We start from the raw sequence: 72,089 nt of genomic DNA on the forward strand, positions 1-72,089 counted from the left end.
GTTTGTCTTTGTATCTTAAAATGTGTATTTGCTTGAGAAAAGTCTTCTTAATTCTGACCCACTGGTGGCCCAGCTAAGCGCTGAGCTAATATTGACTAATATTTCAAAATAAACTGCTCCCTCTAGTGAGATCATGGCAGTACTGATGTCTAGCAGATGTGCCTGAAAACCCCTCGAATGCATTTCTCTGCACTACTCGATTAAGCAGCTGGGTCATTATGGACTTGATTCTGTGCTTCTTACACAAAACTCCAGATGATCTCAAGAGGAGACTTGCCTGAGCAAGGAGTGCATGATAAGACCTTCTGCATTTAAGTTATTATGTACAAAGGCGTATGCTTCCTACACCATTAAAATCTCCCCTTAAACAACATGCCAATTAACTAGCAGACCTTTTGAGGAGCACACTAGCTTGCCAAATTCAAAAGCCTTTGCTATGAATAAGTTTCATACAAATAATACTGCTATCTCCTTAATTTCTTTCAGCTGCAAGTTGCTTGAAAAAAGAAAAACCAAAAAACCCCAGCCCATTTATGGTAGATGTTGCTGCAAACGTGATCTGGATGCTTCAATTTGTTTCCCTGCATCCAGCAGCTTTTAATGTAAAAAGGAAACATTAACTGGGCATATTTTGTGACCTCTTCAAAAGTCTCCTGAGAAAAAAAAAAAAAAAGGAAATAGCATTAATATTCTTTTTATCCCCTTCTAGCCTATTGGCATGATAGTACCAGAAGTAAAGCATTTCATAAGGAAAACGTTTCCCCTTCTCACTTTGATAAATACTCAGGAAACACATGGGAATAAATCCCAGAGAGGCCAGGGCCAGGGTGCTGGGATGTTTCTCTGCTGTTTTGTGGGAAACATTCACTAGCGGCACTATCCCACAAGTGGCCACAAGCTCTGCAGACACCAGCCACCTCCCTGAGCATCCTTGCCTCATGGGCTGGGGAGGCATGTGCCCCCTGAGGAGGGTTCGCCGAGACGGTGTCCCCTCCCAGGACACACGGACAGCAGCTCCCCGAGCAAACCCACGCTCGCAGGGAAGTAAAAGCAGAAGCTGGTGTCTTGCTCGGAGCCGTCCTGCTCTGTGCTGCCATGTGCCTGCTGGCAGGACGGGCCCGCTGTGGCAGAGGCCTGGAGCCCGTGCTGCCGGAGCAGCTCTGGGGGCTCTGGGCAGAGGTGCCACCTGCACAGCCCACCCGCTGCTGAGCGCAGCGGCACCGTGAAACCCTGCTGGCTGCTGCAGGGTGATTTCATTAGCGGCACAGCCTGATTTCATTAGCGGGGTGATTGGATTAGCATCCGATGAGTGGCTGTAAGGAGAGGAGCCGACCAAGCCACCCCTGCCCTCCCGGCTGCACCGGCGGTGTGGGGGGCTCGACCTGCCCAAGGTCTGGGTGCTGCCCAGCCCCGTGCAGGGGAATGAGCGCTGCAGGTCACGCAGGATGCTGCCTGGACCTCTCGTTCTCCCTCCCGTGGGCCTGCCTGCTACGTGGAGACAGAAGCTCTTGGCAGGCTCCTGGACCTCTAAGAGAGATCTGTCTCCCTCATAATGGTGACCTTAAAAGAGCCAGGGGCAGGAGATGAAGCCAGAGCCACCCCAGGTGCTGGAGGAGTGCACTGCCAGGGATGCCAGGCCACAGAACCCCACTCAGCTGTAGCCCAGGGCCCAGCAACAGGGCCTCCTGCATGCTCAGGAGAAGATTTATACTTCAAAACAGTGAACCAGCAGCTCAAATGGTGTGAGATGAGAGTCTGGAAGAGGCCTCAGCCCCCTCAGACTGCATAAGAGCAAGCAGGCCACCCCATCACAGGAGGTAGGTGTGAGGAGAGGCAGCAGACATTTCCTCAGTACTGGGACCTGATGTTCAAACCCTTGTGCTCGCCAGGCTGAGCACTGCCCCACCACTGGGTGCAAGGTTTTGTTCTCCATAGCCCATGGGAAGCCAGCCGTGAGAGGGAGCCCATCCCTCTGGCACCTTCTCCTGCCTGCCTGGCTGAGGGAGATGGGCTGCACTGCTTGTGTCAGGTGCTGCCCTGCAGTGCTGAGAGGACAAGTGCCTGATGCCTTGCTGCTGTCCTGCCTGGGATAAAATTCCTGAACTCTCCCTGGCTCTCCAGCCTCCCTTTGTAATGCTGCAAAAGTGTTTTGAAACGCTGAGGCTACAGACACTATCATGACTGTGAATCTGGATTCATTTCCTATAAGCAAAGCTTGACTACCTGGAGCAATTCTCCAGTTATGGGCAGAGCCATGTCTGCAGGAGAGCAGCTGCCACAGGCAGTAGTAGTTGGGTCCTCCCTCTGTAAATTAAGAAATGATTTAAAGACAGGTGCTCAGGCTTCTTAAACAAATATTTCCTAACTTATTTTCAGTGAGGAATAAAAGAACATATGACTCCCCAAAACAATGGATTATAAAACAAACATAAGCCTGTTTTGGAAATGCTAAGGGCATTGTTGTGGGCTACTGGCAGAACTGTGAGGGTACACTGCCTGGCTTTGCCATTCCCAGCCACACCTCAGGCAGCCAGAGCTTGTTTTTGTCCTGCTATGAGCCTTCAGTATTTTGCTGAGCACGGGCACCCCACACAATCACAGGTGTTTGTTTCCACAGTCCCTCAAAGCACAAGTGTGTGTCTGTGTATGTCCAAACAGAAAGACAAGTTTGCAAGAAGATGAAATATCTTCTTAATGTCTCAGTTGTTATCAGTAAAAAAAGCTAAAAAATGCTTAGCTCAGAATGATGATAGGGAGTATATGGGCATTTATGATTGTTGCAAATTACACACGCCTGGTTTTGCTAGGAAGCCCCTTTTTTAGCTGCAAACAACTGCTTGAGGTAAAAGAGCCATCATGTTTACAGAATCCAGCACACCTTCTGTATACAGATGTGCATGCAAGCTCGTTGTGACTGTCTTGTGTTGTGAGTGTTTGGCCTTTTGATTCATCATGGCAGTGCCCACTGCTTTTTGAAATGTAACTTGCATTTTCAGCAATTTCTAGTGACGAATGGCATTCCTCAGAGGCTGGTGTTGGGAACAGCACTGTTTAACATCTTTGTTGGCAACTTGGACAGTGGGATTGAGTGCACTCTCAGGCAGTTTGCCAGTAACACTAAGCTGTGTGGTGTGGTCAATGCACTGGAGGGAAGGGATGCCATACAGTGGGACCTTGACAGGCTTGAGAGGTGGTCTTGGGTGAATATCATGAAGGGTCAAGGACAAATGTCAAGGTCCTGCACCTGGCTCAGGGCAATCCCAAGCACAAAAGGCTGAACAGAAAATGGATTGAGAGCAGCCCTGAGGAGAAGGACTTGGAGATGCTGGTGGGTGAGAAGCTAAATATGACCAAGGAATGTGCTTTTGCATCCCAGGAAGCCAAACTGTGTCCTGCGCTGCATCCAAAGCAGTGTGGCCAGCAGGGTGAGAGAGGAGACTCTCCCCTTCTACCCTGCTCTCATGAGACCCCCACCCAGGAACACTGTTCAGCTCTGGGGCCCCCTGTATAAGAAGGGTGTGGACCAAAACTGGTGTAGGGTTACAAAGATATCAGAGGATGGGAGCACCTGTCCTGGCAAGACAGATTGAAAGAGTTGGGATTGTTCAGCCTTGAGAAGCAAAGGCTCTGGGGAGACCTTATAGTAGCCTTTCAGTAGGAGAATCTAGGGGGGCCTACAAGAGAGATGGAGGGGCATGTAGGGATAGGACAAGGGGGAATGGCTTTAAGCAGAAGGAGGGTAGGTTTAAATTGGGTGTTAATAAGAAATTCTTTATTGCAAGGGTGGTGAGGCTCTGGCACAGCTGTCCAGAGAAGCTGTGAGTGTCCCATCCCTGCAAGTGTTCAAAGCCCTTCGAGCAACCTGGTCTAGTGGAGGGTCTCTGCCTGCAGCAAGGGGGTTAAACTTGATCATCTTAAAGGCCCCTTCCAACCCAGGCCTTTTTATGATTAAAATGGTTAAATATAACCTTAAAAAGTGACATAGAAGCTTATTATAAGGTTGACGATTGCCATTTATTCTAGGCTAAGTAGTTTTATGCAATGTTACTTAGAAGCCCCTCTGTGCCTAGTGACTGGTCTCTAAGACCAGGTTGAGGCTGTTTTGTTTATTTTTTGAAGATGTTTTATAAATAGTTAAGGTGTTTCTGTACGCTGTGTTAAAGCCAGTATAATTGGATGTAATGGCTACCAACTGTCACTAGAGGCTGCTCTTAATACACTGAGAAGAAATAAAGGAAACAATTCAGTACTTATCTTCTATCTCCCATAAAGTTGTTTTTTAAAATTTCTTTAACAAGAGGAAAAGAAGTTCATCACCATGATGCATCTTCATGATTATCCTATTTATTTCCATTGATAAAGATTTATTTAACCATAAACTCACTCTAGCTATTACAATCCAATGCAAGGACAAACCATATTTCCCAGACCACCAATACTCACTGTTTTTCTAGTGAACACAGCAAGTAGATCAAAATTTTTGTAGTGACTTTTAAGAAATATTTGAGCAATAACTGTTAAAATTATAGTTGGAAATTTATGTTTTGCTCTAACATAAATTTTTTGGGATAATATATTTCCCACAGTAAAAATTTAATGATACTTCACTAATATGTTTTCTGATGCTTTTTTTTTTCCCTGTCCCTAATCTTCCCCATCTGATTTGTCTTGGACAGATTGCATTAATCTCATATGCAAGCAGTCCCCACTAAATAATAAAAATACCTTCAATATTTTGCAAAGAACTCTTGAATATTTTCTGCAGAACTGTTAGCCCCTGAGCCAAGAGGGTTTAAATAAACAAAACACAAGCTGTGTGTGTGTCACTAGGACATGGGTGTCAATTTAACTACCTCTCTGTTTCCCTTTCCTGCACACTGTTTCCATGTTCACCTCGGCAGCCCGGAAGGCACTCCAAAAATGTCTTTTTCCTGAGTAAGCCCACCCATCCATTAGAGCAGAATGAGCAGTTCTAGCCAAATGAGTTGTTCTCCAGTCATTCAAAATGCCAAGATGGCTCAGTTTTCTCCTAGCTGTGCATCTGCAGTGGTGAGTAGGGGACATGAGCAGGGGTCTGTCTGGGGTGCAGCACAGAAGGTGCTGTATTGGTGTGTTAGTGCAGCACCTTCCTTGCAGGAATACCGTCCTTTGCCCTGGCCCTGACTTTCTGACTGGGCCACACTAGTGCCAGCTAAGATGTGCCCGTTGGTGTTGTACCTGATTTCCCTCTCCTGCAATCTGATTTTAGCCATGGCTGACCTTGCCCTTGGTGTGGCATTTCAATGTTAATTATGTGTTGTTGGCTCTGCTGCTGGCTCTTCTTTTTTGTAATACTTGGTGATTGACTCGAGGTTCATTAAAACCAGCCCCAGCTTGCATCAGCCCTTCTCAAATTGCTCAATTGTGTGCTTCTGTTTTGTGGCTGAGTGATACCTGAGGGGGTAGTTTGCTCTAGTTCACCTCCTAGTTCGCACTGGTTGTCTTTCATGCCTGGAGCTTGTCTTTCCTCTGTTGCAGTTGGGCCAGGGAGCTGAACAACGTGTCTGTGAAGCCAGCAGTCATGTAATTTTGGCGCATTTAGTAGAGAAGCACATTTTTTTTGTTTTTCTCCTGAACTGGGGAGAAGGGGCATGTGTCTGTGCAGCTTGAAGGAAGCTTTGTTTTCTGCTGAAGAGATGGAAAGCTGAAGTCTTGTCTCACCTGACATAGAAATATTCCCTTGCACATGACTGAACATTTTGCTTTGAAGTCCTTGAAGTGGTAGTGTAAAGTAAGGGCTGCATTTACTAGAGCACTGGAGGAGAGGCATGCCTCCTACATGGAGTGGTTGGAGATCTTGTGCGTGAAGTGGAAGACTTCATGAGTTATTGTTTCTGCTGGAGAGAATTTTAAACCACATGTCTGCCCTTTCAGGCTATTACTCAAACCACTGTACTACAGAACGGTGCTCCTCTACAATTCTAATTACTTAGGGCCTACTGATACAGATCTGAGCTTATTAGCATCCTCTGTGGAGGGCATCCATCTTTACTTAAAGTAATGATAAAAATACTCTGTAATAAAATACGAATAAAAATGTCTGGCAATCCTGTGTTCTCAGGTGCTTATATGAAACAACAAACTAGGAGGTTACTAATTACTTTTGATTCTGGCTATTATTTAAGTACCATGGGAAAATTTGAAAGACCAGGCCCAGCAGAGTCATGTGGAAGAGTTCATGTGCATTTTTTTGGAGGAGGCAGAACTGAGCCTTGATCTGTTTGCTTTCTTTGCAAGTGCTGCAGCCCAAGAAAAAGTGGGGATGATGACTTTTCATCAGCGTTTATGTAACTTCAGGTCTGTAGTGTTTTCTCCAGCTGAATTTGGTTAAGGAACCTGGGTGGGCCGTAATTTCAGTTTGCTGAAAGTGACTATTTGCTAAAATAAATGAATCCAGTCAGGTTTTGGCTGCCCACCAGACACCTGGAAAATCTTCCTCTCAGGCTGCTACAGTAACGCCTTTGGCTTATGAGAACTTGACCTACAGCTTAGCGCCTTTTTTGGCATGAGGTTCCTCAACTTTTGCTCTGGCTAATAGCTATGTTAGCAACCCTCCAGAGTGCATCCTGCAGTTTTTTTGGTTTCAGGATCCCTCTTTGAGAAAGACATGAAAATCAGCCCTAAGCTGCAGAGCTGCTACAAATATGAGCTCTGTACTTCAGGGGTTTGCAGTTCCTGGTTGGAGAGGCTTCCTTGCAGACCTGTGGAGTATAAATGCATTTGACAGTAGGCGGAACAGAATGGGAGCTCTGGAATGGCAGAACCTCATCACCCGTGTCTGGCCTTGCACTCCTTGGAAGAAATCATATCAGTGACAAGTCCCTCCTTTATTGCAAACAGTTAAAGAAAATATTGGGAAGGATATTTAGAAGTCACCTGGCCATCTCATACATCTCCAGAGGAAAATGACCCTTGATGGTTTAAGCTGGGTAAAGGTTGTGTGGTGGATATAACATTTCTAACTGCAACATTTCAATTTAACTTTTGCCTTTTACTAAAATAATGACCATGTACCTCCAGCCTTCCTTTTGAAGAGTTAGGTTCCAGTCTTCCCTCATACCTGGATATCTTCCTTTCCCTCATTATCTGGTTCTTGAGACCATCCATGCATACTGTTTCAGCATCATTAAACCATCAGCAAGCAGACGCTTGGTAGCAGCCTCTGGGTATCAATTTGTGAAGAAGAGAGTGTTGATATGGAAAAGTTTTCTGCAAGTGATAGATTACTGAAGCAACTACTGAGTGCTACTTACTAATGGTATTTTTAAACTTTTAGGTGTTCTTACAAGCACAACAGACATTTCTGCAGCAACAGAAGTTGTGTCATTTTCTTTCACACTATATTGTGGTCCTATTTTTCAGGATTCGCTCTTCCCTCATAATTCTTTGGAAATATACACTAGGAAACCAGAAACTCTCAGACTTACCTCAACCATTTATGTTTCATATGCTTTATAAATATATTTGTAGGATTTTTTCTGATGCACATCTTGGAAAAATTCAGGTATCTGGGCAGCCTTGTGAACCACTGTAGTCCCTGTGAGCTAGAGAATATTTCCTTAGTCTCATATACCTATATTTTTCTGTACCAGTTTTCCACATACAGGCATACATTCAACTGCCCTAGGTGTGGATGTGAAGTTGAAATACCTCCAGGACAACTGACTTCTAATGGAATACTGGATTCTGTGTGAACACTTGGGAAAGCAAACTCAACCTTGTTTGACTAATTTTCATAATTGGATACACATAACACAAGACAAAGTTTTAATCTGGCAGTGTGGTATTGTTGTTGCTAACAACGGGATAAGTTCCTGTCCTTCAGACCCTGTTTATCTGGGCATTCCTGTGCCCAGCACAGGCTAATTTTTTCCCTCTCTCCTTGAGTCCCAAAGGCTGCTGGAAGATGCCATTACACAAAATGCCAAGAAATGGTACTGGTTTTCATGGGAAGACTGAAGGGATACTTCCCAGTCACGTTCTATTTCAACAGACATACCCTATATTTAAGGTGGGGGTCTTTTTCTTATGTCTGCGTACATAGTGATCTTAACTGCTGGTTTAGAGACTGGCTCAGTTGGGGAGTAGTGGATGCCTTGGTGTTCCCATTGGTGCTATTCATTTTTTTTGCTTTGTGCAGTAACACAATGTCTTTCGTTTTTTCTTTACCTGAATTATCAAGATAAAGCATTTTCATGCTCCTATCTGGCTTACAACCTCCTGGGGCCCATGGGCTCAGGCTCTATAGGACGCACAGCTGTAGCTGATATGAGACAGATTTGCAGAGCTGGTGTAAGGCGACATTGCAAAAGTTGTAAGTGGCCCCTCTTTAACTCCACCACGCTGCACTTCGATTACTCAAGATGTTTCTCTGTCTCACTGCCTGCAATAGCTTTTGGTGTGCTACACTAGGAACAGCAGTCTCAAAAAGCTGTGTGGATCTAAGGGGCCAGCTGGTTCTGCACTCCCTCACTTGGCTTTATCAGTAGAAATTCCTTCCTCGCTGATCGAATGGCCGAGGGAAAATTATCTCTTTTTAAAACAGTTCACATTTCTTTGGATTCAGTTTCAAATTGGCATTCTTAAGCTTATCACAGACCATTTATAAATGCACCAGTTCCTGACTGAAAGATTTAGCATGTACCAGATTTGTTATCCGTCTCGGACAAACAGTCTGAAAGAGGCACATGCCATACAGTACATTCTCCATGAGCCATTTAAAGGTAGCAAGAGCACTGCATAATCTAGGGAACATTATTTAAAATTGACAGAACTTTTACCCTATCATAAAAACAGCTGCCTTCTGGGGCTTTTGGACTTCCTTCCATGTTCCTCTACCCACTCAAGATCAGTGTAGAAATCCAGCTAACCCTTCTGTAACATCAGAAGTGTCCAAGGACTGGTCAAAACTCTCTCTGATCCAGTGTGGCTCAGGCACAGAGCTGCAATTGGTTGCAACTTCCTGAACAAAATGAGAATCAAATGACAGGTGGCAATTGCTTGGTTCACTCTTTAAAATCTCCTTCTCTCCCCCATTCACCCAAGACCATGAGCTCAGTAGTTGTTCAGGCTTGTCCTTGGCTTCTCTTTCTCTCTGTACTTCAGTGATATGTTTCTCTTCTCTCTCTGAACTTTTTTATTCTTTCTACTACAGTGCTACACAATGCTAAAAATAAGTGTCTTGTCTGAAACAGTGGTATTGGCTGTGTGATTCAGATGAAGGCTGCTTTTGCAGTAGATTTCCAGCATCACAGAAAATTTTCATTATTTCCTATGTTTTCCTTGCTGAAAGCCTACTGCTGTAGCCGACAAAGTTGGCCAGCTTGGTCCCACTTGGTGGAAGTAGAGGTTACATTTAACAAGGAATAAAAATATCTTAAAGTAACTTCCTAATCTTTTACCTTTCCCATAATATTCATACTTCTCTTTCTACAGCAACTTGTGGCAGAAATTTATGAACAATAAAATCAGTTCTTTTTGCCAAAATTTCATTAAATTGTCCCTGAAAGGGAAAACAACTGAGACGTGTGCTTGGATATCTTCATATTGGTTTTGCAATGTTGCACAACATGGCCAGCTGAAATTAAAGACCTCCAATCAAAACATACTGTACACAGAAAATTTTTCAGAGATTATTGTACTGTTGATAGTCACAGTGATACAATATTCTGATGGTGTTACTGTGTGATGCTACCAAACCTGTTTGTGACCTTGAAACCAAAAGAGTTTTTGTTTGGCTTCCACTCCTTCAGTTCATCAAAAGTGTAAAATAGTGAAGGTGAGTTGTCATATGTTGTACTGAGCTGGCAGCTGCCCAAGGACCCTCTGATCCCTGTCTGCTGCTGGTAGTTTTGGGTGTGGGCAGCTGCTTCACTTTCACTGTTCTGTGTGTGTGAATCTGAGCAACAAGAAAAATTGGAAGGAATTGCCTGGCCCTTTGCCACATCCTCACCTTGAAAAGCAGCTGGTGTCTCTAGCAAGTTGTAACCACTGTTAGTCAAAATCCTGCCACATTTTGTTTGCAGGAGGCAAATGACTGACATTTTCCTTTGACAAGTCTTGTGTTTTAACCTCAGCTGCATTCTCAGCCTCACACAGCCACTCGCTCACTCCTCAGAGAATTGAGCATATAAACCCAAGAAAACTCATGAGTTGAGATAAAGATAGTTTAATAATTAAAGCAAAAGCTGTGGATGCAAGTTAAGAGCAAGGAATTCCTTCACCACCTCCCATGAGCTGGCAGGTGTTCAGCCATCTCTGTGAAAGCAGAACTCCATCACACATAATGATTACTTGGGAAAACAAACGCCATCACTCTGAATGTCCCTCCCTTCCTTCTTCTCCACTTCATCTCTGTATGCTTAGCATGATGCAGTATGGCACAGAATATCCCATGGGTGAGTTGGAATCAGCTGTCTCAGCTGTGTCCCCTCCCAGTTTATGCACACTCAGTCTCCTTGCTGGTGGGGTGGTGTGAGAGGCAGAAAAGGCCCTGACACAGTAAGCACTGCTCAGTAGCAATGAAAACATCCCTGTTTTATAAACTCTGCTTCCAGTACAAATGAAAAACATAGCCCACACCAGCTACTGTGAAGAAAATTAAGTCTATCCCAGCCAAAACCAGCACAACAGGACAACTGACTTTGTCACCATGTTTGTCTGGGCTTGTCACAACTATTTGCAGGTCTAGAGAGAGGCCCAAAACAGTATCAGGCTTGAATGAAGTGTGGAAGTAGGGTAAAGTGTTTCCATCTGGGACTGTTTAAGTTGTTCTGAAGTCCTCTGTGTTGTACCAAGGCCCAGAGGCAACCACATAGCCTGTACCAAAATTTCTGTACCTTACAGTCGTCTCCTCTTCTCTTTAAATAGCATTGCAGGATGAAGGTGAGAGAAGTGCTTTTCCATGCTTCTGTCCTCTGATCCAACTGCAGAATTTCCTCACAGCTATGCATGAAGTCTCCACGGGCTACTCACTATGAGGTGCTTTGTGATCCTGCTCCCAAGACATATGGATAGACATTGGCTCTAGCTGGTTATGGTCTCTGCTCAGGAGACCAGGGAGAAGGCAAGGAGGTGCTCACATTTGCTGCTTATCCAATGTCAGGACACAACACATGGAGATCTGGGAACTCCAAAGCCCCCCAGTTTCCAGCTTGGGAGAGACAGAATAGCCTTGATGCTTTCTCCAGTGTCACAAGGGCACAGGGACTTGGGACTGAGAATTCTTTCTTTGCTGTCTGTATTCCTGCAATAGACTCAATTGCAGCAGTGGCACGCCTCTGATCCCTCAGGGTGCATTTGCCATTTTTATTGTGTTTTCTTAGAGGAGTTAATAGATTTCTCTCCCCTCAGAAGTTACTGAAGCTATTATCTACAGCACAGCTGAGCTATGCAACAGCTGTTTCTCTATAACCCAGGAAGATTCATCACTCCATTAGAAAGAGACTGAGATTTCATGTAGATTTCTAAATTTTATTTTTCTGTAAGAAAAGAAACAGTAAGTAAAGCATGTCTTTTTTGCAGTAGTGGCTGCCACAAGTTCTCTTTTTTTTTTAAAGTTTAGAAATAAGACAAAAGTAACCAAGACAACCCCTACCCTAAGCTACAGAACCCCAACTAATAACATTGAAAAAGAAATTGATAATATTGATCTCTTGTGTACTGGTAGTTAAACTTCAAAAATCAATTGAAAGGAAAGCTTAACTGGCCTTTCTGTAGTATCAGGAAGCAAACCTAAATTCCAGATGTAGAATTTTTACAGCTATAAATATTAGGAGGATGATTTTCAGACAATGTCAAAACTACATTTTAATCCCCTTTCCTTCAGGAGAAAGCTCCTATGAGGTGCACTTGAGAAGGAATCCCTGAGTGTACTACATATACTTCTGTGCGAACCAAGAAGTAGCTTTGCAGAGTTGTATGCATAAGGAGTGAGACCAGAGTGATCAGCAAGGACTCCAGTTCTGCCATCACTTCTGCTTTGAGTGATTGTAAACCTTTGTCCTGTTTGTTCAGGCAAATTCAGCTCTCAACACATAAAGCTATTTCTGCTAAGCAACTACACAAACATTGCTCTGGCAGTGGTCTCTTGAGTGTTCGTAGAAAAAAACATTAGGTCTTAGTCCCCTAAGGTACCTAGGTGAGAAATCCACATTGCTAAACACCTTTGAAAATCTGAGTGACTGATCTTTTTCACAAAGTAAGACTTTGAAGCCTTACTGTTCTTGTGCTTCCAGCCATGTTTGTATTTCCCCCTTGTTTTCTTTTAGCCATTCAATGTTGCTCTTCACTTGCTCCAGTGTCTGACTTCTGGGTATTTCTCCTGCCCCAGCATCAGGATATTTTTCAAAGAAATTTTTCATCTGGAAAAGAGAAAAAGAATTGATGTGAAGTAAATAATACTGCTATTGGGCAAGCGGCTTTTTACAAAGACATGGTCTGGGGTAATTCTGACTGGAAGAGATCTATATGCTCATGCTAGTACTGGAATAATTTTACAGTTAACTCCTGCTGCTTTAAGCACTTAGAGGACAAAAACTAAGTTTCCTGGCCACAAGATTGTTAAATATATTAACTTAAACCCAAGAGAATTGGTGTCACCATACCTGCCAAAGCTGGAGCTCAGTGTTGAAGTTTTGGGCAATAGTTACTATTCGACCAAGGGTTCTGTCATTTATAGTGAATCTAGAAAAACAATTTAATAAATGATGTTTGATGCAAAATCATAATTATCTGAAGCTTAAACTTCTAATTGTGTTACAATAAAGCAGATAGGCTCAATTTCAACATCTTCGGAAACAGTTGAAAAATAGCACCCCTACATAATATCTGAGGTGTTCTTAAATATGTTTACTTATGGAGTGATCTCTTATGTGGAATGGTTCTTTTTTTAAGTAATTACAGATTGTCTCAGGGTGGAAGTTAGAAACACTGCTGCTCGGCAATACAAAAACTGTCCAGTTCACAGCTCTAGGCTTGCAGGTGTGCTTTCCTTCTGTGCCCTCACCAAGCACTTAGAAAGGAGATGGAAGGAGAGGGAAGTCACTCAGATACTGAGGACAAAATCTAAAAGGTTTGCTATTACTTCTGCTCATCTGTATGTATGCTCCTTGCTGTTACCTTTAGAATAAAATTTTAAAAAAAAAAATTATTCTCTGTCTTTATGGTATGAAATAAGTTGCAAGAGTGGAGACTTGATTCACTAATTTCCTTGCAATAATCAGATTTCTGTGGCCTCGGTAAAACTTTCTCTCCTTGATTACCATTTACTGGTAGTGATCGTTTAGGGAAAGAATGGTTTTCAAGTTATCAACAAAATATTTTTCCACAGCAAATGCATACAATTGTGTTGAATAAGTTTTCAGTTTTCATTTTGCAAAGGCCAATGATTATAACTGTACAATGAAAACACAGAAAAACATGGCATGTAACAAGATTTACAGGTGAATGTAGTTTCCCATGAGTTCATTAGAGTACCTGTCAACTAAGTACTGCCAGTTCAGTCGTATCCAGTCCCAGGCCATTGTTTTCCCATAGGTGTTATATGAGATATATCTCAGGACCGTGAACACATCTTGGCTTTTGATGAGGCTGGTGTTGTATATGTAATTTAGATACCTAAGGGAAATGCCATAGGAATCGATGAGAGCCATTTCCAAACAGGTATATTATTTTATTCCTACAGAATTTTAAAGATAAAGTACACAGATGTAAAATGTAACTGTTTCAAGAGATAATTATACTGAAAGAAATCTTAGTTAGGAATCTCTTTAACAAAGTAGGTAGAGTTTATGTCTCTACTTGAAAATAGCCAAACCCCATTATTATTCCTATATTTTAATGCAGTGGAGAAAACAAGACTGGATCAGTTAGTAGTTCAGCCTGTTCAGCTAAGCACCAAAAAAATTAATAGTCCAGACTTTAAAGAAATAACAGGGACCATGAGTCCATGCACAGGTGGCTTGCTCACATGGACATCTGTGCTGTTTGTTTGGAAACTTTTATCCATACAAAATTAAAATTCATTTTGGCAGAGCATGCCTGCAAGTGCTGTAGTTATACTTCCAGTTATAGCACAGATGGTTTTGACTGATGGGGTGAAACACACATGTTTGCAGGGAGATGAGTTGCATGGTCATGGATTCACAGCAGCAGCTGCAGAACACCCTTTCAAGCTGTTGTGTCTCAGGATTAAGGATTGTCTTCTTTTTGCCTATATGTAATAGACGATTTTGTTCAATCTGTTTGCTCTTCCCTCGTTGCTTGTTTATTTTAATAGTAAATTAAGAGACAAGCTTTCCCTGCTTTAGGAGGGATTTTTTATTTTCTGCAAATATAGGCTGATCTAACGAATTAATTCATGTCTTAATCATGTCAGCTATTAGCTATTTAATGGCTTTAGATTATGGCTGTTGTGGTCACAAGAATTTAGGAATGCTGCTGCTTCCTACCATTATTTCAATTACTCTAACTCTTATATTTACTCTTTCTGAATCTTCTATACTTCCTTGTTTCACCCCCTTTAAACTTGGAACTCTTTCAAGCAGAGGCTGCTCCATGTTATGATATTTAGATAGGGGTCCAATACAGTGGTGAATGGCCCTGGTGTAGATTTTTGGTTGCATGTGTGCTACATGATACAGCAACTCACAAAGTTATCAGATAAACCTAAAGTAGCTGGTGTGCCTGTGCAGGACGACAGCCTGGTGAGATACTTGCCCAGCCTGACAGTGTGCTGGACCAGTCTGAGGCAGTATCCAGACTCCTCATCATTGCCATGGCAGCATGAATTCAACATTTTTGGTTCTAGCTTAAGTGCTTCTGCACAGCATCTCAGAGAGCGAGTTAGAGAGCACAGCATCTCATTGCGAGTTCACGTGTATGCCTTCATAGGACTGTTAATAACAATTGCTCAAGGCTGCTTGCCTAATTTTAGCTAGTTAGAAGGTAGACATCTAGGCTAAGCAAACTAGAGCCAATGGAGGGTGACTGACAACATCCAAAAGCAATTCTTTCCATTGACTTTAAGCCCCTTTCCTAGTCTGGGATAAGAAGTGCTTTGTAGGTCTGGCCTCTCTTCGCTGATTAAAGAGGAAATGGATGACTGATTTACTCCCAATGCTTAACTATTAAGCAACTGAAATTGCACAGGATGAATGCGTTGTTGGAAGAGCTGAACGTTGTTGATTGTGTGCAGCAACTACCATGTCTTCAATATCTTTCTACTAAAAGGGCAAGGCTTTTTTCCTGCTGTAGTACAATCTCAGAGAGGCATGATAGATAACTGGTCTTGAAAATGTGTTGCATTCCTCATGCTGTAATCTGACCAAAATTACAACACAGAAGAGAGGAAGAGGGGAATAAACAAACAGCAACCAATTGTTTCTGTAGGAAGACAGAAATATCTCTGTGTTTAAATTACCTGTCCAAAAGGGTGATGTTCCTCACTGATGCCAGGCCATACAGCAGCTTTTCTTTTTCTTGGGCTAATGAAGTTTCTTGGTATTTCCTGAACATGTAATTCCATGATGTCTCATTGCCTGAGTTCTGCATCCCATAGCGATATACTGTGAGTCGGAGATTTGCAGCAATACTAAAATAAAGAAACAGTACTTTTTAAAAATATTCTTCCCCCTTTCCTACTTGAGGTCAGTGACCCAGTCACATGCTGTGTTCTTCACAAACCACAAAAGATGTGAGCACTCACATTTCTCCTTGTAACCATCTATTGAAGAGTTCAGAAGCGTTGTGCAAAGATGCTGTGTCATTCATACTGCAGGCAAAGTCTAGAACAGATGCACGAAGAAGCCTTGGAAAGAGAGAGAGAGAGAGGGAGAGAGATATTTTCCTACTGCTAACTATTCTTTGAATGCATCAATAACATGAGAAGGAAAAAATAAAGATTCTCTCACCTCTGCAAATGGTTTCCAGAGTCTTCCCAGCGCAGTTGATCCACTGTTGGTTTTACCAGATTGCTGAAATATCTCTGAGATAGAAAAAGGATATTGCTTAAATGTGTAGAGTTCTTTAAATAATAATATATTTAATTTCATTGTTTATTTTCCTTATTGTTGTCTCAGAACTAGCATCTCTTGAATGAAAAGTAACATGAACATCACCATCAGGCACACACAATCTTTCCAAATTCCCACAGCATGCCAAGTCTGAATGCTTGCAATACTGATAGGACAAAGCCAACCTGCTTCTCTCCAACCTTGTCTGTGCTCCCAGAGGAAGGCTGGGGTACAGCAAGGACACACTGCCACAATTGCTTTCCAGAGATGATGGAGAGTTTAGGACATACTTACTTCAGTGATCATTAAATCAAGTTCAGTATTTTAGGTCAACTAACAGACCTACTCACTGCCACATATAGATATAGCCATCCTTGGTGCTGAGGAAAGGTGTTTGAGATTTTGCTGCCCTATACATACTTCTTTATTGAATGCAGGACAACCTTGACTAATAAATACCTGTAACATGCCTTATGGTGACAGATTATGAGAATAATTAGCATAATTTCTTTTTTCCAAGTGCATGATCCTGAATGCAGAATCCAAGTAATTCGGGTACCACTACTAAACAGTGTTTAGAGGGGGGTTTTTTAAGAGAACAGTAATGAAAAGTTAATGTTAATAGTTCAGCAACACTGAAAATCACTTGAACTTCAGTATTATTCTTGTTAGAGACTCTGAATTATCAGATTCAGTGGTCCCAAGCTGGATTGGCTTTTATTTTGCTTCATCACCTGAAACCGGGGATAGAGATCTTTATCATCTTCAAGCATGTTTGCAAGGTAAGTTACAGCTGATATAGCTCTATGCCAAGGTAAATACTCTCTTTCGCTTCTTAGGTATTTTGTGAGTTCCAGGGGAACAGAGTAATTCACAAGTCCAGGTCTGTGGAAGGAGAAAAACATAACCTCTGTTATTTTAATGAATTTGAAAAACTTGTTTCTTCAAAGATATTAGATTTACTATTTACTTTATAAGGCCTGAAATAGTAAAGTTTGTGAGGGAGAAAGTAGTTGGGAATGTAACTTGGAAGGTGTTTTCTGAAGGGATAACCAAGGATCACTGTTGATCAATGCCTAACCATAGGAGTTAGTGCCATTGTGAGATGATTGTTTCGTGCAGAAGCCCATTGTGCCTAGAAGTGGGCAGCCCTTAACTGGCTACATTAATATCACAAAAAAGAAATTGCTGGTTGGAGACATCCTGAAAGGCTGAGGTGACTTAGACTTAGAGGCTGTTACAGATCATCAAAAATTTATCTGTGTCTTCATGGCTGGGCACAAGATCTAGAAGTTTCCAATCAAGCTTCTAAACAAACTGCTAGCACAGGTGGTAGCTACTCAATGCCTTGGTGTGCATTATAGGCATGCCTCTGCTTTCCTGGATACCTAACTTCTTCTGGAGTGCTTCTATTATTGTTAGTTATATAAAGAAAACACCCCTTTCCTTGACCTGTGCAATTAAAGCCTGCTTTTTTCTTGCCATGGTATTGAAAGGGAGCATTTCTCTTGATTGCAATGGTAATGCAAGTTGACAATGCATCCCTTTTGGAGGACAAGATAAAACAACAAAGAATTAAAGCTCGTACCAAAGTCAGAAAATTTCTTTCAACCACCTGAGTTGCGTGAATTGCAATTATTAGGTCACCCTGGACAGTAACAGAAAGTGTAAAACTTGCATTGAAATCTCTGCAGAGAATTAGTTTACCTTGCTAAAGAAAAAGCATCATCCAAAATCCCTGCACGATCAGCAGTTGAAAAATTCTGTATGAAAAGAGGAAAAGAGGGATCAAGAATATACAGATTATTTGCAGAAAAACCCCAGCCTCTACAGATCTCTTATAAGAGACCCACCAGACAGGTTAGACATTACAACACTCACTGTGTGGTTTTGGAGCAGAAGACTGCTTAACTTGACCCAGTTTTGACTATCATAATTCACCCGAAAGAATCCAATGTGGTCTGGATTCACGTTCAGAAAAGTATCAGAAGATTGTATTGTAATTCCTACAAAGCAAACAAACAGTGATGAGTTTGTGCACCTTATATCATGCAGAACTCACTGGAGATTCCTTGACTACACAAGCATTATTTGGTTTTAATGGATATCAAAATAAGGTCCGACTCTTAATTTAATTTATTTCTTTATTTATTTCTAAATGGCTCTGAGTAAACATGAGTTACTACAGATTTTGATGAATGCCAGCACTCATCTTAGAACAATGAATTGTGGTAAGTACTTGGGCTAGCTAGTTTGTTAAATTTGAAATGGAGAACATTGTGAGTAGGGTGAGGATGGTGATATTTAGTGTCACTGTAAGAAGTAAAAAATTGCAAAGAAGCAGTTCTTTCAAGTACATATTTTTAAATGCTTTTCATCCTCATGTGCATGATCAAAGTTCTCATATTTTATCCTGCATTAGCTTCGTTTTTCAGTTTATTTCAACTAACTTTAAATTTTCTTTCCTGTACTCTTCGATTTTATTTTTGTAGCTATTGAAAAAGGATATACAAAATAGGCTGAGACTTTATGCAAGTGCCCATGTTTAAGGATTTTCCCATTTAAAATGAATACTTGAAAAATGTTCCTTTCTCAGAAGCTTGGCCTGGTCCAGTTGTTGATGCTACTTATGAAAATTTTTCTATTCCTATTGAAAACAATGGTCTTCAATCTCTGGTTTGAGGGTGGCTGTAGTTAAAAGCACGCTTCTGTTTGGGTGATACATACAAAGCATTTCTAAAGGGATTTTCCCTACAGTTGGTGTTTGCCCCACAAGACAGAAATTTCGTGTCTGTAGAAGTAGACACCCAATCAATATTTTGCAAGCTTTGTGAAGTTAATAGCCCCTTGCAGCCCTCATATCATGTGGAAATCAGAGAAAGAAAATTTCTTTGTGTTAACTTCTGGCTTGTATCATGACACAACATATTTTTCTGTTTGCTTTTTGCATGGATACTAAAAGCAACCAGGTTTAAAAAAAAAAACAACCAACAAAACAAAACCAAGAACAAACAAACAAACCTCAAAAAAAAAAAAAAGACCAAAAAAACCAACAGAAAAAAAGACAAATTGCATTTAAAATAAGTAACAAACAAGTACAAGAAAAGATCAGCCAAAAGTCAATGGAATGTAATTTAAAATCTGCAAAAAGTCAGTAATTTTTTCCCACATTTTTGTCCACTGGAGGTGTAGAAGAAGAAATTCGGATTTGACTGCATAATAGAAGAATGATTTAAAAAAAAAAAAAAAAAAAAAAAAAAAAAGGTAAGAATTTTCTCGGTTCTGAAATCAACATTAGAAAAGGTGGTTAATCATTTGTGGTTCTTTTTCTTTAATTGAGCTCAAGTTGGCAGTTTATCATGCCACAGAAACATTCATCAGCCTCTCACTTCTCCTCTTTTCTTGGACTGGACAATGGCCATATCTAAGCCAAATTGATTTTAGAGCATTATAATTAAGAGTATGCATAGATATTTCCTTGAATAAGACTGTAAACAGATGCTTAAGCACTATACTGAAACTGAACATAAATTGACATGATTGTATAGGGGAAATTGTAATCTTATCACTGAAATTACTAGTAACTGCAATAGAACCAAGCGGTGTGCTAGATCCCAGATCTGAAAACTGGAAAGTAAGAAAGTTCATTCTGTGCTCTTTTTTTTTGTAAATAATATTGAAAAGTTTTATACATTCATTATCCTTGAAAGAGAAGACATTTACCTCTAGAATCTGATGCATTGTAGAAGGCATAATCTGATGAATTACCAATCTTCCATTTGACTGGTATATTCCATTTATAACTGAAATTATTTAATGGGAAAGAAAATCAAATTACATTTAATGCCAAATGGTAAAAAACCCGCTCCAATATGTCTTGGTTGGTTTGTTTATTTTAATGCTTACATATTGTTTTATTAAGCTGACTTGTGCTTATGAACATATACATTTACTAAATAATATGTCAGGCAATATTCTAGCAGGATACAAAGCAATTAATTTAGTAAAAGATATGTCAATATGTCAATAATTGGTGTCAGTGTTAATATTGATGTGCCTAGGGCTTTGTGCAGATGCTAGTTAATCTTTGCAATGCTGACTTGAAATAAATGGTTAAGTATTAAAAAAGTTTTTTTTACAGACTGAAAAAATGAAAGAGTTTAAGCAACCACTTAGATACAGTTAATAGGACCTCTTGCCTTTTCCAGCCTATTTTTCTTCTCCAAGACAACCCTAATTCCTTAATCATAAAACACTGGGAGCAAATGCGACCTTAACTCTTGCTCCTCAGCTCCTTGTATGCCTTTATTGGGTAGGTGCATGCCCAGGGCAAAGATGAGAAATTTGGGCAGGAATGGAGCCACGGCACAGCCTGACCAAGACTGGGACCAGACAATCAGGGACGTGGGACAGCAGAGCATGCTCTGAACATAACGTCAGCCACCTGCATAGGGCTGCTAAAATTTTTGAGCCTTTTTGGGCAGTCATCTGCTGTTTCATATTAGTATTTTGTAGTTCAACCCAGGGAGTTTCCCCCTTGGTGACAAATGCTATGGGAAAATACATGTCATTATAACTCTGGGTTAAGTAAATGGTCACTTCCAGAAAATAAAAAAATTAAGATTATTATATCTCCTTCTGCCTCCAGGAAGAGAGATTTATGGTTTTGTATCTCCCAAACAAAATATCTTAACAGATTGATACACTTCTAGTTTTACTAGTTCTTTTATGGAGCTTACTACAATGGAATTTAGAGAGGTATTGTGTTTCCCAACAGAAAACCAGTATAGGTTTTTGGGGTTTTGTTTGTTTATTTGTGGTTTTTGTTTGTTTGGGGGTTTTTGTTAGTTTGGAGGTTTTTTTGTTTTGGTTTATTTTTTTCACTTGTTTTTGTAAATGTATTTAATGAGGTACATTTTACTTAGTTTCTACCTGGTTTGAGTCAACATTTGCAGTAGGAACTTACCCAAGATCAGAAGGAGGATGAGAAGCATTTGCATTGGGATCCAAAAGAAAACGTTCCTGTGTGAATACTGAATTATCTCCCATCACCAAAACAGGGTAGCCCATCTGCCTAGTCCATGTGTCCATGACTTCCTTCACAGGTTTATTACTTGCCTATGAATGATGGAAGAAGTTTGCAGTGAAAATGGAAATTCAGTCTTAAGAGGAAAGAAAGTATCTCTGGTATTAAGAAAAAGAAGAGCAGAAAGGGGCAGAGGAAGGAGCAAAAACAGAACAAAAAATTCCTCCATTAAATCCATTTATGGTGCCTGTCATTGAAAAAAGAAATTATTTGGAAACTTGAACACCCACAGAAGAAATGAGAAATGTGTAGGCACGAGACTGGCTAGTAACATGGACAAGAAACACTGAGGAACCTTTGAGGCCCCTTGCATGTTCTAAGATCTCTCCTTTTATTTTCTGTCAGAAAAACTGAACAGGACAGAAAGGGCACAGGGGGATTTTTAAAGCCAGAAGCCTCTTTGCAGTGTGTGCTGTTTTGAGTCTGAAAGAAGAGCCAGTATTAACCACCAGCAGCTGCACCAATGTAAAATTTGATTCATTCTGTGAACCCTGAACCTCTGTCATAGGAACAGGAGCTGGAGAAAGCTGTCACTACCTCCCCAGCATGCCACCTGTGAGAGAGGCAAGCTGGAGTCACTTCTAATGTTTCCTTCTCCAGATTTGGTAGATGATGTGAAGATGCAAAGCACTAGAGAGAGAAAGGAGGAAGTTCTGCTGAGTAGGAAGAAGTCTAGGACCAAGGAGAAGACCGGAACTAGAAACAAGACACAAAAGCACAATTTAGGCTGTGTGCATGTCCACAGGGCTGGGAGAAAAGGAAATAATAGCAGGAAAGAATTTGGCAGTATGCAAGTGTAATGGGGGGTAATGAGATACATGGAAAAAATAGTCCAGTCTCAAGAAACAGGAAAGATCAGAAAATGGCAGCACAGATGATGACCCAACAGGGACCCAGAAGCTAGAGAGGGAGGTAAGCATCAAAATTACTTGGGAATTGATACTACTGAGAGCTTTCAAACACTTAAATCTGGATAGAGAAAAGAGACATAACGGGGTGCATGTGTATGGTGGATGAGAGGTGTTTTCTCACATGAAATGAGTTTGAGTTGCAGGGAGAATATTTCAGTAGCAGGCTGTTTGTTAGCAAGGCCTCCTTCTTGATCTTTATTCCACTCCCACAGCCTTATGAAAAAAAAAAAAAGGAAAAAGAGAAGTATACTGGGAGGCTACCTAGCTTGTGATCTCTCATTGACAGAAGAGCTACAGAATATTAGAATTTTGAGAAACTGAATTCAGTTGGTGAGATTTGAAACATTTATTAGCAAGGGTTTGGGCGGATACAAAACATACCTCTTCCAGAGCTTCCCAAAATTGTTGTGTCTTGGCATTCTGGAAACGGTGTTTCTTCAAATAAGCCTAGAGAGAGATGGAAGACTGTGAAAATACTACCAGTGTTTCTTCTTTGCCTATGAAAACAATACACATGTTCAGCTGTACAGGAATACAGAGAGTATGTGTGGATACTCTCAGTTGCACAGAGTATCCACACATGGGTGGTAGTATTGTGAGTGGGAGATTAAATGGATCAGTATTCAGCTGATGAAATTCCTTTGCTGTCCACTGCATCTAGTTAACACCAAAAGTCAGCGTTTTCCAGAGTGACTTGTTAGTGAGAAACAAATTCGTATTTGAAGAGCTCTTTGTGTTTTGTTTAAATTGACACCATTATACCCTGTTGCAAATTTCTGACTAATGTAAGAGGCTGTTTAGAAAGTGGAAGATATTTCATAAGGTTTCACTACCTGAGGACTCAGAGTGGAAGTAGGAAAGTCAAGCCACCTCTAAGCTTTGATCAAAACGATTTTTACAAGGAGTAATGGTGTTCAGCGAAGAGTTTGCAACGCCTGAACCTTTCTCCTATCCTGTGTCTTCCCTGGCTGCTCGGCGGGTGTTTCCCTACACTGTCACCTGCTCCTTGTGGTGTTCTGTCAGTAGATGGTGCTGTTTGTTTCGCTATTCGCCACAGCTGCCTATGTTAGTGCTCTTGAAGGCTCTGAGCAGAAGGGTTAGGCTCTTGGGGACAAGGTGGCTGTATTTTCCCCATCTTGAGTAACTCTTCTGATTGAATATACGAAAAGAGAAGTACAGGAAAATACAACTATCTTGTAGCAGCCCATAAATGTGCTCTTCATGAGAGAGGGAAGTAAGAACAAAAGTGGTAAGCCTGCGCTGTAACTTGTTACCAACATCTGTTCAGAATAAAGGACAGACAACCTTTCTCCTTCTGGGACAGCTCCTTTCTCCCATTTTGTCATTTTGTAGCACCAGTCTTTTCCTTCACAAGAAAGGACTATGAACTGTACAATATATCCCTTTTCTTCTCCCTGTTATCTTGACTTTCTAGGGCTGGGTGTCCCTGCATCAGGGCATGGATGACCTTATGCCTCTTAGTGTGTCCCTACATAGCAGCCTTGTGTAGGTTGAAGGATGCTGGCCATAGGAAGCTGCAGACACACTTCACAGTGGAATGAGAGAATCCCAGCTGACAACAGGATAACAGTGGGGTAGAGGAGGTTTTTCCATTAACAGCTGTCAGGAATTTAGGTCTTCACTGTCCAGCTATCAAATCTTTATGCAGCTCACATTTCTGCTTCTGTGGAAGCATGGAACTTCTTCCTCTACATGTTGTCCACTCAGTACTGAAATGCACTAAGTGGTTTTGCTACCAATACCAGGATCTCTGATATTCACTTCTTGAATAACGGCTTTGCTACTGTCACATGAAGATGGGTGGTATGTCTGGCAGGTTTTGGTGCCACCTTTACCTGACAGCCTTTCCGGAAGAGCTCTGGTGTAATCCAGTCTTGAATCATTCTGAGGATTGATGCACCCTGAGGACAAAGGGAAAGGGGAGAAGGTCAATCCATACTGCTCTAACACTGATTTCCATTCATCTAAAAGGCAACACAGGAATGAGTATTTTATAAGGCAAAAATAGAAATCCTCCATCAGACGAAGGAAGTGGTTTTTCTACTTTCTTTGTGGGATGGCACGCCTACCTAGTGGAGCTTAAATCTGGATGTGAGAGTAAGTCTTTAGTTGTGATCAGAGACTTATTTCTATGTTCAGCTCCTCAGCCCTGCTGCTGCAGATTACTGTCCTGCCACTCTACCAGTCTGTGTGAGCAGGGCTCTCTGTTTCTTGTTGAACAGGACAGGGTTGAGGGCAGCTGGGGATTACCTGTCAGGGGAGCAGCTTGAGAGAGGCAGATGAAACGCAACAGGAAGGGAACTCTAAAAATGCTGCAAGTCTGGGGCTTTACAGGTTGAGTATACCATCTCAAAATAAGGAATGAGATTTGCAGAGGACTAGTGTAAGAGCTCTGGCCTCTGAAGCAGGGTAGAATTGGGACCACAGAAGTTACTAGCTTGGGTGTCACAGAAAAATCCAAACAATTGCGACTTTGAAAGAAGAAAGAAACCAGAGAAAGACAGGAGGGAGAAATAGAAGAGCCATGTGGAACAAAGAACAGAGTGTACACAAAATGATGAAGGAAAAAAAAAAAAGGAGTGCAAACTCAATCTAAGATGTGGAATACAGTTTTAGGATTAGCATGTTTTCATTTTCTGAACTAAATCAAGGGGCAGTTGAAAGCCTAATGCTATGAATGGTTTAAAAATCCAGTTGTCCCATAAAAACAAGAATATTATCTGAATTCTCAGTGAATCCTGTTTCCTCTATGTGTTTGAGAATAATGACTAGAGGAGTCATGGCAGAGGGACTGTTTGAACAGACATGCCTTAAACTGCTTTCCAGGCTATTGTTGGAGAGTCAAGGTGGTCAGCAGATGACTATTTTCCAATACAGAATTCTGATGTGTTTGCCATGGAATATGATAAAACCAGTTCCGTACCTTTAGAACAATATACATTAGTGGTAATCATAAGGCTGTCTAATGATCAACAGTAATCATAAGGCCATGAGTATGCACTAAAACCTCAGTTCCTCAGCTTTGTCTCTCAGTAGCTTCTTATCTGGTATCACCTCTCATAAACCATCCTCTCCCATCTATACTATAAGCCAAAGTAGAAATACACACTTAGACATGTGTTTGGTAACAGTGGAGATTTCTTTTGCTGTAAATTGTAATATATAGTTAGTCACTTTCACCTTCTATTATTGTTTTTCAGTCTCTTCCCCTCTCTCTTGTCATTACTCTGTAGTCCATGATGGAATGTACTTGAGAAAAACTCATCCTAACAAAATTAGAGGAAGGCCAGTGTTTTAATAACTTTCCTTTCTTACAACTATTTGGGGAGGCTCAGGAAAGTGACCTTAATTTGACTAGCTGACGTTCTCTGATATCAGGACAGGGATATAAGGGGGAGTCTTTTATCAACACCCACATGATTTCATAGTAATTGCCAAGTATGTGACAAGATTTTTTTTTTGTGGCAGAAATGTGGAAGATGAATCCTAAACTTCTGTAGCTGGGAAGTTCCAAAAATGTGGGGGTCCAAGAGCAAATTTCTAACAGATCTTATTTCAAAAAACATCACTGTTACTTCAATAAAACCTTTCAAAATAAGAGAGAGAATTAAACTGGGAAAGAGATGAGATGCAAATGCTGTTAAAAAGCAGATGAAAACAAATATGTACATTAATTGCTTACTCACCAGCTCTACTCTAGTAGAGCTTTCCTAGGCATATAATGCCCTACCAATCACACAGCAGTTAGAGGATCTCACAAAGAATACGCTGCAATGATTCCATAGACCCTTAGGCAATTCATTAGGGTCTTAGGATTGGATAAGCTCTCTGGTTGTTCTGACTAACAGAGAGCACTTCAAATTATGCTTTATTTGTTTAGTAATGAATATTATCATGAGAAGATTGTTTTTAAATTAAAAATGCAAAAGAGAAGCCAAAATAAAGCCAAAAAGAAACAAGCTAATTTTGTCACGCATTTATATATAAATACCAACAGTAATTTGAGCTAAATCTACGCAAAGACTTTCTCTTTCAAGCCAAATTATAACCCAAGCCAAATTATATCCCAAGCAAACTGTTCCCAAACAATGCACAAGTCCTCAAGTGTTTTTGCTTAAAAAAATGAGTTCATGTAGCAATTATCTAGGCACAAAGAGATGAGTAAAAGCTAGGATTTCTTTTCTTCATTGTTTTTACAGACCCTGCAAAAGTATGTCTCTTGCTTAGCTCACCACTAAAATACATTTTGATCCAGAGTATTTGATTAAGTTCTGTATATTTCGTGACTTTTGTTAGTTTTATTTAAAAACAGTGTTACACAATGCAGGTTTTTACGTGGTTTATGGTTTGACTGTGAGGCATTTATGATGCAGTAAATACTGGTTGTATTGTTGGATAGAGGATTTAACAATTGAAAACAGAAAACTGATGGAAATGGATGGATCAAGTCTAGCTAATAAGAGCAGTATCTATGGTTAGAGACTGTAGCAGAGCTAAATTCAATGCAATATATACTTTATGTTTAGTTGACAGTGGGAGCTTGGAGGGAGAGCAACAAGCAGTATTTAATAATGGTGGATTTTGTGTGTTAAGTAGAAGCGTGTTATGACATCAGATCAGGAACAATGACAGACTCATACAAGAAGCTGCCAATAAAAATATGGTGTATCAGGTTCAGAAGCAGCATGGGAGATGGCTGGTTGAGTAGAGGAGTGACAGGGTTGTTTTCTTCTGTGCTTCTTTGGGCTTGTCTCTTGATGCACTGCAGAAAACAACTGGAGGGAACAGTGTGGTTGGGGCCCTTGAGTCAAGAGACTCTCTGGTTAGATACGGGGGACACCTGCTTTGTTACATGTCTAAGGCTTGTCTGGGGACAAAGTGGCTTTGGCTACATCTGATATGGAGGGAGATGAGCTGGCCTCAGCCCCCTAGGCTGGGTCTTCAAAGAGGTGATCCTCAGCACAGCTGCTGGTGTCCCGCACGCTCTGGACCTCACAACACTTTCCCACAAGCACTGAGCTCTGGGGTGCCACCCACCACAGCAAGTACTACTAGAGGCTGAGGGCTCCCGAAGGCCTCTGTGTGCCCTGTTCACAGCAGTGTTTGGATGACTCCTGCATTCCAGTGTCTCTCTGCTCAGGCAGACCCAAGGTATTCTTCCAGCTAGCTCCTTAGGGACTCTTTATAGGCACAGGTCTTCACTGCCGCTGACTGGGATGGGATGAGCAAAAATCTTGTCAAACTTAATGGAGTGAGGTGTGCTTAGTACCTGGTTTATTCTAATTTTAAACCCAACACTCTAGTGGCAGAGGCTGGTGACACTGCTTTGCCTTCATCACTGCATGCTGTGAGCAGGCCTGTGTGGTGCGCAGTGCTGACAAGGCTCTGGCTGCACTGCTCCTCTCCCAGCTGCTTTTAACTGCATCATCACTGACAGCAGTTGGGAATGTCCCAGAACAAAGACCTGCACAGACACAGCTCAGGGGAAATTCGGAGTCCTGATTAGGAGCGCCTCTGACTTTTATGTCCTCTCCAAAGTTGCTGCTTCCTTTGCATCCAAAGACACAACAGGCGGACATCTTACCTTACTGTAGGATATCCCATCAAACACAGAGGTGATTTCAGCTGGAGATGACACACTGACTACAATTGGGTGGGAAGACAGTAAAGAGTCATCCTTCAGTACAGGAAGCACATCCTCTATTAAAACCTGTTCAAGCTGAGCAAGAGAAGACATCATTAGGATAGAAACAAAGGCAGGAGCATATGCCTACTTCTCAGATGAGTAGACTGAACTTCAACTTCTCTAGGCAATTTGAAATAGAACGAAATTTCAAGCCCTCTAAAGAAGGACTTGCCAACACTTGCTTTACGTCTGAGAGGGGAGGGATACAATTTCTCCTTAACTAAGATAATATGCCTTTTGCAGATCCTGTTTTCGTCTGTGTATCATAACACAGATGCACCCATCCTTCCCTCCCTTGTCCCCAGTAGGCAAAAAGAGTGGCCTGTGTTACCAATTTCAGAAGTGACAATATTTACAAAGCACTGTGGTCTCCTCTTGCAAAAGAGGAGCTGGGCAGGAAGAGAGGGAGAGAAGAAGGAGGCAGCATTCCCCATCCCATCCCAAATGTTTATAACATTTTTTTACATTGATTTGAATTTTTTAAAAACTATTAAGTAGCCAGCAGTCAAAATCCTCTTATTTCCTAATCAATATTGACAAAAAAAGACTAAAATTCAATTTAGCTTTCCTCTTCTAATACTCACTAGGATAACATTGAAATGTCTAAGATCTTAGATGAACATAGTATCTAGATAAAAAAGGTCTTTTAAAATTTAAATTCAATAATTAGAATTTTTCTTACATAGTTAGGACCACAGATCTACTTTAAATGTAAAAGTGATCCAGGAAATGATTTTGTTCTTAGCCTCTCCATAGGGAGAGAGGCAGGGAAAGCAGCAAGTACGTACTGCCTGCTTCTAAAGCCACTAGGCTCAGGAGATAGTAGATTTCAACAGGTTCAACCTATACAAAACCTACTCTGCTCCCTTCCACTGGCATATGTGGTGTGTGTTTGAGCACCCAGAACCTCATGGGGAAAATATGCATGCTATGTTCCATCACATCTGTTTGGGAGGGGAGGAAGGAAGGAGCCAGAAAACTCCTTTTATTCACAGAGTATAACACATATTTAAGGCTAGCTTCTTTGCAACACCCTTAAAGCATCTGGAGTTGGCACAGTTAGCACTTCAGCTATCTACTGTCACTACCTATTTTTACACTGTACAGAATAGAGGTTGTCTGAGTTGGAGCGTTTGAAATGACACTTACAATGCTGGCAGAAGCTGAATGGGAATCGAGTATTTTCCTTGATAATAGCCCAAGCTGTGGAGACAGGCCCAGCTTCCCAACACTTACCAGATCAAATAACAATCCCAAGTCCCATGAAGACAGTACAGCCCAACTAAATAAATACAGGAATATCTCCATCTTTCAGAGTCAGACCTTTAAGCAATCCTGCAAAACTGTTAAGGCTCTGTCCAGAACCCACCTAGGTGTTATTTGGCATTATAACTAAACGCTTGTCTCACTTGTTGAAAAAGAATGACTCTTCCCTGCAGACTAAAACTTCATAAAGTTTACTTGGACTAGTTTCAGACCATAACATAGGTAGGTGAAAAACTCAAACCAACTTTTTCTTTATGTTGCACAACACTGTGTTAGTTTTCTATAAATATACTTTAAGTCTTCATCATACTTGTCTAAATTTTACTCCCTCCAAAATGCTCCTCCCAGCCCTGCCAACCCACCACAAGGCAGAAATAGTTACCATTTGCCAATCTGGTTCTGCTTCATCTGCTCCCAGGAACTCAAAATAACTGGCAAATCCTTCATTTAACCACAAGTCATCCCACCAGTCCATGGTTACAATATTTCCAAACCACTACAATTATAAACATAAAGATGTAGGTTTAGATAAATAGTACGTGTACGTTTCAGTATCTCACATCTGCATATAGAGCATTCATTTGCTTACTTTTTTCCTGCTGCTAGATGAAAATTATCATAATTCTGGGGTTTGAATAGGAATGAAGACTTTGCCTTGTGTTAAAACATCACTTTTATTATAAAATTACATATTACTCAGGAGATTGCTAATGATTCATGTGCCACTGAAAATATTTTTAGTTTCTTCCTCTTGAATTGATGATTTCTGCTTTTAAGGATATGTTTTCAGCCTCCACAGTGTATGTCCCTGTTTGCCTGCCCAAAAGAGACATCTGCACACGTAAATTAGTTGCTCTAAGACATTTTAGACAGAATTTCATAAACTGGCTGGCAGTCTGGGTCCAAACATCTAACTTCCTGAGAACAATTCCAAGGCAGTAGTCATGGTATTTTGAAGCTCTAATGGGGACATATTTTGCCATCAGATTTTGAGCACATGTAGAAGATCCTGAGATGAAATTAATGACAGTATTTGCAAGATTAAAATGTTGTGACTATATATTTGAAACACTCTAAAAGTGACTCAAGTCATAAAACACACCTGATGAACAAGCTCATGGGCTATCACAGCAGCTACTCTCTGTTTGTTGGATGTGGCTGACTCCTCAGGATCATACAGCAGGTTTGTTTCTCTGTATGTAATCAGCCCCCAGTTCTCCATAGCACCTGTTCCAAAATCTGGAATAGCTATTTTATCTGCATTAAAAGAAGGAGACAACGATTACCACTGTAGCTTTTAAATCAATTAGCTTGTCCTCTCTCTGAGTATTTACAGTCTGTTTTGCTTACCATTTCTGATTCTGGCTTACTAGTGTAGACTGTGGGGGTATGATCTGTGTTCAAGAACAGAATTGGCCTAAAGCAGCTGATGGCAAGTGCCCTGGCTCTGCTGAGATTAACTGAGGTAGGATCAGTTGCACTTGCTGAGGATCTGTCCTGGGAGGTGATGCTATGCCATCTCCTGGGAACGTGCATATCATACATTACTTAATTTTGGCTCCAGAAATTAATATTATTGTCTGGGGATGTGCTGTAGGCAGTAAACCTTCTGAAACTATTTGTAGAATAATGAGGCATGACATTGTTTGTCACACTGTTGTATTAAAAATATTATTGACATGTTAACTGAAGTAAATCCCCCATGCAGTGAACAACATCTGCTTCTATGCCTGGCAATTTGTGGAGGTCACTCATTTATGGTCAGTAATCAATATAGGTTTAAATGAGAATTGCAGATGCAATTGAACTGGCATTTTCTTCTGCAAATAATGACCACAGGCTTTCTATGTGGGTTAGTGAAAAAGTACAGATGGATTTAAAACTGAATAGAATGAAAACCCCTTATCCCACTCCAACAGAAGATAGGAATTACTTATTTTAAATTAAACAACTTGATTACAGAATCAAAGCTGATAGTTTGGCAAGGGCTTCAATGACAGTCAAAATGAGGCTACAAGGAGAGAGGTAATGCCAGAAACCATAAATCAATGTGAAATACAATATTTAAACACACCATTATGCAGAAACATATCTGATTCATCAGGTTTGACCTGGATAACTTCTAATAATGAGGGAACATCATGGCAAGTCAAGGTTAGTGATCCAACAAATAGACATTCTGGGAAAAACAGTATAGAATTTGCAAAAGTATCTATCCTGTGACACTGCTGACCTGAAGATACCAGTCCATTCTGTCACACAGACAGACCTTTATCCAGATGCTGCCATGGCAAAGTCATCAGCTTTCATGACAGTGGAAGTTTGAATATAAAGCACAGGTGAGATATAGTACCTATTATTACCGGGGACCAATGTGTGAAAGAACAACATATTGTACTGGTTTCCCTAATCCTATTGTCATTGAAATGCGAACATATTTATGGTAAACTCAGGTGCTGTTTTGAAAGTAGGAGGTAAAAGGCTTTTTGTTAAAGTAATATACATTAGCCTGATAGGTACAGGTACAAATATCCAACAAAAGGTTTGCACAGCCATTATTAATTGTCTTCAAGTTTTGGGGGGCTTTCCCCCCTATATCGTCTTGAGTTGTTTGCAGCTAGTATTTTTCCATCCTTTTAAGTTCATGAATCTAACTGAATTACCTCGTTGAAGGTCTTAGGAGAGAGAATTTCCAAAACTCTCATTGTATTCTTATCTTGATTATTGTGCATGTTTCACTGCATGAATCAGATCCAGAGTCCAGATATTCCAAACTAAAGAATGCCCAAATGCACTACCTTCTCTTTGCTTGTTTTGTAACCATGGGCAAAATTTGAGAGTGTGCCCGCTTTTATTTAGTCCCAGATCTTTATTTAGCCCAGCAGTAGAAACTAGAAATTATATGCTGGACCACATTCATCTTTGTAAGAAGTGGATACACATCCACTTTGCAGGTTAATAAATAATATGGCACACTTTCTGGCAGTTTACATCTTCACTTATCTCACTGCTTTTTGTCCAGAAGGTATCACATGGAAGTGGTACATATTTTTCTGAAACTTCTGGCTCTGTTTTAACTCATGATGGTCCTTTGCTGATGACATCAATGCTTGCCTTGATTTTCCACAAGACACTTTAAAATAAACATGCCAGGACCTGTTCTTCAGTTCAGCAAACTGAACTGTGAGAAGTGGTAACTAAACAGTAACTGAGACCAACTCATCCATCATGACATTTAAAAACATCTTGAACTACACTGGTAGAGTTTTAAAACATCCTGACATAACATCAGCAGTTAGTAACCAAATGCTTTTAGGCTGCTTTCCATCAAAGTACAGAGATCTATAGGAGAAACATAACTATGACACTGTATTAAGAAAATGAAAAATATAAACGTTAATAATCACCCAGTTTTGGAAGAGAGTAGCTCAAATTAAAGTACTTTTCAAAGAAGTCGAATACAATTTTTGTTACATTTGCTGCATATTCTGCCGTGTGTATTTGCTGTGGCTGGGCGTAGACTCTCAGCTGTAAAATACAGAGAGACAATTAGAAAAGTTTTCAGTTAAAAGGAATCAGGTGTCCAACACTGAAAAGGCATTTAGCACACATATCAGTAACACTGCAGGTTTTCTCTGAGACTAGCCTGAGCACCAAATTCTGTTCCCTATCACATTTATTCAACAAAGTTTTTCAAGTGTTGTACATAAGAGAGACCAAGTCAATATGTGCACACTTTCCACTGTTTGTCTGAATTGTAATGCTGGCAATACCCATGTCCAGAAGCTCACAGTGGCCAAGCCTGGATTGCACACCAGCCCCTACTTCCCCATGGCCTGGTTTTCTCAAGAAGGAAACCTGGGCAAGCACAGTCAGAAGGAATCCACTTGTTCTGAGCAGTTCACTGATCTTGACTGATCCCATCAATGAAATGTGTCAGAAGCCCATAGCATCTTATTTTAAACTTCTTCATATCTTTCCTACATACTACCACCACAGTTTCTTCTTGTTCTTGTATGTTTGAAGATTTCACTAAAGACAGTGCATTTACTTGATCTGTGACCCTTCCCAGACATGCTGGCCTGTGCAGGTTGAGTGGCTGTTGGACCAGGACCTTGGGCCACACAGCCACTCGGTCACAGCTTTGGTGCCTTCTGGGCTGCCCCAGGATATCATAAGCAAAAATCAGTTCTCTCTCTTATAACCAGGCAGGTCTGGGAAACTGGCATGTTTGGTGGCCCTGTACTTGATGGGTGACCATTTCTGTGCTCCTCCTGTATGTATGAATGCGAAAAATGACGTGTTGAAGGTTGGCCTTTATATCCCTGAAACCTGGGACTGCTTTGGCTATTGCTGCCAAGCAGTAGGAAACAAGCTCTGGAGGACTAGAATCTTTATGGCACTCATGCCAATGATGAGGAGGCCTGCAACTTGAAAAAAATTTTTGAGGAGTTATCTTCACATTATGAAGACAAAGTTTGAGTTCAGAATTCATGGAGCCTTTTGGGGATCTTTTCCTCAAACTTTGTCCCAAAGCTTGCTGAAGCTGTATGTGGGCTGTTCTCTTCCCTTTCCCTGAAAATCTCTAGTGTGGGTAAAAGATTTCTATATGGAGTAAAGTTTCTAGTTTTAGTTTCCTAGTTTTTTTTTAGTTTACACCAGCTCCGTTACTCTTATGAATGGGACACATTCATCTACACTGGTGTAGCTTGTTTACTCCTTCAGTGCTGTATTACAGCCAGGAGTTTAGGACCCAAGCTGGGCAAAGGAGCTGGTCTATTCCAGAAACTCTTTGGAGCCTGACAAGACATTGATTTCAATACCATAAGTTACACTCCCTCCAACGAGAGAGGAGGATGGGAAAGTGGTCAGAAATAAAGCTGAGGGAAAAAAAAAAAGGCAAAAAAACCCCAAAGGTAAAAAACCCAAAAGCTTATGGAATTCAATCAGGAATCCATTCCAGCCAAGGGATTTCCCCCAGGGTCAGTTTGCAATTACAATCTGCAATTTCCAATTCTGTAAGCTCTTACCCAATTTAGCAGTCTTCAGTCCCCTAGCTGATCCATATTAATGGTTTCCAAAACCCTCAGCCTGCACTAGAACTGACTTTGGGTTTCATTTGTATAATCTCCTCTCTGATTTTCCAAACCAGACATTCAGTACCTGACAGGTAATCAGCTCAGGAGCATTGTTTCCAGCTGTAGGCATATTTCCCACCACTGATTTCATGAATGTCTATCTACATTAGGGCTTTCAGAGTGAATGGCAGAGTTTTTAAATAATTTACTATGTCATGAGCTATATGATCTTGCTGTTGTTTATGAAAGTAATTTATGGATCAAGTGGATACTTTCTGTTGAATGAAGGATTTGTTATTAGAAATTTACACAGAAAACTATGGAATGTTCTTTCCAGTAGCTGGTGAATCTAAATACCTCATTGTTCAGCTGGTCTTCAAAGTTCTTGGACAGGAAGTCTTGGAAAGGTTACAAAAATAACTTTCTATATATATGATTAAAAACCCTAAAGATAGTCTGGTTTCCCTGGAGAAAAGATAACATCTAGTCATGGATCTTATGCATGTATTTGATATTGGTAAAACTATGTCCATGTTAAGAGAAAGGAAAGTTATGATTTTGACCTCACTTAAACCCCAAGTTTTCTAGTGCAGGCAAGTCCTCAGACATTGTTTAGTGAACAGCATTAATAAAATATGTAGTAACATGGGCCTGAATTAGAAGATGTTTCTTCAGGCAACCTCTGTACTGACATAAATATCCCTGCTTCTACACACACACGCTTTAATTATCATGTTTCAGTGAACACTCCCTTCTGTTTAGAAAAGCTACAACCAGTCAGGAACATTGTGGGCTGTACTGTTTTGCTTGAGGAAAAAACCAAATAGTGATCTCAGGGCCATGCTCTGGAGCGTGGCATGGACAAGTAGTGAATGTTTAACTTCTGCACATAGAAAACAGTGTTACACACTTCTTCAGTACATCTTTTCCTCACTGCACTCTGTTCTGCATAAAAATCTTGACAAATTCAGTTTTAAAGGAACTGAACTCCAGAGAATATCTCTTGAGACCAAACGGTCAAAGTCCTGTCCCTGGTAATGAGTGGATCAGCTATATTGAGGAGCAAGTTAACAAAATTGGTGACTGAGTGGCGTAAAAATGTACTCCTGTGAATTACTTAGCCAAACAGCAGAGAACTAAGAATATTACATCTGTATCTCAAACCAGGCTCCGTTTACTTGTCTACGTGTAACTTAGCTTTAGTTATTTGTCAAGTAATAATATAAGCATACAGCATGGCACTAGCAAGGGAGGGCACAGAGGGAAGTGCACAGCACAGTGCTGTGACAGGAAGTCTTTGCTAAGAGCTGAATCAGAACTTTGGAGATTTCAATGAGACAGATTTTAACATCAGCAAACAGCCTTCAGTGAGGAAGGATTTGGTGAGCTTTTTGGTTAAAGAAACTAAGGAAGAGATAACTTGCTAAGGGAACAGTAGCCTGGCTGGGGTTTTAATCTAGATTCCCTGTCCGTTTGTGACATTGCCTCCAGAAAACGAGGAAAACTCTGCCAGCTCATGTGAATGACAAAACCCTGTGTTACATAAGGGGAAAGGAAGGGGAAGAAGCAAAAGCATACAGCCCTAGGGATCACTCTCTGTAACAGATGAGAAAAAGATATAAACCAATAAACAATTAACAGCAGGTTGAGTATCCCAAACTAGGTTTAGGCAAAATGAGGAGTTTCTGTTGAGGGGCATGTTGTATTTTGGATTTCAGTTTGTGATTCAATGTAATATCTTGTCATCTCTTTATTCCCGATCAGCTACACCCTCAGGAGGTTTGAATCTAAGCAAGAAATGGATTGGCCTGCCTAGTGTATCTAAATGAAGGAGCTATTTTAATTTAATAGATTCACCTTCAAACCTGTTCACTTCCTTAGGGGATCTAGCAAATATCCAGCACTTTAGGCAGGCACTATCACTTCTATACTTATTTTTACAGAACTTACACTGGGTAGTTGCCTGTTGCCACTGTTGTAAAATAAAGCAAGCCACTACAAAATGACATACAGCACTGTAATCCTGTGTCTCAAACGCTGTAATAATATCAAGTGCAATTCACTCTTTTTAACCCACAGAAAACGATAGAGTATTTGTATTCATGGCCTGTGACGCTTCTAACTTGTACATTCCTTTTGTCACTGGGCCTCAAGTCAGGGATGAATTTGGAAAATGAGTGTTCCTTCCTCATCTCTGTGCTCATATGCAAGGTACTAAATGGGATCTCACAAGGTTGGAGACAGGGAAGGCCTGCAAAACACTTTACATAGTGAAGATCAGAGGGACCACTGTGAACACTGAATCTGATAAAATAGGCTGCATAAAATAAGCTACAGGACAGGGAAAAATATGTCCCTGTTTGTATAAAAAGAGATTTTTAAGAAAAAATGCAAATCAAGGCACATCTGTCATCTGAACCATGTTCAGGCTGCAGAAGGACTTACAGGTTTTCCACTTTCAGATTTTCTCTCTACCCAGGCAAACTGGTGCACTGCAAAGCATACCAAGTAAGTGCTCATGGGGACTGACTTCTCAAAAGTTGTTCGATTCCAGCCATCGCCGAGCTGTTCAGTTTTCTGCAGAAATGCAAAAATAATCAAATTGAATTTTGAAATTGCAAACACATGCACTAGAGTACAATATTTGTATGAAGGCTGCAACTGCATAGGAGCAACAAATCAGCTCTCCAGGTCCACCTCTTCTGGAATTTCATTGCTAAAGGCATGAGAAGAGACAAGGTATTTTTCTTTTGCATTACTTGAAATTGTACTTTGCTTTTTTGGCACTAAATAGGTTTACCTTGCTCTAATTTTCATCAGAAATAATTCACATGAACAGAAATTTTGCCAACAGGAGTTTTCTGGTGTGTGCTGTGTTTTGTTCTTGCAATAGTTGCATAAAATAACATCACTTTGGACAGAGTGGAAACTGAATTCTCCCCTCTCTTAAATACATGCATCACATATTTAAGTCATGGTGCAGGGATTCTACCTGGGATATAGACCAGTGTAATGAATCTATCCTGACCTAATTCAAATACAAATGAGCACTGCTAATTGGTGGTTTGCCTAAATATACATAAAATTTAGTGCTGATCATAGTCTTTATTTTGCAAATCAGATAAAAAGCATTCCAGATGGCTTTCCCTCTAAGTTTGCTGACAACACTAAATAGGAAGGTGTAGACACTGTTCTCTTCTTTCCCATGACCAGTGACAGGACTCAAGGAAATGGCATGAAGTTGAGTCAGGGGAGGTTGAGGTTTGATTTTAAGAAAAGGTTTTCCACCCAGAGGGTTGTTGGGCACTGGAAAAGGCTCCCCAGGAAAGTTGTCACAACACCAAGCCTCACGAAGTTCCAGAAGCATTTGAACAATGCTCTCAGGGAGATGATGCGACTCTTGGGGTGTCCTGCACAGGCCAGGAGTTGGACTTGATGATCTTGATGGGTCCCTTACAACTCAGCTTATTCTATGATTCTATTCTAAACATGTATTTCTTCTTTTCTGCTATAATCTGAAAATTTTTATGCTTCTGACTGGATGACTAACTTAAACAGAATAAAAGACAAAAGCATATAAAAGACATTAGCCTTCTACAGTGGTTCATGAGTTTTGTTTGTTATAAGCAGAATATAAATAAAGCACAGGCAGTTAATGTTAGAGGTAATATGATTCCATGAGCAAAAACACCTATTCACTGATATATTTATTACCCTTTTGGAAAAGTTATTCATAATCTAATTTTCCATTATTTTATCCATTTTTACTCTCTTTTGTTGTTTCAACAAAGCCAGGACTTGAGTGAAAAAAGAAATTTGAAGAAACTCAACTTTAGTGAAAAATGCAAATGAAATGTACAAGAGTCTGATTTTACTGATCTGATTTTGCCATGCTGATTACCCAAACTACTACAGGACAGGTAAAATATAACTTGCCTTGGATTTACAACTCTTACATTTCCATCTGTAATGGAAAATTTTCCCAAAGTTCTTTCACTTACTAAGACCAGAGTTACTCACCTTGACCAGGTGGAAAAGTGCCCTGCTATAATCCCTTAGTCAAACCTCAGTATGAATTCAGCATAACCTACATTTTCTTATCTGTACTTATTTTTTAGCAAATCAATTAAGAAGGATTAATTAGCCCTTTACAAGGGCTAATTTGTAGGTCCATAATGGAGGCAAGGTCCACATGTCAAGGTGTAAAATAAATCTCAAAACACAATAAATCTTGATAACATAGTGTTGTCCCCTTACTTCCTTGCTTGTACTCTCACTTATCTGAGGTCTGTGAGGAAAGGTACTGCAATCTCCTTTCATGTGTGAAACAACTTCCATCAAAGTGTCTGGTGGCCTTCTAGGTATTATAGAAATATTTTTAATAACAATGGCTCAGAGCTTTAAAAGGGTATGGATGCATCTGTATCACCCTGGTATTAGATAGCTCAGCTGCATTGCTAAGAGAAAAAGTTTGGGGAACTCTAAATAAAAGCAGACCTTGTTTCCTGGATGGGGAATTGATTGGAAAATTTCAAATGCCAACAGCCTGGAGGCTGGAAGCAGGTTTTTCTGCCTTAAAAAAAACAAAACAAAACAAAACAAAACAAAAAAAAAAAAAAAAAAAAACAAAAAAAAAAAAAAACCAAAAAAAAACCGAACAATAACAAAAAAGCTTGGCACTTTATCTCCCACTTCAGAACTTATTAATAGAAATTACACAATAGATTACACATTCAGTTAAACTATTCAGTAGAAACTCTCTCATCTGAAAGCAATTCAGTCTTCTTCCAGAAGGCCTAGAGGTAAATAATTGATGCCATTGAATTTCATGCAAAACTGGGAATTTGACACAGTAGATCTAGAAATGGATTATTTTGGAAATTAGAGACATGGTGGAATGACAAATGTCCACAACCATTAACTGACAGATAGGGTTTCAGATCCTCCATTATTAAAAAGAATAATTCTAGTCTTTCTGGCTAGCAGGATTCTTTGCCATTAAATTGTGATCAACAGATCCTTGTTCTGGACCATTATGCAGTTTTAGTGATTATTTTAGACTTTTCATCTGGGAAGCAGCTGCCTTTCAGAGTGGTCTTTCTCTGAGCCTATCCAGTTTGACTGAAGAACCTGCCAATATCTATTTATAGTTAGCGGGTATGCTCACCTAGAATATCTGAACAGAGGGTCAGCTAGCTAACGACGGAAGAGATGCTTCACTTTTGCTTTAGATTTAACTCTGTGCTGCCATGTCGTGTGCTGGTGGACCACTTCATGCTTGGACCAGCCAACCAGTCCTTTCATGGAATGTTTATTCACTGTGAGTTTTACTGTGCCTGAGTGGTAGAGTCTGTGAACATGCAAGAACCCAGCAATCCACATTACCTTTCAGTGGCTCTACAGAACTGCTACGTTTAGGCAGCAGTTGGGAAATACATACCTGTACCGGCATGTTTGAAAGCGCTTGGTACGCATCTTGATGGATGATGGAAATGTTGTAAGTTGCCTTTTTGTTTGGCTCGTCAAAGCAGGGAAATGATTTCCGTGCATCTGTTGGCTCATGATCAGTAGCTGCAATGCTCCTAAAGCAAACAACACATTGGCAAGACTTCATTATATGGCTTTGAAATCTTGTCTGCAATTTCTAAGCATTTTTTCTAAAGATTTCACAACCTAAATTCAACTACAAATATTTGTGCACATTTATCCATTCATAAAAGAAGGTGACATCAGAAATGCATGAGCTGACATTGCATAGTCAGTCTGTCATCAACATTCTCTAGGTTTCAGAGCAAAAGCTATGCAACTTACTTATCATCAGATACTTTTAGGAGCCAGGCATAAGAGAGGCATGACCTCTCATGCATAGTGAAAACTTTGCTGACCCTCCTGCTGAGCTTTCCCATTGATTTATGCACCTAAAATAAAGAACTGAAGATATCATCTAAAAGGAATAAGTCACTTGTTGTTGTTGCTGCAACTTGTTGTCACCTGTTGCTGAAGTTTTTTACCCTCTACAGAATATCTTGGGATTAGGGTCTTGAACATCTCCTGAAGTGACACCTTGAAATTGGGTAAATGCCAATAAATCTCATCCTGCTTGTGTGTTTCTTTTTCTGCATTTACCACATACAGTTTTCTCCTGGTGGTCCTATGGTCCCCTGACTCCATTAGTCAAACTGCTGGAGAAAACATGGAAAATTCAGGTGAACATCCTAGTACATAACTGATGCTATGCAAGCTGTGTTGAGGGGGTGTCAGAAAGCCATCTCAGTTATGCACAACCAGCTGGAGGAGCTAGACAATAGTGGTCATGTAAAAACATAAGGTGAAGGTTGTGAGCATTCTCTCATATTGTGCTTGCTTCTCTCAGTGACATCAGGCTCCTCCATTAGTGACCCCCACAGTGGCAGAGCATATTCTCCAGTGATTGATGGTGAAAGGGATCACAGATGCTCCTTCAATTAATCTGGAATGTCAAGCATTTTCTGACAGCACTTCTACAGCTGTTCCAACTATATTAAGGTAGTTTTTCTTTCTGAAAAGTAATTAAAAATGTACATCATAAATTACAGATCTGCAGCAATCCTACAAGCTCACTTGACAACCAATTTTTCAATGTTTCTGTTGCCCTTGGCATTTTCCTGTGATGGTTAAATACTAAACTGGTCATTAGGAACTTGTAGCAGCAAGGGTCATTTACAAGCCTGGCACAGGTAATATTTCTGGGTTCTTTCCATTCATGTTCCTTGGAATAGTAGCTCAAAGGTTCATGGGCAGAAAGCATAATGAACATTCACCTTTCAGACTCAGTGTTTCTTTTGCATGGTGCATTCTTTGCTGTCACTATCTACTTTTCATAGGATTTGAGAGCTATTTCACAATAAAGTTAACTCCAAGCCTCCAGGGCAATGCTTCACAGCTATTTGTTAAAAATTTGGCTATATATTTTGACACATTTATGTCTTGTTCCTACAGACTGATAACATTGTGATATATCTGTTGATTTATAAGGTGATAATCCATCTATCCTCATATGTTTGTGGAGGCAGACAGACGTTAGGAGTGAAAAACCTCAGCAGTACCCTTCCTATAGGCTAGATGATGAGAACTCCAGACTATGGCATGCATAGAAGTGGCAATAGAAACACAAGATGTTGTAATTCACTTTCAAATGGCATAGTGTAGCTTTTAGATAAGATTTTCTTCACTGCTTGGTGGCTTCTACTCTTGAAGTTGACGTCCAGACCTTTAAATATGAACTAGAGTTGACAGTTGTAAACATCATAGTAATAAGAAGTGAAGATCTGGCTGAGACTGCATCCGGCTGTCTCAAAGTAAAACAGTGATGCATTTAGAACCATGATGAATTTTCTTATTTTTCCCCTCCCCTGAAGTACAAGGCAGTAGTGTGAAGCCCTTCCTCCCTGAACTCATTGAAGGATTTTTCTCCTAGTCTTTCTTAAAATTCTGACTTGTTGCTTTTTCTGGGAAAACTTTCTCCTTGAGGAAGAAAATCAGCAGTGTTACTTTTGTACACAGAAGAAAATTTTACCTTTGTCTATTCAATAAAATCCTAAATAAATCCCTGTTAGCCATATGCCAGCCTCTTGTTCTCTTACAGACAACAGAGGGAATTCCTTAAAAAGGGAAGCCATACCTTGTCACTAAGAGTACTGCAAAATCAAGGCCATCTGCTGTGACATGTTGGTATTATTTTTAATGTTAAGGAAAAAATACAAGGGAGCTTTAGCACATTCCTTAAGAGAAACTAATGACTTGAATAAATTCACTAGGCAAGGACTCTTCTCTTGCTCTTTTCCATAAGGTCTGAAAACAATACAAGTATAATGTAGTTATGCTCACCGCATCGTCCAAAGTAGAGAAGGACTGTTATTCCTTTTTCATCAATGGGGAAATGAAATGCACAGACAGAGGAATAGTTTTACCAAAGGACTTTATCAAGTGCTCACAGCTAGATTTGGGAACCCAGAGAAGCATCTAGGCATGTCTTGTGTCCAAAATCTACATTTTGAAAGTTTCTGCTTTCCTGTTCCCTACCTGCATGTGCATGTCAATTTAAAATTTCCAAGGTATCTCATGATATGCTTCAGGGCATGTCCACAAACACCTTTTTCCTGATGAGGATTGTGTGATCTGTCTAAACAGGATCCCCAAATGAGGCATTCCTCTCCCTAAGCCTCTCAAGGATCCCATACTTAAAAGTGTGTTCAGCACATCCCTACCTGTTTTCCACTGTGCTGCGAGATTTGAGTCTAAGCAACCGCAGAGCCTGGACATGTGCCCAGTTTGTAAACAAAAGGGCTTATAGCAATGCTTTGGCAAACCTTTGCCTTCACAGATAAACGTCTGGAGAGTAGTTCAGCCCTAGGAGGTGACTTTCAGTGTTATTAAGTCTCTCAAGAGGTCCCACTGCTTCTAACACTGCACAGAAGGGAAAATAGAATAGGTTAATTACGTGTTGGATCTGCTTTTCACCTCTGTCCCCTTTCTTTAATATGCATTATTAACAGATTTGTTTGATCATTACTGTTACCTGATCTGTTTTGTATTTACTTGCAACATGACAAGAGCAGGACTATTTGGGTTGAAATTTTCCAAGGATGGTGTCTACCTCAGGCAAAGTCAAAATAAAAACACTAATTCCAATCAGCATTGTTTTTTAAGGAGAAAGCTGGGGGAAAATGCATTTTTAACAAGTAATTAAACCCTTGCCTCACTGTTTCTCCTTACCCCATCCTATCCCCTACCCTCTGCTGCATAGCAACAATTTGGCTGGTGGTTGCTTTACTTTCAAAGCTGTACTTAGCACTATCATGTACATCACCTCTGCCACCCCTACAAACAATCGGTCCAAACTCAATCACATGAAAAATATTTCAGAATTTACCATTCACTTATTATTAAAGCCCTTCTCAAGCCTAACAAACTCACACCCTCAAAGTTCCTTTCTGCACTGAGAGTTTTCAGACTGCTGGCTAGGATCATCCTTGCAATTGTAGTTTCCAGCATCTAATTCAGGAACTAGAAACAGTCAAAGTGAGCTCACATTTTATATTTTCTTTGGTTGTGAAGTTCTTCTTTCTTCCTGGTATCAGATGTATCCCTTGTCTACCTATACTGTCTGGATTTAAGGGACAGGCACTCACCTCTCCTGCTCTGCAAATCAGAAAACCTATGTTGTGGTGCTGCTGTTTGGGGTTGTGACAAACCTGGGGCTATAAATTTAATTCTTAGAAATCCTTCACCAATGAAAAGGAAGTAACAGATCTCAATTTAGAAGGATGCTAGGAGGTTTCACTTTAAAACTGCTGTGAAGTTGTCAGATGCTCAAAATATGAAACCAAAGCTATTCAAAGTATGAAACCAAAGCACCTTTTAAGTCAGAGCAATGCTGAGGTCATAGATGGAGGAAAACAAGAGGAAAAGAGCTGCCTGGAGTTTGAGGTGTTTGAGCTGTTCCCTGCATGATTTCTCCATGTGAAAAATCAATGCTTGCTTTATCCTCTGCCTCTTGGATGTGATGCTGCTGGTGCCTGTCACTGCTGCTACTCCTATCAGTAGTTGAATGGAGCTGACAATACTCTCACTCATGACACCATTGTCAGAGGAGGGCAAAGAAATGCCATTAAAACATATCAGTGTTTGTCTCCATGTTCCTGCTACAGGGCCTTCTAAAAGTCTAGCCAAGTTTATCTTCCAGCTGTGAAGGCTGGAATGAGTCACTTCAGAAATGTAAATATCAGAAAATGGGTGAGCATCCTCTCCAAACTGGGAAGATAAGCCTTTAAACAGTGGGCAATGGCTTTTTCAAGCTTCCACCTTGAAGCAGTACAAACCTGGCAAGTGGAATAGGTTAGCTGAACTCATAGAGACTTTGTAATCTTCTAATAACTGTTAATATATTAATAAGAAAGAGGTGGAACACAAAAAAGAAAAAAGTAGAAGATAACCCTAATAGTTTAGACTTTCCTACATATAATTTAAGCCAGCTGCAAGAGAGACAGAGAAGTTCTGGTTTGAATATTCCTCAGGCTTACAACATTAAGGAGGTATGCTATCAGGAAAACTACCAGAAGAACATTTTACACCAAAACTGTTACCTTGGGGATAACAGGAGAGAGTGGTGATAGTTGTATGCTATTTATTGTACTACAGAGATGAAAACAGGCCTTGATCCCTCCAGCTCTTTGAGGGAGCCATTCAGTTCAAAGGTAAGCTTGGACCACAAGAGTTTGAAAAGGTTTTTCATAACAATAATAATAACAAACCCCTCATATCTCCAGCCCACACTCACTAGTCAAAGGGGTTGAATACAGCATCTTCCTGAATGAGAAAACTGAAGAACAGCCCAGAAATGTCAGCAAGCTGGTGAGAGACAAGACTGAAAAGCTGAAACAGGAATAGAGCAGGCCTGAGAAAGTAAAAATAGAGAATAAAGTTTAATAAATAAAACTGCTTTACTTGATTTGTCCATTCTCAGTATAGGTGGTCCTATAAAACCCAACCAGCGAACCATTCAGCCAGCCTTGAAACTTCAGGGTGAGCACATAGGGATCGCTTTCATCAGAGACAGGGAGCTCTGCTGCTGCCTTCATCACAACGTATTCTTGTGGCTTGTACTCAAAGCAGTCATTTAGAGCAATCTGCTGTCCTGAAGATTTCCGGAGTGTGGGTATTTCTGTAACCTTGGTCTCTCGCAGGTGAAGCCACAGGGAGTTGGTTGGTTTTTCCAAAGCAATAGATATACTGACTGTCCCACTGTAAGTGTCTTTCTCCATTTCAGGCTTGATTTCCAGATCGTAGTGGATGGGTTTGACATAAGTGGGCAGCCTAAAATCTTTCCAGTCTCCAGTCTCATCATTCTTGGAAGGACAGGGACCCAAATCCACTGGGGGAGGAGGTTGTTCTGTTGTTGTCGTCTGATCTGTTGTTGGTTGCTCTGTTGCCTTTGGAGGTTTAGGTCTGCTCAATCCCACACCGAGCCCCACAGCAAGTCCTACAACAACCACGACTCCACAGATGATAGCCACATGCTTTGTCTTCATGCAGTACCTCTTGGACTTCCCATCCTCAAAATCCATGCCCTCCATCTCAGCTCTTAGGTCTGTTCTCAGAGCAAAACATTAACCACAAAAAAGCTTATTAGTCACTTCAGCACTTGTATTCAGTAAACTCAGCAGTCTTGGTTTGTATTTTAATTGTGTAGCTATAGCTGTCCTCTGCCTGTCTCCTGCACCTCACTTTCCATGAGACACTCAATTAATTAAAGACAGCATGCAATTGGAGGAAACGTGAATGTTCAAAAGAAGTGCAGCTAGGCTGGGAGACACAGGGAACTGACACAGAAGAACATTGTTTCTGCTGTACTCCCCTTATAAGCAGTGCAACCCCACCCCCCAGCCCCTCCTGTTCTGGCCTGAGTTAAATATAAAACAGTGCTATGTTAATCAGCAGTCAGGAGATGATCAGATGCCAAAGCTCTGTCAGCAGCTTTCAGAAGGAGTTTGCAGATAGAGGTGTAACTGCTCCAAACCCTCAACCTTCACCACTACCTCTTCCTTTTTTTCCTCTGCTGTGTCTTGTTTAGGTTTTTAGGTTTTGGTTGTGAGTTTTTTTCTTCCTCTTGCTAACAAAGATTTCCTTGAATTTCCACCCTATAGTTTGTGAAATGACATCTCAAAACTTGCAAAAATCACATATATCTTTCAGCTGTTTCCCCTCTTTTCTGGCCTCATTTACCTTTGCTGAGTAACTCAAGGCAGTCACAGACAGATGAATACACAGTGGAACAATAAATTTTGGTCACTGCTTCAAACTTTAAAAATTGTCTAATTTCTCTCCCCCTCACAGAGGCAGTTTTCCAGGAGATTGACCATAACCAAGCTGGTAGCTTGGGATAGCACTGCTTTGTTGGTCTGCACAATTATAGTGCTGCCTGTGAACCCTTGCTGTGAGGGACACTTCTAAGTAAGATTTATGCACTGAAGATCTAATTTACCATTTATTGCTTGTCATCACAATGTGGCACTTCATTGAAGCAAATTAATTGAATTGAGCCTGATTCTGCTTGAGGGAACTTATTGTATGTAAGGCCCTGCTAAGCCTGCAAGCAAGATGTTGCTAATGCAGTATGAAACCGAGCACAGTGGCAGTCTTGACCTTGTTTGAAACTGGACTAAATGAAATAATGTAGAATAGAAATGCTAGTCCCTGCATCTCTTAACCTTATTTCTCCCTTTATGTAGTCCACTTGAGTAGATTTTTTAATTGGGCACATCAGTTTTACTTTATGCCTACTGATTTAGTTTACTAGTAGACAGATTATTCCCTTCCCTTCCCTTCCCTTCCCTTCCCTTCCCTTCCCTTCCCTTCCCTTCCCTTCCCTTCCCTTCCCTTCCCTTCCCTTCCCTTCCCTTCCCTTCCCGCACCCTTCCCTTCCCTTCCCTTCCCTTCCCTTCCCTTCCCTTCCCTTCCCTTCCCTTCCCTTCCCTTCCCTTCCCTTCCCTTCCCTTCCCTTCCCTTCCCTTCCCTTCCCTTCCCTTCCCTTCCCTTCCCTTCCCTTCCCTTCCCTTCCCTTCCCTTCCCTTCCCTTCCCTTCCCTTCCCTTCCCTTCCCTTCCCTTCCCTTCCCTTCCCTTCCCTTCCCTTCCCTTCCCTTCCCTTCCCTTCCCTTCCCTTCCCTTCCCTTCCCTTCCCTTCCCTTCCCTTCCCTTCCCTTCCCTTCCCTTCCCTTCCCTTCCCTTCCCAGATGGATGAAGTTTCACCTCAATGGATTGACTTAGGTTTTAGAATCATTTAACACATGCTTCAAGTGAGATGCACTAAACTGGGGATTTTCACCCAGTCTGTTTAGAAATGGATCTGTTCATAAGCTACACTTCTAAATACTGTCAGTCAGCACAGGGAACTTCAGACACCCAGTTTGCATCAGCACACTGCTATTTATATATCATCTTGTTTTAAAGGCAGGGGTTTCCTAGAGGAACAGAAAAATAAAATGGTCTTTTTTTTTCTTTTTTTTGCAGATTATCACATTAACTCTTATGTATTTTCAAAAGTGAGAGACTGATGCAAAAAAAAAAAATGAAGCAGAAAGCTAAAAATCTGTTTCACATTATGCCTGTTTTTATTGTTTCCCATTTCTCTGCTGAGATCAAAACTAGATATGACATGGGAAACCAGTGCCCTTTAATGGATTGAGTAAGAATTCAATTTCTAGCAGCAGGGCCAGCACTGAAGATCACAGTCTTAACATTTAAAACCATTTCATCTTTTCTTTTGTTCTGATTGGGCAAGACAAGGAAAAAGAGTTACAACAGATTTTAAAGAAGACATCTTTAGCCAGAGCAGTCTATAAGTGATGAGACAGTAAATGTGTCTTGATTTTTGACATGGCTTTTACCTCACTGCTGTTTTTAATTTCCCAAGCCATGAGCTTTTCTGTTACATTTTTAACCTGAAGATGAAAAATGCTGTTTGAATTTACTGACTGCAGAGCAAGTGATTTACTGTAGTTTTGAGGACACTTGAAGATTTCTTCACTAGTAACAGTTACCTCTTTCAGGAAGAGCTAGAAAACAAATGTGGACAAGCTAGTCCCAAATAGCAAATATGTATGTTTTTCTTATGCTAAGCCTTGAAGACAACACTAGTGGTAAAATCCAATACAAGCAGTCAGTCAAGAACAGTAGCATAGTTATACACAAGTTCTAGCATTGATCTTCTCATTGTAATAATGGAGAATCTAACCTAGTTGCAGCCAAAGCTAGATATATTTCTGAAATAGGTAGCTATGAACAGGCTTACTCCTCCCACATTCAAAATGTGTTTTGTTACTGACACTCCTCAGTCAGCCAGCAGGGCTGACAAGGCTCCCTGCTGCCCATGACTACTTCCAAGGATAAACAGGGCCCAAACTGTTAAATTCTCTATACAGGAGCAATGCAGGAGGGCAGAGCTCCCAAAAGCAATGCTAGTGTTCCCCCTGTTTGGCTGTGTCCAGGCAGAAAGGGGAAGGGAACAGGATCTATATCCCCAGAGGCGAGAACCCCATGGCTTTCACAGACAAGATATAAATACTTTGTTTACTCTCTCCACACCCCCAGTAGATGGTGAATACCCATCTGTAAAATCAAAGCAAGCTCTCCCCAAGCTGCTTCAGCACATACTACAAGCATGACTGCAAGCGTCAGCTAAGCTTGCATTGCTTAGGTTGCTTTAGTTTAACTTCTAGGAAGGAGATTTAAAGAGTCTTTGTTGTTACCTGGGTAATGCTAACACCCATTATGATTTGTCGAGTGTTGATTTTTCTATCCAATCAATTTCACTTCACGCAAGGATTTAGTTCCCAGTTTACACCAGAATTATCACAAGTAGCTTAACCCTGGCCCTTTGGATACCTGAAATGCAGGGGGTATGGAATCACTGAGCTCTGCCATGACACTGCTGGTGTGAACATGTAGATGTTTGTAGGAACAATACCGAGATAACTTTTCAGACAACTACCAGGAATGTAATGAATGCTAATTTTTATCCATAAATTGTCAGCCATTCATTTCCCATGCAATTTCCAGTTTTAAGTATTGAAAGTGGAATAAAATTTCTGCAAGTGACAGCCAGGATCAACACTAGGAAAGGCCTGCTCCAGGCCTGCAAGGAGATGTCAGATACTCCCAGGATATCCTTAACTGAAGCAGACAATGAGAAAAGAGCTGCTCTGGAAAACATCAAAAACATTAAAATAAATGAAATATATTAAAAAAAAAAAAAAAAAAAAAAAAAAAAAAAAAAAAAAGGAGAAAACTGCACTGCAAATCACAACAAATGAAACTCCTCTGAGCCAAGTAATCCTTGGAATAACATGAAACGCTTACTGGGCCAATGCCAAGGAGCTCTTTGTCTCCCTGTGTCCAGGGACTTTAAGGCAACATGAGGGCAGCAGAGTCTAAGGACTTCTGAGTCCCTTCTGCTCTCCGAGCTGCCCTTACTGCAAGATTTTGAAATAATAAACAGATCTTTTCTGCCTCCATCAGGAGGAATTTGTCTCTCTTTATGCTAAAATAACACTCCTTCAATTTTTCATTGCAAATTCAGAAGACATAAAGCAATCTGCTGTCATGACTGCTTTCTGGCACAGCTGCACTTGTAGATTTCTCCTCTGTGGCCCTCTACCAAAAAAATCTTTCGGACTTTAATTTGAGAAATATGAAACTGGTTAGAATGTTATTCCACCAGGTCAGAAACAAACATTGTCAGAAATTATTCCCTTGTCCAGTGTTTTCCTGTGTCTGTAATGACTGATTTTGTCTCTGTCTTTTGGCTTTGAATCCTCTAGTAATCATTAATCCCCTAGAGTTCACAAGTCTTAGTAATTACTAGCTTGCAGTGGTACTTGTTCCACTCACAATCTTTTCTATGACAGTTTTTAGCTCCAAAACAAGTTCTTTTGGGTTTCTATTGTTTTGAAGTGCAAAAGTTGTGAACTTACTTGAGAAAGTCAGAATTTGTTTGGTCATAGTTGTTTTCCCATTAAGATCTTTAAAATCTGGACTCAGTTTTTGGGATACTGTTGGATGCAGTGCCTTGGGAAGACTGCGTTATTTCCTGCTGCAGACTGACGAGTTCTGTCTGTAACACACCAGTTGAAGTGCAGCACAGCCTCACAATTTATTCTGGGTTCTGCTGTTTTCCCCCAGCTGATCAATGCTAGATGTATTTATCACTAGGGTTGAGGCTGAGGGGAGTTACCGCAAAGTCTGTTCTCAGTGAAGTACTGTGAGTTTCTTTTAGCAGAGGCTTTGTTTCCTTCCTCTCTTTTTTCATGTTTCAAATTCCTGGATGTAGATTCTGTGCTTTGAAATGTGAATGCCATCTCTTCTACTATTGTGTAGATAAAACAAGTCAAACTGCATTCATTTGATTTGCTCTATCTTATCATGTTCATGATATCATATCTAGTATCTTATCAAATAAATGCTTACCATAAAATCATAGAATGGCTTGGGTTAGAAGGAATCTTAAGGATTAATCCTTCCTGTCATGACATTTTCCACTAGATCAGGTTGCTCAAAGCCCCATCCAACCTGGCCTTGAACACATCCAGGAATGGGGCGTGTCTCACCAACCTCACAGTGAAGAATTTCTAATATCTAATCTGAGCCTACCCTGACAGTTTAAAGTCATTATCCCTTATCCTATCCCTACATGCCCTTGTAAGAAGTTTCTCTGCAACTTAATCATGATGATATAGTTCGATGTGGTATCTTATCATATTCTATTACATAACGTCATCTTCCACTGCATTGCTCCCAAGATGAGATTCTTTGTGTTCTTGCATTCTAATCATTAAAACACCTTCAGTAAACCTTTCATACAAAACCAGAACAGTCTGGATCCTGGTGAATACAGTTCCAACTTTCCAATTCTACCGTGTTTTATTATTTTTACATTTTTGTATCATTTTTCTTGCCAATATTGGCCATTAAAATAGTTACAGTTTATGGCTATGCACTCTTCACCTTCCAGTGTCTTGAAAACATGCCTGAGGAGAATTCTACTGTATCAACAAAATATGATTTAACTTATACAGACAATTTTTCCAAATCACTCAACAGGTATCTTGTTTAACAAACTCCTAACCAAAAGTGAGAAACAAGCTATTATGGTGTAACTTCCAGGATGCATTGGCATACCAGCAGATCTAAGGAAAATGAAATACTGCATTTCAGAAATTCCATGTGAAATTCCTTGATGAACTTTTGGAGGCATTTTATCCTCTAGAATGAAAACCTTGCTTTCCACTCTCTTCACTTTGTTTTGTGAGCGAGGATGATGTCTTACAAGACCTCCTCTTTCCACTTGCAATTCAAGACACTACTTTTAATCTACCTGATATGAGCTGCAGTTGCCTGAGGTGCCACCTCTGCCCTCAAGGATGACAATGTCACTCAGTATGCACTTGTATTGATATGTTTATTACGTCTAGAAAGCAGAGCACAACAAGGAAAGCATTTTGATGGAGGAGACATGTAAAGTTTCCTTCCTACCTTGACTGGCCCCAGCGTGAAACTGTTAACCATCAGGGCAAACTTGTACTTGCTTTCTCCTTTGAAACTCAGGGAAGTTCAGAGGCCAAAGGAGTGAAAACAAATCATCAATCAGCCCAGTAGTGGTGTCTGCTCAGTATGGAAAAGTCAGTACTAAATCCAAGTATGATAGTGACTTCATTGAGCAGGTAATGGACATTACTGTGGAAAACAATATTTTCGGTTGAAGGCATGTTTTCAAGTGAATTATGCATTTCTCATCTTACTGGGAAAGATACAGTGGAAATAAAAGGAGTTATCAAACTAACTGGCAAAGCAGAATGGAAGAATCAATCATCCTTTTAATCACTAAAAGAGATTAAGAGACTGAATCTTGCACTCTTACAACTGTATGCACTGGGGCCATACATAACAGTCAATAGCAATTTAAGAATCTGAAAAAGAGCAATAGTATATAATAAGAGTGTAAATATAATATGTACCTCAGGTTAACACAGCTTGACTGTGTCATCATATAATAGAAGGAAACTCATAGGACTTTCAAATGTGGTAAATTTGGCACAAATTAGAAGGAAACCTTCCATGTTATTCTCACTTGTATCTCATTCATGGTAGCATTCATAATGAAGGGCCATAGATGCTGGTATGAAGCATCTTATGCCAGCCACTGAGAAGCAGAACAGCAGACTGAGAAGATTTCTGATCTCTTCTGCTTAATAAATTCATGTGATACTTTGCTGCTGAAGCTGCAGCAGAAGTTATTCCAAGTTGCAGGTAAATAATTGCTTGTGTGATTTCCAGCACTAGGAAAGTCTCCTAAATGAAACCAAGTTAGTGAAAGAGGATACAACAGTTTAACATTTTTGCTTGGTTGGAGATGCAATCTCAGGGCAATTGTCTGCCAACATGTATTTCGGTTACTTCCAAGTCTATTACCTGTTTCATTTTCTTGGCAAGGGTGATGAAGCTGATGAAAAAGAAAACAACTGCAGTTGCATAAACTGTTTCATTTACTATTATATAAAAAAAATCCTTTTTGTCCCCCTTTGTAAACAGGATTGTGGCTGTATTAGGCATTTCAAAATGAATCAAGAGATTGGAGGATAAAAGAAAGTCAACAATTATAGATATGGCTGTCTTCCTCCCTCCCAGCTGAATCTCTTTGAATGCAAAATGGAAATAGAACAAGCTATGCGCTTGGGACTTCCACCACATTTGCTTCATCTCTTTTGCCCTGTATAGAATATGCCTCCCTCTCTTGGACTAGCTCTGTTTTCATCAGTCCTTACCTCCCCACACCCTCCAGCAACAAGCGCTGCTGTGGTTGGGTAGAGCAGGAGACAGAGATCAGTGGACTGATTCCCAGGCAAGTTCCTACTCTGCTCCTCACACCTTCACAAACAGGGGTGTATGTGAGGGACGGTGAGGTGTATGCACTGGGAGTACCACAGGGCTTATTTGCCTGAAAGAGGTGTCACACTAGGAAGAGGGCTCTGAAATGAACAATATTTATTTGATGTTATTTGGGAGTCATGTCCTTGACTGCAGGCTGAGCAGACCCCTGGGCTGACTAATGTTTTATTTTCAGGTTTTTTGCCTCTGAACTTGCCCCTGCTTTTAACGGAAAAAAAAACAGTCCTTCAGAGCAAGAGTCAGCCAGATGCTTTCACACAGAAAGACTATTATTATTTTCTGTTCTAGCAAACCAAAGCTGATCTAGGAGTACGTTTTTTTTGGCCCAACAGTAAGTTCTCGTATTTAAATTAGTTTTTATTACAACCAGCAGCATTCAGAATAATAGGTGTTCCCACACAAAGATGAAGATGTCTTTACTCTTCAGGTATATAACATATTATTTTGAGCTTGTGTGCAGCTCAAAATAGGTTGCCAAGGACATAAATAAACAGACCAGCAAAAATTAGCACTTGGTAAAGCTTGCACTGAAGAAAAAGAAGCACAAGAAAAATCAAAGAAACACAGGAACTTGAGATCTTGCATATGATTAGTATTTCATCTTCTTTCTAAAACCAAATAAGGAGTTGCATCTATCCTTTATATCTAAAATCAAATTAAAATAAGGAGGCTTACCATTGGGGAAATAACCTATTAGTGTGTTGGGCTATCTGGATTCTATCTGAGATTTTAACCTCTTGTCCAAGATCTTCTCTACTGATAATCAGATGCCAAATGATATTGGATCATATGCACCAATTCACTTTTAATTCTGTAGCATTGCTGCCTCTGCTGTCCTAGGAGAAGTTCAAATACTGGTGTTTTACAGGATAAACTACAGGATGTACAGCCACGTATTTCCTGCAGAGCCTTCTTTCTTTTCTTACTTTAATTTACTTTTTTATTTTCCTTTTCCTCAAATGCCAAGGATAGACTTTAACAGGAACCTACCTTTACTATAGAGAACTTTCTTCCAAGGTCTAACAATACAAACCACAAAAAAATACCAAGGAACAGCAGTGATACATCAAAAAAGTAGAAATGATGGATATATGGCCATAATTTATATTCACGATATACATGAATAAAAATGCTAATTTTCATCCTCTGTCCTAACGTCTTTTACAAACACATAACACAGTTTGTATATGCTGTTTTTAGGCTGTTTCTGGTTCTTTCTGAAGTCAGTAATACTATTTCTACTCTCTCCAGACAGACCAAGAAGTAGAGCAGAGAACTGCAGGCCTCCATTTGTTACTAGATCTAAGGGCAATGTTTGATGTTTCTTCCTCACAGAAGTTTTTCCTATTTATGTATGTACATTCAAGAGTGGCCTCATTGTTTTAGACAGAGAAGAGGTTTGGTCCTTGCCCAGAGACTGTATCTGCTGGTTTTAGATACAAGAGAAAAGTAGGGCAAAAAAAACATGAAAGGGGGAGTATGAAATGAAGTGTAAGGACCCTTGTATCAGCATAGCTGTGTGGGCAGGTAGGTATGTTCTATTCATCATGATTATTTGTAATCCAACACCTGTAATTTGGATTACACTTAATTCATATTACTTGACAGGCTGTCATTCTGTTGGCTTCCTCCTCATGTTGACTTCAAATGAAGTTCTTTTAAATTAAATAATTCCATTAAAATGTCTGCTCAGCCGAGAAGAGCACTTCTTGGACTCTCAGACAAAGCTATCGCAAACTAAATTATCAGAACTCATATCTGTGCAGTCAACAGTGTTTTTCAGTATTGAAGAATTGGTCTAAAGATTAAAAAGTCAAAGGACAAACTGTTCAGCATAGTTTTACAATGACCATATCTTACTTTTCCAAGATTAGAAGGTTGTTTCTGAAGCATATACTTTGGATAACAATAAAGCAAAGTGCAAGCTATTGAAATCTTTCTCACACCTTTGAGTTCAATGTAACTTTTAGAATAGAAATAAGTTTTTTGAGGAAGGTACACTACTGAAGAGGTACATGTCAACAAAAACCTAGCTCAGAGACAAAACTGTAATAATTTTCTTAATTTCATATAAAAAATTGTACATCAAGTTGACTATAAGAGCATCTCTGTACAAGATCTGATTCGGTCTGCTCCAGCTGGAGGTTCAGCTGTTTTCTGCCTAAAGCTATGCCACCCTCTTCCTTTCATGTATTTTGGTCTGTAATATTTCTGTTACTGACAAAGATGTTCAAATCTTCACACACGTACCATAGGAGAGAAAAACCATAGGAGGGAAAAGAAACTAAAGCTAATTACATGTTACAGAGTGGCTCAAAACAAAATTGTCTTTGTAATAAAGTTGTTAATGTAAAAGAACAGTGAAGTCCATTTCCATCCCCTAGTCCTTCCGTCTTAATTTTCCAATTGTCCATTGTCCCAGAGCAGGATAGGTATCTGAATTGCTGATATTCTGGGGATATTTCACCTAAATTGCAAAGGAATGCTTCTGACTATGTGGAATATTTTAATAGTGCTGTTTTATATATACCAGGTAAAACCCCTCAAAGTTGCAGACAAAGAAGTAAAAAGACCTTTTTCTGCTTTGCCAAGATGGAGTTTGGTTTTCTTATCTTCCTCTAAGAGACAGCTGCACATTTAGTACTGCAGAGCAAGCAGAGTTCAGAGCCTTGCCTTCAGGCAGACTCACTGGAGTTTAACATGCTGCACAAGCTGTCCCCTGTTGTCCTGTGGCACATTTTGGCACACACTCATCTGAGACTCTCAGATTCACATTAACCATTTCAACAAGCAGGCCTGTTTTCCTTAGTGAATTCAAGCATCCAATCAGCTTGGAATCTCAAGGAAAGAAATAATTAAATAATGACTCCCCCAGCAAACAAAAAACCAAAAAAATCAGAAAAAAACCCAACCTAAACCAAAACTTCAAACCACCAAAACTATAAAATTGTAATTTAATTTACAAGAAAATGTAAGCAGTTGAAAGAAAAATCAGTACATTCTTTTCAGGGTTATCATGAAAGCTTGTATGTATTACATACTACAGCTTTGTACTCCTGGAATCCTATGAAACACAGTGTTGTGCCCTTGACTACATCTAGGCTTGCAGGCTTGCAGCCTCATTTTAACAGAAATGTTCTGGTTATGCTTCTCTGATCATTTAGATTGCTGCCATTGCCACACTTATCTAGGTGTCTGCATTCACCTTGTGCCAGCCCTTTCCTGCAGGGTAGTAAGACTCAGGACTTTTTGTCTCCTAAAATATCCTGAAAAAGTCCTGAAGAAAAGTGGAGTTGTTATGTTGCTTCAGGTCATGCACATGACCAGCAGTGCCATCCAAGCAAATTCTCTCTATGGCTGTGTGCCTTTTATCTGATGACTGTAAATGTAGGGCTTCACCATTACTCTAGTAAATAAAATTTAGCAGTAATCCCACATCCCCACCCAGGGCAGAGGACCCAGTGTAGCAGAGATTAGAACAGCTCTTCCAAGCAGTGCTGATCCCACATTCAGCCCTATATCCTAGGCCCTCAGATTAACTAAATGGGGTACTGTCTGTCCCAGTAAGGGATACTATCTGGTCATACTCTTTGCTAATTAACTCCTTGGGAACTAGCGCCATTCAGACTGACCTTTGTTTCTACAGTCTCTTATTTGTTTCTGTAACACTAAATACAATGTCTTCTTGAAGCATTTGCATTCCTCTTTTGTGGTCAGTAAAGCCCCTCACACATCAGTGCCTTTTATTAGGGGGAAATTTATAAAATTCACCCTCTCAGGTGTTTTCCAGCACAGGTTTACAGCTTTATTAGTGTCAGAAATCATTGTAGCAAGGGAAAGAAAGTGCTTTTATTCAGCAAATCACTAAAGCCGCCTTCCGCCTGGGAACAGCATGAACTAGTCTCTTAAATACAGTTCTAAATCCCTTGATCTGCTGGGATTTACAGAAAGAAAGAGGTGAAGCCAGGCAATGACCAGAGAGCAGAGGAAATGGCCTCAGCTGCTCTGAATAAAAGTGCTGGGAAGAGAGTGGTCAAAAGAGGTGATGGCTAAAGGAACTTGCTTTCTAAGGTGAGGCCTGATCACTAAGATGTCTATATATATGCTGTGGAGGATGGATATATGTAAAAATATTTCCCTGGTTGGGCAGTTAATGAGGAAATCTGGTTGGTTTGGGTTAGTTTATTTTTGGCACCTTCATGACTCAATAAAAGATGTATAACTCTTCTGATTCAATTTCCTCTTCCATATGCAGCCTCTCGTGTCCATCTCCCATCAATATAAGAGCAGCCAGGACCAGACCTGTGTTTATGCCTGTCCCTAGAGCTGTGTGATTATTTCCACACCTTATATAATCGAATTCCAAAAGTTGTGAGTTAAGTAATTCAGCAGTATTGGAAATATGGCTCTGAGGGATTGTTAAATCAGATTATGATTTACCTTCCTGTTCCAGAATGTGAAAACTCATGCTGCTTTTGTGAGCTGCCTATCTTATAAAGGTGCTTTTGCTATTCTCATGAGGACAAGCTTCTATTGTCTTACTCTGTGGCAGCTTCATTGCTCATTTATAAATAGGAACAGATGTTATGCTTTCATACCAATGAAGAACAGGTGTGGAGAATAAAATTATTTCCTCTTGATTTAGTATAATTTCTCTTTCTTCACACTAGCTTCACTGTGAAGATAATCTGCTCCACTGTTGGCCAGCCACTCAGACTGGAGTGGAAAAACCAGGCTGTGCTCTCTCTCATCCATGCTGCCCTGAGGACAACTGGATTTAACTCTCCTGTTCCCTTCTCCTGCCCAGAAGTACAAAACAAATGAGTTAGCAGCTGCATGAAGGCAGCAGTGAGGAAACCCTAACCAACATGCCTGGTTATGCAAATAGGGTGAAGGTACTGTCCTATTTTAGACTTGGGCTGATAGATTTGCAGTATTTTGAGCATAGATGGCCACAGCTACTGGCTCTAAGTGCAGCACATTGCTTGAATGGAAACTGTGTACTCATTTTCAGAAGGATTTCTGTACTATACTATTGCAATTATTCTTCCAGTTAATAGTTTACTCAGGATTCAGCAGTACATTTTGAAATGCTAGAAATGGTTCTATCATATTACACCTAGTTGGACTTTACTCTTTCATCAGGAGTGGCATTAACAGTTGTCAAATTGCACAGAAAGAGCATTAGTGTTCTCACATATGGAAAAGGGATCTAGAATTTACAAAATGAGATTGATATCAATGTTTATTACCACAGAAAGATTTTGAAAAGTGACCTTCAGCTAAATAACCTCAAAGCTGTAGGAACAAGGCCCCAAGTTTCAAATGCTGTTTTGTTTGGAAGATTGCCCAGCACGTGCCTGATAACTCCTGTGCTTAGGTACTTCCTTCAGTGTGTGTTTTTTGTTTGTTTGTTGTGTGTTTGGTTGTGGGTTTTTTTGTGTGTGTGTGTGGTGGGGGGGTTTGGGTGGTTTTTTTGGTTTTTTGTTGTTGTTGTTTTGGGGTTTTGGGGGGTTTTTTGTTTGTTTGGGTTTTTTTGCTTTTGTTTTTGTTTGTTTTGTTTTGTTTTGGTTTGGTTTTTTCCGTAAAAGAAAACCAAACCAACAGACTAAAAGGACAGGCTCTTAATACATCTATGTGACCTCTCCTGTAACTCATCTTCTCATATGAACAGCAGAATGATAAAGTTTCCCTGCAATCTCAGTCTGAATTTAAATGTTTATTGGTGCTAATACTTAAGGTGCATTCAGTCATTCTGGTTCCCAAATGTTCTTCTGTATGAATTGATCTATGGTACTTCTTTTTACCTAGCTGTTTTTAGAGCCAGACTCCAACATTTCATTACTACATAGCTTGAACTGTGCCACTGCTTGTGCCTGATATCTGTAAGTTACTTCTATATAATGAAAAAGAACCCTAGTCTATTATTCTCAAAAACTTGATGTACACAGTGATCATTTACAAGACTATATATAGGCACCCAAAGTTTAGCTGTTCAGAGCCTCAGTACTTATTCTGCTATCTAAGGGAAGTGCTGCAATATCCAGCATAGGACCATGAGGTTCCAGTTTACACTTTGCTGACTCGGCTCACTGTTCTCACTGCAGTGAGAAATACTCAGTTGCTTTCTTATGTCATCTGAAGCTTTTTTCCTCAGTTCTATTATGCCATGACTGCATGTGTTCAATCTCTGAGTCCCAGTCAACAATATACCTCTACAGTACTTATTGTTAAAGTCTTAATTTTGTCTTATTTTGTGTGTTTTCCAGTGGGCAGTGTTAATACTTCCTGCATGAGCATTTAGGAGAGAGCACTTGCAGAGGCGAGTTGTTTAGTGGAAATGCTTAGAAGAATTTGTCCATGTCCAGGGCTAAAGTGTTGTCTTTAGTGGCAATTTCTGACTGGTGGGCTGTACAATGATTACTATCATTTGTTAGGGAATAGTTAATAGGAAAAGCCTAAAGGCTTTTTTTATCAGACAACACAGCAGGTAATACGGCTTGCTCTGATGCAAAATGCTGGGTTCCAAGCTGGCAAAGCATGCTGTTCCTCTGGGTTAGCAAATCAGAAATATTGTAAGTAGATTAACATTCTGCTAGGAGAAGAAGGATGTCAGACCAAGAAAGACTCATGTTCAAACTGACCAGCTAATAGGATACTGAATGAGAGTGTAGCCTGAGCAATGAGCAGAAGGAAAGAGTGCCATGAACAACAGCAATGTGCATTTTATAGAAGCGACATGTCTTGCACTGCTTTAAAGAAATAAAATGGCTTGACATGCCATTTTTTTCCTAAAGTCACACTAATAGTGGTTAAACAGTGCTTATTTTTCATATTCCTGAAGTTTCAGTGCAAAAAGAATGTTTGCCATAAGTTTATTGACAGCTATTAGAAAAACATTCACAATTCAGGAGATGTGAATACTGTAACCTCTAAACAAAAATCAAATCCAGTGTTCCTGTTATTACTATGCCTGGGTACAAGACAGATGTTACAGTTCAGATTCCATGACCAGAAAGTTACTGGATTTAGAAAACTCATTCGAGTATTCTTCACTGGATAACTCTCTGTCAAAAAGAAGGGCATGAGAGCTCCCATTAACATTATAAATAGAGGAGTCAGCATCCTTTAAGCCATTTGTAAAATTGGTGCAGCAATGAGACTTTTGAATTGCTGTGTCTTTCCAGAGTATGTATGTGTCAGCAACATGAGATATCACATCATTACTGGCATCTTATAGATCAAAATATGAAAGCTTGTGCTGAGGTTAGGTACTTTTATGCAAGGTACTTAGAAACAAGCAAGCCAATGAGAGCTCCAAATTCTTAAGTAGTGTCAACTGAAGACAAAGTATTAAGATGTTATATTGTACAATAAAACAGAGCATAGCCTTGGAGTATGACTACATGTTAAGTATTCCTGAAAACATTTCTTCATCCTGGAAGTATCTTAGATTTAAGACTGAAATCTCGGTCCTGACTCCATCTCTAATGGAGGGTTTGCAAAATTTTGGATGGCCACAGAATAGATATTTAGCACACTTAGGAGTAGCAGTTTTTCCTCAAACACTAATTGTTTTCTTTGCTACAGTTTTGGATTTCAGAGTAGGCTGGTTTTGATGTCAAGAAAGAAGACGTCATTCGTCAAAGGAAAAGTCATAGATTTCCTGGTTATAGGACCAAAAACTTATCATCCCTTGAGGAAAGTCCCCACCCTTAAAAGAGATTTCTCAGGAGCACCAGGATACCACCTGGGTGCTAATGGTGGTGAGGCAGGGCTAGGGTCTAGCTGGGAAGTCAGTCCAGAATTTGAGAGTCCTTGGCCAGGCACAACCTATGACAGAGCTTGAAGAAGGGAATAAAGGAGAAGCCCAAGTCGACCCTGAAGAGGGCCCCAACAGGTAGGGATATGGATGGGGATCTCAGGTAATGCTGGTCAGGACCTCAAAGGCCAGGAAGTACACTCAAGACCTGACACAGAGGTGAAAAAAGGGCTTTTGTTTCTTGCAGAATGTTGAAATGACTAGTGTGTATTATAGCATGGCATGGCAATGCAGGTGAGATTAAACATTTCTAACATTGCTAAGAGATCTTGAACAAGGACTGTATTTGAGCAAGATTAAAAAGAGAAGCTTTGCCAAAATGCTGATTACTATGATCAGCAACAATGCCTTCAAAACAAGGAAGGTAAAAATGAAGTTGCAAATAGAAATGTGCTTAGCAAGAGATTCCTTTAAGAAACTCAAAGTACCTTTAGCCTGGCAGCACCTACCAAGATCTAAATTACAGATGAGACACACACCAAAGATAAGAAAAAGCAAAGACATGATATGCAAATTATTTAGATAACTTTGAAAAATATATGATAGTTACAGTATGGTTATTGCATATACGGAACAGCACAGCAAAATGAATCAACTCCTTACCGATACCATGACTTGGGAACCAGCAACCCCACTTTAGTGATAACTTGTGGTGAACTGGACACATCTGCATAGGGGCATTCAAACCAGTTCTGAAGAATGTGGTGGTCAGAGACACCTAGCTAATATGCTCTATTAGTTAACCATTTCTGTATATTAATAATAATAATAATATTTCTGAATTTGTTAAATCATTAATATGTTTCATATTAATTACTTGATTGTGGCATAACAATGCAGCCAGGAGAGATGTGTCAGAGTGAGAATAAGAATTCAGGATTCCTTCTTTGTAGCCTTGTGATCTTTGTAGATCTAGAAATCACCATAAAGTGTGCTTTGGCTTTGATTCTGTAGGAAAGTACAAAGAGCTGGATACAGCAGCTGAGAAACTCACTTCCTAGCTCTGGTACCCAATTCTACTTTTCCTTTCAGTGAAGCTGAAAGTGTGTGAATTCACAGCACAGTTTCTGTTGGGCTCCAGAAGTGGCTGGATTGGCTCACAGGAATAGCTGCTCATCAGGGAGCCTTGGAAGTTACAAGGATGTTGAAAGCATGTGGAAGAAATAGCTACTGCAGAGCTTCTGTGAGTACACCCCATAACTAGAGACATCTGTTCTGGGGAGATTAAAAAGTGTTTTACTTTTTAATCTCTAGGGTATGTTAAGACCTTAGGGCCACAGGAAGAAAAGCTGCACAGGTACAGTAGGACCTGTTGAATTCTATGTGTGGGGGACATCTTTGGGGGAACTATACTGCACACACTATATTAGCATCATGACCTGGAGAGGAGGGAATTGTTCAGCTCTTGGCATGTGCAGGAAGAAGGGACTGCATGGATCATTTCTTTCAAAGGAGCTCGCTGGGGGCTGTGATTCTGACACTCAAATGCAGTAGCTGAGAGAAGAAGAGGAAAGCAGATCTTGAATGGTCCTAAAGGTACTTATTTGACCTCTGTGTCTGCCTAAGAAACAGACGAATTGGGTTCTTCACTGAAAATCTGAGCTGAGTTTGTTTGTGTGGCTGAGAAGGGGCTGAGGAGACTCTTTGCTGATGCAGGTCACTATCCAAAGGGGAGGATGATCTCTGAACAGAGGTGAGTACCACAGAGGTACAGGGGCTTTTTGCTTCTTGCCAACAAAACTGAGCTACTGATTATTTAGTATGTCTTTGGAGTAGCTCTGATTATACTCCTTTGGAAAAGGTAAAACAAGGACTCCCTAAAGAGAACAGAATAACCCATTGCCCTTGTCTCTATATTGTGTTCCTCTTGAACACTACCCTCTCCCTTACACTAGACCAGTTGAGGGAAATGTTAACACTGAATGCAAATGGGTATCAAGAAAATCTTCTGGAGACAGAGCTTTGAATTTGTGCAGTTGTTGCCATACTAAGGCTTATTGTTACATTCTTTAGACACTTACAGCACAATAAATATAGAGGCAGAAGGATATTTTCTGTACAGTAAGATGTAAGATGTAAGATATATACTCATAGAATCAAGTAAATTTTTTGTACTCTGTAAACCAAGATGCATTCTAGGCTGAAAGGATGTGGTGATATTTAATTCAGTCAGAGTATGTCCTGTGTCTTAGATATCCTTGCATTAAAGGTCATTATTATTGGTAATACAGGTTAGTCTTACAAAATTAAATGCAGTTATAAAAGCTTTAACAGAAATGCAGGAAGTTCATCTCAGGAATAACCTGTACTATTGTAACACTATGAAATAAAGAGGGAATGGTGAGATCAGATCAGAAATTAGAGATTTCATCTGTAGTGTAATTTGCTGCTGACATCAGCTGGCAAGGAGATAATCATTAACATGATAAAAGCTGTAAAGATTATATGATTTATATGATATTCTATTGCCCTTCCCCTAGTGTGACAACCTTTGACCAACTTCCGCTGGTGAAGATCAATTTAGATAAAAGAGGAGGATTGCATGAAATTTTCTGAGGCAAGGGTCTATTTCTTTGTCAATTTACTTTCTTCTTTCCAGTCTCTGATTTTGCAGTCTAAGGGCTTGCACAAGTTTCATTCAGAGCACTCATTTTATAGCCACTTTCTTTGTAGTCACGGCCTGGTGCAGAGGCCAGCCTTCTTATCATCAATCATAGGTTAATGTAAAAACCTGGAATCCTGATCACAGTGGTATGAAAGGGTCAGAAAAAGAATTACTGGTATATTTTTGCTTTTGTTTCCACAGACCTCAGTGAAAATTATTCTCCTTGTCTTCAGAGGGGTTATTACCACCTCCTAGGCTTCCACATCTTTAGTGGGTATTCCAGATGGATTCATAGTGGGATCTCCCTGATGTAGGCAACACTGTGACCTTTTTAGGAAAGATACAGGTCCTTTAAAGCTGAAGAGGAGCCAACAATTGATGGTGCATTGTCAAGAAGCTACTTTGTAAAATTGTCTAAATGCCAGGAATCCTTCACTCTGCCAAGGGTCACTTGTCACAAAGGACTGAGCAGAGTTCTTGTGTATCCCTAGATATTGCCAGTTGAAGACACTCGATTTCCCAATAGTACAGAGGCAGAAGTGGTTAGTGCTGTGCCCAGTGCCAGTCTAGACCTGGTGGTCGTGTAAGATATAAACTTCTAAAAGAGTGAGTCTAAAGGCCTACTGTTACAATAGCAAAAAATGTTACAATAACAAAAATGTTACAATTCTAATACTGGACTGAGTGGATTTCATCACTCTCCATACTGAAACTTTGTATATGGAATTCCTTTGAAGATAGTAATTGCTGCTAATCTGCAGACATACAAATGAGGTGAGAATTTTCCCAAGAACTCTGAAAGGCCCGGTAAAAGAAAAATGCTTTTGTCACAGAGAATACCTCTTCCTTCAGATTATGAGAGCAAGCATGTCCTAAAGCAAACTCTCTCTGGCATACAGTGGTTTGGACATAGCGGCATATTCTGGCAGTCTTCGTGGCAGTGCATACTTAGCTGTTGGATCTCTTGTGGGTGCACTACACAGCCATACCCCTGGAGGCAGATTAACAAGAGTGATTTGTAATAATTATTGTGACCACAAGTATGAAGGACGGCACTGAGCATTCCTTACTGTTCATGCAGAATAGAGCTGTCATAGACATTTGTTGGTCAGTACACTTTGAATACTGTGTATCTTGCTATAATAACAAATATTCCCACATGAATATTTTAAGAAACTATTTTTCTTTGGTATTGTATGACATTTGCATAATTATCCCTGAAATTTGTGGCAGATTCAAACTGTGAAGCCTATTTACATTGCAGTGGAAAAGTATTTACTGATCCATGCAAATGTTACATTTGCATCTGTAACAGAAAATGCATACCTCTTCAGTTTGCTAATGAGAAGAATCATACATCTGGTTAAAACTTTGTCAAAGGCAGAACCAGCATTTCTATATCCCATTAGCGTATGGGAACACTTTTCTCCACCTTGGAATTTCAGTTAACTCTGAGAACATGTTGTTGAGAAAATTGAGTGGTGTCACAATTTATATGAAGTATTAAGCCCCAGACTTCTGAATCATTGACTTATAATAGTCACGGTCTTATTTGGCTGTCTAAGTAACAAGTACAGCATTAATACAGGATTTAAAACTAGAGGAACAAAGTAAATGGGACATTGTCCTGTTCTTTAATGAGATAAACCTTTGAGGCCTCAAAAACAGTGTCTGAGAGAGGAGGTGCTGAATACCTGACTGGATTTAGTACCAGGAGACTCAGGTCTCCATTGCAGTTGTTAAACCCATGACTGATAAATGAGATGCAAACCTGTGCAGAGCAGCTCAGGTTCTGTCAGGCATATTAGCTGAGCCTCAACAGAGATCAAATGAAGCAGCATTGGTGCAAACCTGGCTTTCAGGGACCATAACCACAAACCTGGAGGAGCATGGTGGAGCTGTACCCAAAGGACTCTCCAGAAGTCTGAAAAAGTCCAGATAGTTTTGATACATCTAACTTGGAGCTGGCCATACCAGATGTCAACTGGTTTGGTGCAGAGAGATTCAGCCTTTAGCTTATGCTCTTGTGCTAACTGCATAGGAGAAGAAATCAGAGGACTTGGCTCCTTGTCAGTCCAAAGAGAGAAGCAGTGGGGCACTGGCTGCAAATAAGTCTTCTGGTCCTGCTGGATGCAGAACAAAAATGATCCACTCTGTAATTACAAAAAGAAACTGAATTACAAGAATTAGCCTGAAGAGGCAAATGTTCAAATATTAGAGTTCAAGTTACAACCAGCATGAGTCTGGCTTAGAAAAGACCAGTGTTTTGATGTATTTTGGGTTCTCTTTGCGTTTGGAAACTTCCAGGTGTACTTGAATTCCAGACTCACCCCTTAAGCTGGGAAGGCTTCCTTGTCATACAACTGAACTTGACATTCCTGTTATCAGGAACTGGTGTGCTAAGTAATGCAACGGTATCTATGAGACTTGAAATAAAACCAACACTGCATCCTTTGGAAATGATATCCCTGCATAGTCCCAGACTTCATGCTCTGCTGGTTTCCTTTAAGTGTTTATACAATGCATTTAACTGGATAGGGCAAGAATAGTTAACAAAATGCCTTAATCAATTAATAAAAACATATTATAATAATATTATAATCAGAAATACTTTGTTGGTATTAAACTACTTCAGAAAACATTCTTGTTTAGGAGTTTTATTTTTTACCAACCTCTTGAGGGTGGTACAAAATAAAACCTGAGATGTTTGATCATTTCACCTTAGCTCTCTTTTAAATTACATTTTAGCTATTTTCCTTACTTGTCTTCAAAGTAAAAATTTACTCAAAATGTCCAAGAAGTAGATAACTAAACTGTGGAAAACGTCTTTGTAATAAATACATAGAAGGAGGAAGCTACTTCTTGGCCCCAAACACCTAATAAGTTTTTTCCTTTTGTGACTCTTATTTTTTAATAAATGCAGCTGCATCATTCTAGCCATTTCAGCCAAGTCCAAGTGAAGCATTAGTTCTTTTCTGTACAATAATATATTTGTCTCAAACGGTTTTTTCTGTTACTTGTGAAAAACCGTAAAATTTCATTCTTTCTTGGCTAATAGGGCTTTTAAGTGTTCTTGTCACTTGCACACTACACCACTATCTTTTCATCTTTAAATCGTGCCTATGCATATCATTCATAAAAGTTAGAATCATAGGGTCTGTGTTGTAAGGGATCTTAAAAATCATCTAGTTCCAAGCCCCTTGCCATGGGCAGGTAACATTTCACTAGAATCAGGTTGCTCAGAGTCTCAAGCTCCAGCCTTCTCCTGAAATGGAGGAATCCTCTGTCCAAATTTTCATCTCTTTCATGACCCAGACAAGTATCTTGAGCATCTGGGGCACATCAGTATTTCTATAGATGTCCAAAGGAGGCTATGTGGCAGCCGTAACTTGAACATGAATGAAGAAATATCAATATTTCTGGGAGGTCAGCTTATTTTTACAGCAGTTTGTCTTAGGCCTTCAGGAAAGGCTTCTGCCAAAACCTGTCTAATAAATAAATTACTTTGTGCAGAGCACATTTACTTCAGACTCTTCAGTCAGTAGCAGGCTCTCCCCTCATGGCACAAAAATTCTGTGAAACTTAAACTCACAAAATAATCTCTTCTTCTCTGGCCCTCAGGGTGTTGGGCCGCTGAAGCAGAGTTGTAACATACATAATGCAGCATGCCAAGCTACAGATGAAGAATGAATGGCATGAAAGGAGAAGAAAGTGTGAGGATGTGCCCTCCACGATGCATCCTGACGTGTCCATGAAGGTTAACAGTGGACTCTTCATGGGGATGTGCAACTTAGAGTGTGACCTGAGCACATATGAAATGGGATAGGGCACAGTCTTAGGTGCCTAAACGATGCTTTTCACAAAAAAGCAACTTTCTTCTGGTTTTGGACAGCAGTTGCTGTCCAAAACCAGAAGGAAGCCTCCTCTGATTCAGTTGTGCTTTTATTTTTATTAGTAACCAAAGGACCTGACAGAAGAATTCCAGGTGTTTAGAGCTTTTCTAATGGTTCTAAAATTTCCTCAATACCTTTTTATTTTAGGGATCAAAATCCTTGATTTATTTTTTTTACTTGGAAATATTTTCTTTTGGTTCATTTTTAAAGCCACCAAATATATAGACCCTAAACCAGAAGATATGGGAAGGAGCTAACTTATAAGACAAAGCATGTGGAAAGCTATATTGTCATATGTAGGTTCTAGAGAATTAAAAGGTTCAGCCATGCTCTGAGAAAGCAAATTTATGGTCAGATTACAGAACAAGGTTTGGTTTAATTGACTGTTGCAATTTTCCCTCACCCTTTTGTCACCGAAATCAGACATGGTTCTCTGATGCCTGTGACATCAAATCAGATTTGGTCTGAGACATCTGAGAGCAGTTGAAGCTCATTAATGGAACCTCGTGGTGTGCTTATGTTGCCTCTGTCCCTCTTAACCAAAGAGTTACATTTAGCACTTCAAGAGAAATGATGAGGATATGCCTTATCTCTCCTTAATTGCCTGAGTGACAGGTGTCTATACCTTTGAGGAGCTGACTGACCTGGAAGTAGAAGTGAGATTAGCTTGAAAACATACAAATTTTTAAATTCAAATATCCTTTTCCTCTACTCTTGCAAGAATTTTAAAAAAATAATTTTAATACATTTATGCCAATTAGACATCAAGTTTGTATTTGTACTGGAAAGTCTAAAGATAGAAAATTATGAAGTGCTCAAATACAGAATATTAATACACTGTTAATTTTCTTAGGATGTTGCTGTACTTGTTCTAATATAGACTTGTCAAAAGTTGACATTCAAATGCTGTATTATAGTCATAATAAACAAACAAAATAAAACTCTTGTGGAGATACACAATGCTTTGAGTCCCCAAGTTAATGTTGTAAACATGTATCTATGGCACATTTTCTTTTTTTAATAATTTCAGACTTTTTCAGCAGAGTTTTTACTCATTTATAAATTAGCAAATTTCTACCAAAATTTGTCATGGAGAATCCTATACAAATATATAGGATATGTATATTTATAGCTGCTATAGAATGCTTAAAACAACATACTTAATTAGAAAGATACAAAATGATTACAGATTAGAAATTGCAAAAATGTAAAGATCTGAAAATAGTAAATAATGACTTTGACCTTAGCTTCTATGACTGTTATCTGTCTGTCAATGAGTGAAATGTTTATAATCTACTACTAAAATAGAGCAATTAAATTTTATATCGAGCAGTATGTTCCATTAATTCCACAGCATTTTTCTTACTTCCACTTAATTTAGCGAATACCATTATTTAATCTTCCATTCTCAGGGAAACTTCTTTTCTGTTCATAATACTTCATGGAAACAGTTCAATAAACTGACCTTGCTGTGGCAGTGTGTTAATTTAATCGGTTAGGCTTTCTATACTTTTGTACTTGTTGGGTTCCCTGTACCCCACCCCTCGATTGTTCCTTTGTTTAACTCACATGACTCCGACACCTGCCATGCGACACACGGTTAGCTGCCTGTCATTTCTCCCGCCTTTGTAAATCCCTCCTATTTTTCCCCTGATTAGTCCAAGCGATGTTCTATTACCCCTGTATCCCCTGGCAACCTGCCCCGGTTGGCTGGCAGTGGCTGGCCACCCCCTTTGTCCCCCCCTCTGAATCCTTCGGACAAAAACCCCCTGCACCCCTCTCCCCCCGAGCAGTTTCGGGCTGAGGAGGTGTTTGCAATAAACCCTCTGTTCGTCTGAAATTGTTTCCTCCTTTCTTTCCACTGCTCGTCGAGTCTCCATCGCTCGCATAAGCCTCTACCAGGCAAAGAACCCACAGAGTCAGTACTGCTTGCGAGCTTGCAGACTGACCCCCTAACACTCTGTCGCTGTGTCTGGGCCAGCGGCGACAGAGCCCGTTGGCTCTCTGTGAGCACACCGACGCCTTGCATCTAAAAACAAAACCCAAGAAGATTCAGTCACCTTTTCAACAAGATCAAAAAATTCTCTTTCCCACTGGTCTGAGCAGGTCAGAGTCCAGCAGCATATGAGCCCGAGCACAAATCCCAGGTTGTCTTCTCTAGCTGAAGTGCTGCATCACTCTACTGACTGGAAAGTAATTAGTATTTTCGTAATTTCTCACTTCTTACTGCTTCTACTTTTTATATCAGCCCAAACTGTGCTAGGAAGTTATTGTGATGATATCATAAAGGCACAATAGAGATGTGCTAGAACATGATATTTGGGGTATAATTCCAGTGCTCTTGACAAATCATGAATTTTAAATGTCAGCAGGAATGTATCTCTGCTGTGAGATGAGGGCCGCCTCTTACATGTGTGTTAAACTATTTTTTCTCCACTTCCTGCCTTCTCCAAGCTCAACATAAAGTCTGCAAACCCCCTTTCCTTCAAATATAAATTGAGATGTAGACCCAGAGGCCAACATTCCTGTATTTCATTTTTCAAAACTTGCAGAGCACAGGAGCCCTGGATAAGGGTGCTGCTCAAATGCAGACAGCAGCTTTAAAGTGCCACATGAGATGGAATTCTGCTGGACCTCAGCATGGGGAGCATGCCAAGTGGAACACACTTGTGGAACTAGTGGAACTAGCATGCCAATGGAACTAGTGTCACCCTGACTGTGCCACCTTCCAGCCCTTCTGCCTGTGTCCGAGGCTCCAGGAACCATGGTGTGCAGGGAATGGCTTCCCTGCTTCCCCTCCTGACTCTTGGTTCTCACTTCATTCCTCTGCACATGGTGTCTGGAGAATTCCACAGCCTGAACTGTTTTTTTTTCCTCCAGGTGAGGTGTCAAGGCCTTGGCATGAGTAGCCTCACAGACATCATTTTTTACAGAAAAGTAGCTCATGGCCACAGAAACCTAAATGATCAAATATACGCTTCTCCCTCAGCAAAGGGGAAGAAAAGGACACAATCCCTTGCCAGCAGAGCCAACCCACAGGGAATGCTGCTGTCAGTGTAGTCTAGGCCTGTCCCAGGGCAGCATGGACTGGCATCAAGATCCAGAGAAACCCTGAGGAGTGATTAAGATGGTTTAAAAGTATGTGTGCCTTTCCTCAAGCCCAGGACTCACCCCAGTACAGTCCCAAGCGGGCCACATGCTGTGTCATTGGTTGTTTCTGTCATCCAAGAGCATTTGCTCAACATGCTGATGTTTCTCTGTGCTTACGTCTGTATTGAGAAATCCAGGACATCCTGCTGTGCTGCCCGTCACCTGAACATGAAATCCTGGTTACTCTCAGATATATGCCTGCTGCTAAGAACTTCCTCCTTGGTGACAAAGCTAGCTTTGTTCAAACTTGCTCTCTCTCAAGGATGTCAAATAAATTCTTCCAGAGCACCTCTACCAAATCTCTCACTGAAGCCCTGTGTTACCCAGCTCTGGATTTGTGCGCTTCTATCCTTGCCTTATGTAGCTGTCATGGACTCTTTGGCCTGCAGGTGGCAGTATATGGCTTAAAATTCTTCTTCTACGGCTCTTTATCGCCCAGCTCAATGACTTTCAGAGGGGATAATTGGAGGGCTGACTGAATTCCCCTGACTAGGAGCTTACTTAAACAGTCTGCTTGTCTGAATGGTGTCACACTGCTTCCTATTATTCCTAACACTGCTTAAGTATAGGAAAAGATTTTTAATTGCTTTCTTTTTCTCAGGCTTTTAAAGCTGCTTTTTACAGTAGTCAAAAGGTTTCTTTCCCTGAGTGTTTTGATAGATTTTGTTTCCTATGTGAATTTTAGAATAGCACTGCATGGCTCATTTCTACATAATGTTTGGGTGTCATCATAAATATATGTAGAGAAATAAGTACATTCAGTCAACAAAAGAAACTTGTACACATTATTTCCTTTGCGAAGCTAGTGTTAAAATTCTCAGCAGGGATAAATTTTGCTAAAAGTTTCCTGGGTTTTATGACAATAAAGTGGTTCAAGCTTACCTATCAAGAACCGAAAAAAGCCTCCTCTGCTTTGAGAGACATCAGCCTGATTTGTTTATTTTTTGTTGTCACTCAGATTTGAAAATAGCTTGAGTGACACCTTGCAAACCTCTGTTGTGCAGATGGAGTAAGAAAGCAGAGTTTATACGTACTGGGTTTTATTCTGCAATCTCACCCATGCATGAGTCAGCCCTCCTGAGGACTGAATGATAATCATAAATGATGCTCTTCTTTCTGCTTCCCATCCTCCTTCTGCTTTATTTGTAAAGGTGCTGTGGCTCTGCCTTGTCAGCTGCAAGTCTGGTGCTTTTTCACAGGCTTTAAAAATAAACCATAAAAGAAACTATTCAGTTCTGTTTGGCTATAAAGGACACTGAGAGTTTCATATATAGCATATCATGCATATAAATAATTGCTGGAACTGCAATGTACAAGTACTTATTGTTCCAAAGTAAAATCAAGAAATGTCACAAGTAAAAATATTACTCTAGAAAAAAAGCCCTTGCTTTAAGAAATAGAGAAAAACAGCTATATCAAGGGAAAGGCAGAACACAGAGAGGGTTTTGTTTATGTCAGCCTTTTTATGGTACTAATCAGAATCCCTTTAGTACCTCATAAATATGAATTAATTTATGCTCATAACTCTTCTATGAAGCATGGAAATATTCTTTTCTTCAGTTTAGAGAAGGGAAAATGGGCCAAGGAACAATCAAATTCATAGCCCAACATCATAACGATCACCTGTAGTAGAGCAGAATACAAATACAAATGCAGGTTTCCAGAGTCCAGGCCATACTTTTAACCATTGAACAGGTTTTCTCTTGAAGATAATTTTTGGTATCTATCACAGGGAAAAATATCAGCCCCACTTTCAGGAAAATAAAAATAGGGACATAGATGAAATGTTTTATCTGGAAGTCTCTTGAGATTCAGGAGCATTTAGATGCTAGTAAAGTTTCCAAAGACTGACTTCAGATTCAGCTATGTTCATAAGGTTGCAAGAGTTAAAAAAAGAAATTCATATAGTCCATAAACAATACAAATTAGAGATGATGGGGGGAAATCATGAGCTTAGCTATTTTTTCGGCTGTTCAGATGCACATCAATATACTATTTTTAGGACCATGATTTCCCTCTCCTGTCATTTTCATAATCC

The 72,089-nt window shown here is 40.1% G+C and overlaps 1 protein-coding gene across 1 annotated transcript; it reads right to left on the reverse strand.

The window, feature by feature from the left end:
* Positions 1-11,557: 11,557 nt before the first annotated feature.
* On the reverse strand, positions 11,558-45,451 carry ENPEP (glutamyl aminopeptidase). The gene is made up of 20 exons (XM_063423460.1): positions 44,586-45,451; positions 39,541-39,682; positions 36,546-36,677; positions 32,430-32,550; positions 30,125-30,279; positions 29,405-29,518; positions 27,655-27,789; positions 23,906-23,971; positions 22,431-22,496; positions 21,019-21,170; positions 19,776-19,855; positions 17,934-18,058; positions 17,760-17,815; positions 16,787-16,937; positions 15,951-16,024; positions 15,746-15,847; positions 15,461-15,631; positions 13,516-13,656; positions 12,645-12,723; positions 11,558-12,401 (listed from the first exon to the last, which is right to left on the reverse strand). The coding sequence occupies exons 1-20, from the start codon at positions 45,212-45,214 to the stop codon at positions 12,255-12,257; spliced, it is 2,838 nt and encodes a 945-aa protein (XP_063279530.1). The 5' UTR covers positions 45,215-45,451; the 3' UTR covers positions 11,558-12,254.
* Positions 45,452-72,089: the final 26,638 nt, after the last annotated feature.

The sequence above is a fragment of the Prinia subflava genome, chromosome Z, assembly GCF_021018805.1.
Source record: "Prinia subflava isolate CZ2003 ecotype Zambia chromosome Z, Cam_Psub_1.2, whole genome shotgun sequence".
Lineage (NCBI taxonomy): Eukaryota > Metazoa > Chordata > Aves > Passeriformes > Cisticolidae > Prinia > Prinia subflava.

Excerpts from the sequence above, each read along its gene's own strand:
- ENPEP (XM_063423460.1), bottom strand. The coding sequence starts at position 45,214 with ATGGAGGGCATGGATTTTGAGGATGGGAAGTCCAAGAGGTACTGCATG. Across the intron at positions 23,972-27,654 it reads ATGGGATATCCTACAGTAAG|GGTGCATCAATCCTCAGAAT; the intron begins GTAAGATGTCCG and ends CTTTGTCCTCAG. Across the intron at positions 16,025-16,786 it reads ATCTCTATCCCCGGTTTCAG|AGATATTTCAGCAATCTGGT; the intron begins GTGATGAAGCAA and ends TTTCTATCTCAG.